Consider the following 72089-nt stretch of genomic DNA (forward strand, 5'->3'; position numbering starts at 1 on the left):
TGTCTGCACTGCTCCATGCACCATTAAGTTTTAATTGTGGCCCCCCAAAGGAAAACGCTCTGGCACCCCTGTTCATTAGGATGAACACGATATAGTTTATTTTGAGTCATTGCTACGTGTGACATCCTGTTGCTCTAAATACTCGGTAGTGCACCAAATGTGTGTTTACCCAGAGCTAAAAATAGCACTATTGAGTATTTTGCAGTATTGAGTACTATTTGCTAAAAGCTAGAGTGTCTAGCTGTTATTTACATCTTTAGAAAGAATAGGCTTTGGTCCATTCTCTACACAGAGAATCTGTGGACTAACACATAGCTGGTTTTAGCATATTTGGTTCCTTTGTTGACATAAGAAATCTCAAAAACATCTCCAGCCTTTTTTTTTTTTTTTTTAATTTGAAAAGAGAAGAGCAACCAGGCTTGTTCACTAGAAGACCTTGACATAAAAACAATGTTCTGTAGTTCTTTTTTTGGCTGCTTGTGTGGACCAGCCAGGCTTTCTGTTATAGCAGACATTTATGCTTAGGACATGTTTCTCAGTAGGCACAACTGCGTAAAGTTGTTTAGAGTAAAGCATGTAACTACAGGATTTCTCCTTAGTGAGGATAAATAAACGATAAACAGCTTCACAGAGAAACGGCTTTATTATTATTAACACATATCTATGAGTTTGTATTTTCATGATGCCACATTTCATACTGCTACTTTCCCCCCCCCCACCAAACACTTAGTTCATGTTCAACCTTGTGGGCCACATGAAAGCAGAGTTTGAAAAAAAAAAAAAATTTCTGGACAAAAAATCTTCAAAAATCCTTTTGAGACTTCTTCAAAAGCAGGAGGTCAGTGTGTTCAGTGCATGGTCATCTGCCCACCCGGCTTCAAAACCGTTTCTTCTTCTACCCTGAAAGAAATCATCATTGCAGATAGGCCTATCTAATCTTTCATAGAGATAACGCCTCTTTGGGCTTTACCTTGAAGATTTGAACATTACAGAGAGTTTCAGTTTAGAGCAACATATGTGCACTTCTGCTCACTGAAACACCCTCAGTTTTGTTTTCACCTTCAGTGTGTGCGGCTCGCTGCTGATCGCCAATGTTTAATGTTTCATCCTCTCTTCAAGGTGTCCCCTAAACATATAGTAGACACACTGTTCAATTTCGCGCCTTTAATGGATGAACTGCTTCGAAATTCTCCTCATTTTTTCCTTATCTTTCTGCAAACATGAAGTGTTTTTTCCTAGCAAACAGTTTTTTAATCATTCTAACAAACTTTTCTCATCCACACTCTGTTCCCATCCTCCTACATAAATGTCAACATCCAAAGCCTGCACTTCTGCTCAGGGAATGTGAATCAGAGCAAAGGGGCAAAACTATAAAAATCTATGTGCTTATTTCTAGGCATATTCTCATTTTGGTTGTTTTTTTTATTTGTTTATTTATTTTTTTGTTCTTGATTTATAGGCTGTATTTTGTTTTCTTGTTGGAAGTTTGCAGAGCAAACCGAAGAGATGACTAAAGATCTCCCCCACATGCTCTGAAGTATTGTATACATTTAGCGGAGAGCAGAAGTCACTCACATGATGCACTGCAGTTTGCTTTCGGATCTGGCAGAAGCAGCAGGGGAATCAGGCAGTTATGAAGGTGGTGAATGATTGTATTATATTGGCTGTGTAGAATCACACCACTATAATATCCCTGATGAGGACAGGCCTCAGCTTCTATAGGAGGAAGGCACATTATATCCGCTGCAGGATCTCCCTGCTTGTGGGGATGGTGGTTAAACTCGGGATGGAGGGAATATGAAGTGCATTAAAGAGATCTAGGACTTTGCTGCCTTTTGAAATTCCTCAGATGTAGAGAATTGACAACTACAGTAAAAAGGAGAACAAGTTATAAATTCAGAAAGACATCCATTAACCCCAGTCCCTCATGTTCCTTCTGGTGACCTTTACTGCACTGTCCCACTTACACCACCATGAAGCAGGGCAACTTCCAGTATTTCTGTAGCACATTTGTACACAGAGTGAGTGAAAATGCTTTACATTGGATTTGAAGACAACAAAAGAAGAAGCCAAGAAAAATAAAATGATATTATCTAAAAATAGACTAAAGTCTTGAAAAAACAATGACTTTTGTATTGTTATAATTATTTTTGGACACCAAAGTGGCAGCATGTCAGCAGAATGGAAACGATGGGAGAGGTACTACATGGAACAGAAACAGGATTTTAAAGTGATAAATATTAAAGTCAATTTGTCCATTAGTCCACACCTGTGCAGCAGAGCTCAAAGCAGCCTACCCCATTTCAGTGTAATACTGTGAGCAATCAGCAGACCGGACTCATGAACTCATGACTGAACTCATGACTCTCGGCTTTGACAGGATCTCACTGCACCAACTGAGATACGATGCAGTAGGCAGGCACTTCCAGCTTTGCTGGACAGTACAGTAAACAGTAGCAAATGGCCACTGACGCATGAAAGGAGGCTGAAACTTTGCACCATAATATCTGACCTTTTTGAAATTGAAGGATGAAGTATCATTAATAATAGTAATATTTCAGGGCATTCGGAAAGGAAACTCTTCATTGTGGAAGCTTTTATCTTGTCTTATATTTTACCTCTTCAAAGTGTGCAAGGACAGAATACTAATGATGAGCTCAAGCAGTGTCTGTCCAAGTGTTTTAAGTATACTTGTTAGTCTCATGCAGGTGTTGCCACTTGAGTAGCCCATCCTCTTATAAAACAGGAGTGTCTGTACAAAGCCAACACCTTTTGTGCAATACTTACGTGTTCTTGTCATCTAATTGCTGCTTTGCCAAAGTGTGCATGTGTTCTGCAAAACAGAGCAGCATTCACCACACATGGTCATTATTGTGTAACTTTTCAGGTGTTAATTGTGTCCTCTTTTCAGGTATGTATTGTTGGTCATCACACTTTCACCGAGTGAAAATGAGGGGACTTTCATTTTGAGGGACTGGAGGTCGTGCAGATTAATGAAAACTTTTATAGTCACTCGTGGCAGTGTCACAGATGTTCCACCTGTTACTGCATATTGAAACAGTTGAAAAGTGTAAAATGAAAAACACGATAATTATTGTCTACAGTTTATCATCTCATTGTTTAGCACATTAGCAATAAAAGCAGCATGTCAGGTTGTTTTAGTTGTACTAACTGTGTGCCCCCTGATGCGTACACTATTCTTTGACAGTCAGCAACTGGTGAAAGATAATTATCTCACCAACAATGCCTACCAAGCCCACAGTTTCTACTGTCTTTTTAAGAAAATGAGGAAAATAGACAAAGCAGTTTAGGAAAAGGTTCAGTGAGCCCCAGCAGATAACCAAACCGTCTGCTTCGTCTCTGTGATGTTAAGAACAGCAACAGCTAACCTTTCCGACCATCAAGGAAATAATATGTGAAGTAAATTCTTCCCATGTGCTTGTAGAAACCTGTTTGTTACCCTTACTGGTTTCTCACTGGCTAAATTTCTCTCTTGTGCACACCCCATAGATGATGAAAATTGGTTTTCACTTTTTTATGTATTTTTTTATGCGTTATTACATGCTAGATGAACTTCTCCTCTGTTCTGCTTCTTGAACCCTTAAAACAAAGGAACAGAAAATATTTGTTTTCAGACAAAAACAAAAATAGAGGAGATCCATGAAGTTTTCCTCAAGGTGATCACACTGAAGCTCAACTCTGCACGGGCACTTGGCAGAAAACAAAACCGCTAAGAAAGAAAGGGAGATGTAATTTGTATGTATACAAATGTCAAAATGTCGAGGCATGTAATCCTTTCAAGAGGTGATGAGGTCTTTGGCAGGAGCTTGGAGCCTCACCAGACTTTAACACAAAAAAAGTGCTTACTCCAAGTTCTGGAGGTGAACGCTGAGTTCTGATCTCATTTTCCTTGTCTCTCACTCTCCTCCTCTCACGCAGGCCTCAAGCAGATTATTTTGGTATCAGTACATATGGATTTACAGTAGTGGTGTCCTGTATATCCTGAGTGGCATGTTACATTTTATTTAATACCAGCACACTTTTCCAAGGATGTATGGGGCATAACAGCATACACTTATTTTACATACATCACCCCCCATAAGAGTATGCTGTTAAAGTCATTTCAAATCCTTAACCCATGTCCCTAACGTCGCATGTTCTCCTTAATAAGAGCAGCGTCACTCACACAGACAGTGTCAAAACATTTGCAAAGCGCGCAGCTGTCAGACAAAGGCACCAGGGTAGATACTCCAGTTAACTGTTGCTGTTTGCAGTGTGTGCGTGGTGCTTATTCTGAAAACATGATTAATTACTAATAATTCTCTGAAGATTGTAAAGGAATTGTTCCACTGAAAAATTCTCTGCAGACTAATGTGGATTTAACATCATTATGCCTGATTTTTGTAGATGTGGATAAGCAGTACAGTGATTTTCAAAATGCACACATTTACAAGTAGAAATAAGAAAATGAATTAGTCAGTGTTTTCATGTGCATGTAATCAGCATCATCTTATCGCCAGAAATGTTAATTTATGGCCAGTGTTGATGTTTCATTGAAAGCCTTTATTGATGACAATGCTGATATTATTGTGCATCCCTACTATTAATTACTTCAGCCATGTGTCTAAGGAAGTACACCGAATTAAATCTCCTTATGCTCGATGTGTTCTGAGTCCCTTTTCAGTGCTCGTGTTGTAGATAGGAGGACAGAATGGTCTGTGGTGTAATTTGTGTGTTTTAATGATATTAGCTGCTGTTGAAAATGTAAATGTAGATCTTTTTCATACACACAAAAATGCTTTGGACTTTTCCTGTTTGTAAAAAGTTTCAATATCTGCTTGAATAATTTCCTTTGGGGATTGCACACCCAGATAAACACTGTACCCTTTATTTGATATTCCATGTATTCCTCAACTACTTTTTAAAAATTCTGTCCAACGTCTGTCCTCCCACCACTCGTCTGTCTTTTTCTACTTACAGCAGCTGTTGCTAAGCAACAGCTCATGGCTGCATTAGAATATTGATTTTTACATAAAAACAATGTTCAATGGTCGCTGAACAGGTTATTAGATGTAAGTTGCATTATGGGGTAATTCAGTTGAATTTTAATGTGTGGTGCAGGCAAGGACATTTCCATCAGTTCAGTAATTGTAATGTGATTACCAGACCCTGAACAGTAATCTGTTACTGTGCTTTTACTGGGACTGTAGTGTGAGATTGGATATACATTTGACAATAATGCATTATTCTGAACACTGATCAAAGAAAACTGAATGCTGTGTTGGATTACAGCCCTAAGTTCTTAAATTCAGCTGTATTGAATATGGCAATAATGTCAACGGACGTGAGAATACTCATAAATCCCAAATTGTCTTCCAATAAAAGACCAAATGTGCGTAAAACAGACCAAACTAAGGCCAGAGCCCGTCAACTTCCTCACATTCACGTTGTTTCTAGATGCTCTAACTTAGAGCTCGTGTTTAAGTATAAGGTCAGTCAGTTAAATTTAAGCTGAATATGTGATGCCAGATCGACCAGATTTAGCCATGATTCTTTAAACAATCAAGGGACACTTCAAATATCATTTTTCTGCTTTATGTTTGATGTCCAATGTGGCTTTACATGTATATCATCTTGTCTTTGCCTCTCTAATCCCCTGTTCTCCGTCCCACCTGCTGTGGCATAGCTGTCGATTGAGCAGCATGCACATTGCAGCACCACATTTCCACCATCCTATGTCCTGAACACGAGCTGCCAGTCAGGTTTTCAACTGATTTGTGGGATTTTACAGATTCCTTTTAGGTCCCAACAAGGCTGGACCATTTCTCTAATGTATTAATTCCCTTTAAGGACAGACTGTGTTTTGAGATCCTCAGGCTGAGCTCTCCTGGACATTTCAAAGTCCATGTACAGTATAGCTGACTGGGCTTCAGCTGTCTGGGCCAAACATCTTCAAATTCAGCCCTGACATTTAAACAGTTTGCACCAGAGAATTTATTTGAATTCATCTCTTTTTGGTTACTTTTTGTGTATGAATTATATTTGTCTTCCAAAATTGTGTGTTATTTCCTAATATTTGCATCATACAGAGTATGAATAATATTAATAATGTCAATATTGAACGCTAACACTGACACTGAAGCTACTGCAGGCTTTGTGGTCTGTGGTCAAGGAGTCCTGTAAAGTGAGAGTGTCTACCACTCTGTTGCTAACCCGCCATATGACCTATTGGTATACAGTTTACTGAACCAGTAGTCTGGCATTTATCAAGTATGTAAGAGCATGAGTGCCGATCGATAATTCATTTTGACTCCGCAGTCTAAACGGCATAAACAATAAGGAGGATCAGGTAGTCACTGCTGGATTAGTGCTCTTACGTTAGAGGTGTCAGAGCAAAGCAGCGGCCTGTCATTTGCATAGTGGAACAGTCAGGCTGCCGGCTGCCAGCCATGAAAGTATTTTCCATGAAAGCAGGGAAAAGGGCAGAGAACTTTGCTGCCACTGCCACCTCTGCCAACGCAGGTGACCACATGTTTAGCATAAGAGACTCGTGGTGCATCTGAGCTCACAGCAGCTGCTGTCGCGCTCCTCTGCTAATTGTGTTAAACCAACACCATGTAGTCCAAATGCATGTCTAAGGCTTAAGTTAATCACTGAAATCTGTCAATAAACTGGTTCATCCTTTAGTTGATAAAATGGTAGGCATGGTCATAAATGCAGAATTCATCAGGACCAAAATGGAAGCCCTCTATTTGCTTGTCTAACCAATAGTCCAAAACTCCAAACTATTATATTTACTCTTAGACAGAGAGAGAGAAAAGCTGCAGACCTTCATTTAAGAAGCTGGAACCAGGGGATATGTTGACATTTTTTTTTTTTGCCTGATATGGTTAACACAATACAGTTAATCAGCACTACACCAACATACACAACTGTTATATGTGCTCATAGTGCTCTCTTCCTTTGCAGCTTTTCCTATATGTCAGCCAAAATGCACTGTGCACTTTTATGACTGTGCCAACGCTGCTTGAAACTGTGCCAGTGCTGCAACTCCTGCACAAAGAGACTTACTTCAGTCTTAAATCTATAGACTACTTGATGTGCTTATGTATAATCTGCTACTTGGCTGTCTGATTTGTCTGCACCACATACTGTATGAGTCCCTGTTAGATTTTGCCATCCACCAACTCTTGTGTAAGTCGCTGCCAATTTGTCAGCACCAGTCAGCCAGGTCACATTACTTTGCATGTGAATTAAAGCTATTCTGATTTGAATGTAACTTTGAACATAATTGAGTTTAATGCCACCTCGAACGTACGCCATTTAACATTATGCACATGTTTGTTTTGTTGATTTGAAACATATAGCTTAGGAATAGCATGATGTCAAAAGTTATATGGAGAAAAAAATAAAATAAAATACTGTAATATGGGATATACTGAGAAAACCAGTAAATTATAGTGCAATCCTTTTCAGTCTTCCTTTGGAATTCACTTTGTGCTTATCACTTGAAAAGTCCTAAATAAATAAAATTATTATTTTTTTATCAGATGATACTCAGCTTGTCAGATTTTCCCTGCAAGTGGTTTTTGTAGTTACAACCACACAGACTATTACAGATTAAGGAAAGCAGATGTCTTCTTCCACCCCAAAGGGCAACATTGGCTGACATCAGCATGTCGCTTTTAATCTCTCTCTCTCTCTCTCTCTCTCTCTCTCTCTCTCTCAAGGAGAGCTTGTTTTTAGAGCTGCAACACATATTTTCGATTTTCAGCCCACACGAGTCTAACAGGCATGTTGAGCGTATACTGGTTTCAGGCAGTAACCACATGCCTCTGCTGCTGCTGCCAGTTTGTTCAAATCTGCTTTTGGATCATTTGCTGCAGCACTGCTTGTCTTGCAGTGGGTGGAACTTAGGACATGGTTCAAGATAGCCTGCTGTCAAGGCAACATGCGGCCATTTCTTTTGCTTCATTGCAATTCTCATATCACATTATCTGCCATTATTGATATTGACATATATGTTATGGTGACATACATGGTTTTTACTTTTTACTCCATCATGCAGCAGCATCTCTGATTACAAAAAAAGAAAAAAAATCTAGCTTCTATGCAGCTGCGAATCTGAACAAAACTATTAAAAGTAGCATAAAACCTGTTCAAATCAAAGATTGCCGTGACATAAGCCTTCAAAGTCGGGGCTGCTGTTACCCTTTAATCTGTTTAGTGCTCACGCAGGTTTTTGTCTGTTTTGTCTGTCAGATATTGTAATAAATTATCCAATAACGAGCGTATTAATCAAACCAAATAAAAAAGCATCTGGTACCTCACACGCACACACACACACACACACACACACACACACACACACTACAAACACAAAGTACACAACACACACACACAGAATGAGCATCGAGGCCACATGAATGTTTTCCTCTTCTCCATAAAATCGTAAGTCACTTGGATCCTTTTCTTACCCAGTCTGTGCAGACAAATGTCTGTAGCTACTCTAAGCATGAAAGCTGTCAGAACTGTGTGAGATGCCAAACTGCACTGAAAGGAAGCTATCAGTGCCTGGAAACACAATTTTAGGCCATGGCCTACATCTGTTTCAAAATGACATTGTTGAACACAAAAAAAGACATTTTGTAAATATCCAGAGAATTTAAGAATTACTGAGTTTCACTCAACAGAGATTCTATTTGGGCAGCCAAGTTGCTCAACTTCTTTCATGTGTTGTTTGTTGTTTTTGTTTTTTTGAAAGGTCAGTGTATTGTTGAATTTTCTCTTCCAAAATGGGACCTATGTTGCTATGCTAAAAGTAAAACAAAACAAACAAAACAAAACAAAACAAAAAAGAAGACCCTCCAAAACATTTTAAAACATACTGGGTACGTGTTTAAGCAATACTTTTTGAAATGTTCTACTTTCTTGGATATTTTATTGTGAAAACAGAGAAGAGATGCAACACAACCCGGATGTTCCCATTACACAGTTTAACCCTAATCAGCTGAGCCTCAGGCACAATCCACAAGTTCTTACTGCCTTGCACCTTCCGGTCTGTGCTTACTACTGGTTGGCTCACCTTCTCTCTCTGTGTGTCGGCCTTTCATATGTGAAACAGGTGTTATTAGATGCTTGATTACGGACAACAGCAGTCAAGAGGGAAACCATCTGTTTCACAGCTTGCCGGTGGTCCGTTTAACCTGGCTGTCTTCTTTTAGAAGGCTCCCTGAACAGACCTTTTCTTGAAGGGGACATTTGCACTTGTTACTAAATAGGCCTGAAAACTGGAGCATCTGGTTTCGGCTATCGTGTCTGTTTTAAATGCAGTCGAATACTGTGACGGCCCCTGCCTATTTCGCTTGCATGCGTGTGGCATCAGTTTTTACCTGTGTAGTCTTTAAGGCGCCAGAGGAGCCTGATTGCAGTGTTCAGCCAGATGTGGAACACCTGGGCCCAGTGCACTGTTGGATATAAATATACCATCATGCAGTGCAGCTCTCTCTCTCTCTCGTTCTCTCTCTCTCTCACTCCCCCCCCCCAGAGCATACAACCCCCTTTGCTTTGCTCAGCTCCTTGTTTCATTTTCACTTCACAACATCTTATACTACACTTTACACACACATTAGCATTTACAGTACTGACATCCAAATTTATTTCTCTGTTTATTTCCGTCACTAAAATAAATACCTGAAATTTTTTTAGCATTTGCTTACCTGGTTCCCATTTTTGTCACGGCCCATGTGCGGGGTTACACGTTGTCAGGTTATTTACACTGCTGTAGAGTGACTGACTGTATAAATATTGGAAGGAGCCTCCATATCTGTAAAGTTAAGCTAATACTGAAGTTCCTTAAACCTGCATTCTTTCTGTTGGCCAGCAGGAGGCAAATCTACTGGCTGCAAGAAGTGTTACTGTATCTAAACTTATGAGGAAATGGCACGACTTTTCACTGGACTCATGATCTCAGTATACAAGTTTATGGTCTCAGTCGGTAGATTCAAGTCTTCTTCAATACAGCATGATGTTGGTTTTTGAAATTATGGTCCCATTTACGGTAAAATAGACAATTAAACAGGATATGCTTTAGTGCGTGACTACCTTGTGATTGACAAGCAGGTACCATGGCGTGTCTTCAGGTTCTCATTCAGATCCAATCAGGATATCCTTTACCGCTCCACTCTATCAATCAAATATAGTCTCTTCTGGCTCAAAAGATGGTGAAGGCTTCATAACTATAGTCCAAACACCAAATGGGTTACAAAGAGTTTACACTTGAGTGCAGCTCTGCAGCTGATTCTCAGTGTTTAGATTACCAGTGCTTCACAGCAACACATAAAAACACCACAAGCTGCTTCACAGCCACAGGGGAACAGCCTGGGTTCTTTATTTTTTACTTCTTGCCTTCTTGGTCAGATTATGCTCACGATTCCTGGTACTTGTCTTCTCTCGATACAGAGATGGATCTGAGCGTGATACACCAACACTGAGGCCAGTAAAGTGTGCTGAAAAATGTTGGAAAGTATAGGAGAAAAATCAATTCAATTCAAATCATCAGAATCACTGCTTGTGAAAATGCTTTCATCTTCCACATACAATACTAGACCTCACTGGAAATGAATGAGATTACTCTTCAGTTTCTGGATGAGATCCGGATCATCTCCTTAATAAATTGAATAGTTGAAATAATGATCCCTTTGTTAGGATAGCTAGCTAGAAAAGCTGTTCTAGCTTTCGAGAGTGATCATGCAGTGTTTGAATGAAGCCTGCACCAACTGTCTGACAACATTAAGATCAACAGCCATCTAGTACTTTGTTAATGAAATGGAACAGTCCCAAAGGCAACTGTAACTTTGAGCCATTTTGTGCTCTTTGATTAGTGAGGGTGTTTTAATAAAAGCAGCCTGAACTTTTGTAATTTTGTTCTCTTTTTTTTTTTTTACCCAAATCATGATTGTTTCCAGCAGAGATTTCATTTAATTGATTTAATATTAAATATAGTGAGGGTAGGCTATGAGACTTGTATTTTTCTGACTGTGACAATGTTCTCCAAGGTTCTGTGAGGTTCTTTGTTCATCATATTGAGTCAGTGCAGAGAGCAGGAAAAGCCTATTGTGCTCTTGGATATGAAATTCTCAAATTTGCCCGCATGAATCAAATGATTCTGTCAGACAGATGGAGTGATTCAAATTGGATAAAAGAATCCAACTTCCCATGTATAATACAGAAAGATCACTTCCTTTTCCTCTTCGAGAGATCCTCTTCCCTCCTCTGACCTCATAAAATAAGCTACAGTGCATTTCTTCACAGTATTTCTTCTCACTTCAGCATTCTGGGAGCTGCTTAGTAATCCTTTTTGTTTGAATATTCCAATACAAGTGTTCATGTGCAAATGGGACAAAGATGGCAAAATGGTGACAACGTGTCTGTGAATAATGCCTTCTATAGAATCTAATGGAAAAAAAGAATTGCAATTTTTATTTGTATTCATGTACAGTATGAACTACAATCTCAGGTATCAATAATTGAACATCATCCTCAGAGAAATTAGTTGGACTCCTTACAAGCACAGTCTCTTGTTTTTTTTCTTGTTTTTGTTTTCTTTTTAGTCTTTTTTTAACAATTGAAGCACATGTAAAATTATGATTTCAGTATTTTTTTTTTGCATTATGTTTTTGAAAATATTTTTTTTTTTTGTAGAAATTTAACCATTTGATGATTATTCTCTCCAAAAATGAGAGAGAATATCCCCACATACAGTAACCCTCCCCGTACATAGACAGTTGGCAGAATAACACACAAGAATTCGATCACCTTGGCTTAAGATTTTGCACAAAAATCAAGCTCACTCTGCTGGTATTTCAAGTCCAACATTCTTCAGCTCAGTCTTAATTTCATTCTGGCATTCAAATATCTCTACAGATGAAGCCACCCTGCTCATGTAAATACCAATACAGAGATACTCCATTCATATCCACTCACAACCCTCATCTCCAAATATATATATAAAAAAAATCGACCTTTTTTTTTCACTGTAGCCAGCATCAACATTGAATCAATAAGCCACCAAAAGCATTGAAAAGGAATTGAGCATTGAAAAAGAAAACAGTGGAGAGGGAAAGAATGGTTCACTCATTGATGCTACCATTGATGGTCCTATTCTTGTCATTCATAACACTCAGAGAAAAGGTTTCTGTTTGTTAATAGTAATAATTCATCTGTCTCAACCTCATCAGATATTAGTCTTTAAATGAATATTTTTCTTCATATCTGTGGAGGTTCTCAGTCATCCAGGTCATATTCACTCAAAGAGTTAAAGCAAGGCGTCTGGACTTGTGAAGATTTGGCTTCACATTTGGCCACCGTCTGTTCATCATTCCACCATTACTGTTGAAAATGAAAGAGTAAATTTGAATGATTCGTACTACTATGTGAGTGACAGTAATTTATTAAGCTAGGTTAGCTCTTTTGAAAATCCATCAGGCAAATAGAAATGCTGGACAGTTCAATTTTTTAATTTTTCACGTAAGGCTGCGTTAGTTCATCTGAAAAAACTGAAGCGGTGTGTTGCTCTGTAAAAGTGACGCTATGCACGTGTCAAATCCCATCAAAACCATTAGTAAATATGCATCGCATTGTGTCAGCTTTGTCTATGATCAGTCACATTTATGAAATCACCAGTTGGAAATTAAAATATGCTTGTTGCTCAGAGACCAAAGCGAAAGGCATATCTACCTCTTCTTACTTTCTGCACAAGGTCACTGTTTCCATGGTGACAGGCTGATGGCTAGTTTTGCCTCCTTATTCCTTATCTTTCTTTCACTCCTCTCCCTTCATATCTGCAATATCTCTGTTTGAAGACCCTTCATGACCGTTGTGGGTCTGCCTCCCCCCCTTCCCGCCCACTGTTCTTCACTTTTCATCCCTAAATCCCCCTTCCTTAAGCCTTCCTCTTTGAAAGACTAAATGAAAAAGCAGAGCGTAAACAGACTACAGGAGAGACAATGTTTTGATGGTCTATAAATGATGCAACATCAAAGTGTGTGTGTGTTTTTCTCTGACAAAATGAGACTGAGTAGGGGTCGCTTCAATATCAAAGGCCTCTATCCCCGGTTAGATGCTGGGCACATGGAGAGTGGAAAAGTCTCATGCTGTTTTGTTATCAGCTTTCCTCTGTTAGTCTGCAAATGAACTGCTGATACAGATTAATGAGCTATAACCCATCTCCCCTTATTTTGTTGCAGGTTCCTAGCTGCTTCACTGACTATGTAAGCCCTGCTTGCATTTGTCTGACAGGGTCACACTACATTACAAAACAGCCTCATTTGCCTCCTTATCTGTATAACAGATGGACTATCAGTGCCCAGGCTTGTGTGACCCTGGGGTGATGGCAAGGTAACGTGACACTGAGTGGACGTAGATCATTACTGGGTTAACAGGGAGGCTACACACGGCAGCCTTATGTTCCCCTTCATTTTCCCAAGCAATATTCTGCTGTCGTGAGGCACATGCCGGCGGATAAAGCGAGACAAATGAGACACGACGAGGGGCGAGGAACGTGCCTCAGCTAAGTGACAGAGAGACAATCAAAGAAGTGAGAGGACACGGAGGAAAGGAGAGTGGGGAGAAAGCAAAGACAGGATGGACTGGGAAGATAGAGAATTTAGAGACATAAGGAGAGAGGGGGAGCAGAATGAAAAAAAGTAGAAAAGGTAGAAGTGGAAAGGAAAGGTATGAGGTTTTGTGGGAGCAAGAATTTACTCTTAATTAAAGTAAAGGATGCATGGCTATTGTCTAGGAGCCACAGGGGAAATGCACATTTACTCATTTGCTTGCTTTGCTCCTCAGGCATGCTGGCTTCACTATGATACCATCCAGAGCTGTGTCATTAAAAGACTCATTTTGTATTGAGTGACAGCTAGAATATGAGGGCAATGAAAATAAACCATTTTATGTTTTGCCTCTCATTAAACCACCACCAAATTGGACATGGTATGCTGAACAACCAGCAAATAAATGCTGATAAAAAGAAAGTACTAAAGCAGTGCCCTTCAACAAAACATGTTCTATCAGGTAAAGTAATAGAATTATTGAATTAATTAAATTAATAGCATTGTACTAATTTTGGCCAGTGTCTGCAGTGGTTTCACATGAGCTCCTTTTGATACATTCTTAAATCACTTTTAGCAAACCATTCTTTCCCTTCTGCATTATTACACAGAGAGATAGAGAAATAAAATGAGCTAAAAAGCTATCACAAATTGTTTTTCTTCATTTAGCCACTAGACATACTTTTAATAAATAATCTTTGATTCTGTAAAGACACTTGTTAAAGTATCATATGTCTTTGCCGAATGCTGATTTTTCTCCATTGTCGACATCAACTCTGTCAAGTCAATGTCATTTTGATTATTTTTGTCTTCATGTTTTGGTCCATTGTACTCCAAGTATGAAACTGCTGATACTGGATATTTAGTCAAATTCAAGATCAGATTTGGGTCTCTTGTACATTGTCTTTTGAGCAGGCTTGAATCAGTAAAGGTTCCTGTGTGGCTGAGCTGTGTATGGTACTGAGCATAGGAGGGTGGTGGTAAGTGCTCTTGTAGGTGTTGTAGTGGTTGTAATGCTCCAGAGGGGGAAGCGAAAGGTGTCTCTCCATGGCAGCGACACCTGCAAGCTCTTCTTCAACAGTGATGACCTCCATGGAGGAAGCTGGGCCATCAGGATCCTGCTGGTTATGCTGCTTCCTCATCTTGTAGAAAATAACCAGCAGAACAGCAGCCATTAGTGTGATGGCCACGAAGCAGCCAATGATGATCTTGGTGGTTTTCATCACCTCATCTAGGCCATTGAGGGCACCCTCTCCGTCCAGATCAAGAACTGGAATGGTGTAAGTCCGCTCTGTGGTCCTTGTTGAAACAGGAGTGCTTTTAGTCGTTGAGGAGGATACCCAGCCGAATGGTGGAAGTGGCGTTTGGCTATCATCGCCTGGGGTTTCAATGGTCTCCACGGTGACAGTGGTAAAATAGGTCACCCCGCTGTTTTCCACAGAAGTGACATTAAGCACAGCAGAGGCAGATATGTTGCCTGCCGTGTTGCTAACCATACACGTGTAAGTCCCAGTGTCCTGCATTGTGACACTAGTAAAGTTCAGTGTCCCATCATTGAGTACAGACAAACGCACCTTATAAGCCCCATGTGTCACCAATGAGCCATTTGGTGTAAGCCAGCTGATGGATGTCAGCGAGCTTGTGCGACATTTAAGCTCAGCACCCATGCCTTCTGTCACATTCAAGTCGCTGGGTGGCTCCACGATGACAGGAACATCACACTGAAAGTAGCTGTGGTCCAATTCCCCAATGTAGCGACCTTTAAAGACTGCAGGAGAATGGCAACGGGCACAGCAGCTGGTATTGGCAGGTACTGCCTCCTTAAGCCACCAGCTGAGCCACAAGATATCACAGTTGCAGTTCCAAGGGTTGTGATGGAGGTGGACCCGTTCCAGATGATGTAATGGTGTGAAGAGGTCATGTGGTAGAAAGGTAAGGTTGTTGTGAGCCAGGTTGAGCTCCACTAATGACTGAAGGTCATCAAAGGAATTCCTCTCAATAGTTTGGATCTGGGCATGCATCATCCACAGCTTCTGGAGATTCACTAATCCGGTAAATGAGCTGGGCTTGATAACAGAGATCTGGTTTCCTGACATTTCTAGCTCTTCAAGCCTGACCAAAGGTAAGATGTTGGGGATCTCCTTGAGATTGCACATTCCCAGGTTCAGGTAGCGCAGGTTGCTCAAGTCCTTGAAGGCTCCATCGGAAATGTAGGAGAGACGTTTGAGCTCACCTAGATCCAACCTTCGAAGCGAAGGGACCCGGTTAAAGGCATAAGATGGTATACTTTCTATGGGGTTGTTCCTTAGCCACAATTCCTTCAGCTTTGACAAGTATTCAAATGCTCCATTGGGGATTGTCGTGAGCCGATTATCAAAGAGCTCCAAGGTGTTGAGACTGGCCAACCCATTGAAGGCGCCAATTTCAATGCTGCGAATGTGGTTCTTGCTCAGCTGCAGGATCTCCAGATGGCGCAGATGTTTGAAACTGTCCACCTTGATGACCTGTATGAGGTTGTCCTGGAGGTTCAGGTAGCGAGTGTTGGTGGAAATGCCATCTGGGACATCCCGTAGACTGCGGCGTGTGCATATGACTTTGCTGAACTGGTTACTGCATGAGCAGACAGAAGGACAGGTCTGAGCACGAACCAGCCCAGCCACCACCAGGATCTGAAGGGCCAAAAGCAGCACAAAGAGGGGGTTGGACAGCGCCCCCTTCAGCCTACGACCTCTCATTGTCTGGCGCTGGAGGGAGGAGATCATTGTGTTCAGCATTCATAGTTCATCTGCTGTTTGTGTTCTCTGCAACAAGAAGAAAGCAGAAAAAAATAATATTTAGTAACCACATAAATCTGTTTTAATGATTGATTTGATTTGCTTGTTTCAGTCTCTCAAATGTTAACAAATGGGGCAGTTCTTAACATTTGAGTTGCTGTCTGTTATATATGACTGTAAATTAAATATCTTTGGGATTTGGATTGCTGATCAGATGAAACAATGAAGCAAAAATCTAACTTGGAGCTCTTGGAAATTATAGTGACCGTTTTTCACCAGTTGTAAATATAAATAATTTTAGATTTTATAGCCCAAACGATTTATGAAACTGAAACACAAACTGATTCATAATGAAAATAATCACCACTCACAGCCGTACTCTGTTTATACAGTACAGTGTGCACAGAATGATGGACGAACAAGAGCAAGGTAAATTAACAGCTACAATTAAATGACAATACCCATCTCTGGATGTTTCAAGATTTCCAGTACTCACAAAAGCAAAAGCTGTTGCATTTACACTGAAGACTGAAAATGAAAAATGAGAAGGGCCATTTGAGCAGGATCTATGAATTTCTTGTAATTTCTTGAATTTCTCTCCTATTTATTGGAATCCAATATTTTATTCACTACATCCTTTCACTAATATCCTTTAAATATCATATAAAATAAAATATTTTTAATATAATATAAAAATCCCCCAAAAAATTAAACATAAAAGCAGTACAAGCTGTATCATGCAACAAAGAAGGCTATAAAATACTTTAAAGTTGATACAATGAAAAATATAATAGAAAAACTAAAATATACAAAGATTTCAGAAGAAGCACAATTTCAGAAAAATAAAAAACTGTACAACCTTTGAAAGTTTTTATCTGTGTTTCAATTCCTGGGGTTTCAAAAACAATATCTTACTTACTGATTTGCAATTAATGCTATTCAAAGCAGTATTGCAGTGCTGTTTTACTTTTCATCAGGATTCAATTTAACTTCACACCAAACTCCTCACAAATAGCTGATTCAAGAGTGTGAAGAGGTCTGCTGCTGTCATTGAATAACTATAGAAAAAATGTATTATTTCTCAAATCAGGTGGGTAACGAGAAACTTTTCCACCAATTAAATTAGATTAGATTATTTCATTCAGCCAAATTGTTGAGGAATATTCCTGATTGTGCACATGAAAAAAGACATTCATGCACATACAGTAGAGCCTGTACCTCCCACTTCCACGCAGCAGTGTTAATGTGTTGCTTTCACCCCTTATTATCTTCTGCTCACTAAGACGGTAACCTACAAATAAATCAATACCTACTGTATACCAAATGTATCATATATGCTGTGAAATTATAAAGCATGACGGCTTTGGGTCAAGCTTTGCTATTAAGTGATGCAGACGCCATTCTTCAGTGCAGTTAGTGCCTTTGCCAAGAGCAAAGCACTCTTGCCTAGTGCAAAAAACATTAGTCTTGTCTGCTGGGTCCTTAGATTTAAGTATTCTCCTTGTCTCTTTCCAACTCAAGTTATCTGTTAATCGTCTCTTTCCGTTAACCCGAGAGCAAGAGGAAACAAGTATATTATGACAGGTGTTTTCTAAACTGTAAAAATTGTTAATTGAAGTGGAAATGTTCTCTGGTGAGGATGAGTGGCTGACTTAATCAGTGGAAATGAGTCTACATGTGGCTTGATTTTGCACCAGCCAGTCTGCCATGCCAGCCGTGGTGGAGAGCGGCTGTGGAGGGATGAGCCTCTGCTGGGGAATCAGATCGAATGAGGGATCCCACTGGCAGGAGCTCATTTTGTCTGGGTGGAATTACAACAACCCTGCGCTGCCACCTAAGAGAAGAAAATGTCAGACATGACAAACACACTAATAGAGATTATCAGCTGTTTGAAAAGCATCACTGTTTGCGTTTCTGGTAGAATGCTAAATGACAAATGTATTACGCAGCAATAAGCATGTTGATGTATCACTAGTAGAGCAAATACAGCTCTGGCTACATGCATTCTTCATAAAACATTTTATAAAAATACATTTTATTTGCACAATGCTTCATTGCATAAAGGGATGGTCCACGTTGCAGCAGAAAAAAAAATCCTTGCTCACTTTGTTGGTGCAACACTGTGTGGATTAATTCCATCCAGGCATGCACAACATGTATTCATAGCCACTGAAAGCAGTAGCTGCTTACATCTAAAATCCTGCCAGCAACATAAAAACACACCCACCCTCACTTTTCTCTGCACCAGTAGCCACTGGCATTATGTTTGACACCACTGTGATTTGCCAAATTCATTTGTTATAATGAGTTTCCTGGAAGAGTTCTAAGGTAACATACAGTGTGTCTCAAATCAGGGTGGGCATAGAAAGGACGCTGTTACATAAAGCAGAGTGTTTCAGAGCACTTAAATTATAATGTCAGATGAGTAGAGTCTTGTCAGTGTTGTGCACCGTAAGCAAGGACATTCTACGCCTGGGTAGCCTGGGTATTCCCACACAACAGGGAAGCAAGCCTGGCAGTCCACTGTGCTAAGACCTAAATAACTTGGTGTCTATCAATCAAGAAATTAACACTTCCAAAAAAAGAATCCTGTGGTATGAATATGAGAAAAAAAATATGTAAACACTGCTACACTCAGAGGTAATACATCAGTAAGGATGAAATCCTACATTGCTGAACAACTTGCTTTGCAGTCACATTTTGATTTTGATTTTATTGCTCACATATTCAGCTTTTCCCTCAGGAGTTTTATGTGCAATAGGATTATTCCAACCAAGTGATCAAATAAGTAAATAAATGAATGAACATCTCAATTTAAACACTCAAAGAGGTCATATGTTCGGCAGTAAGTGCACTAATTTCATATGTAAATATGTGATTTAAAATACTGATAATATCATAGTTCCTGATGTCGCTAAGACTGCTTAATATGACCAATACACAGAAGTTACACCCTACAATAAATATAATAATATTTTACAGTGACTAGAAATAAACTAAAACAATACTTATTCATCTCATAATTATTGAAATATTTGGAGGAAGAAAAAGCATCTAAACAAAAGTCATATGTTTATTAGACAACCACTGATCACAGCCATGTGCAGTTGATCAAATGAGGGTGAAGTTGATAGACTGGGCAAAATATGAAGTAATAGGAAATCTAGCAAGTCTCCTTTCATAATGGAGAAAGAAGCCCCTGGCCCCTAAGAGTGCTGTCTGATCAACTGAACATCATCTTGCTAATTCATTCAACACATTACTGATTCATACATTTGCATACGTTTGTTGCATGTCTTGTTGTTTTAACCTCATTTGTCCTGAATCTGAAACCTCACAAGCCATCTGGGTCTCACAAGACCTGCGTCCAGACACTGCGCCTATACAGATGGATAACAAGTACATTGTGTCCATGTTTGAAAATGAGACACAAATCTTCAGTTCTTATGACTCAGTTATAGCTTATACAGTATACAATCAATAATTATCTAAGCTACCTAACATCAAGACCCTAGCCTAAGGCTGGTGATATTCTACATTTTTCTTCTTGTGAACAAATCACATTACTGAGTTAGTCCATCTCTATGTACTTTGTGACCTTCTTAATGTGTGGCACTCAGCCTAAAGTCCATTTGCTATGATTGTTTTCTGGTTCCAGCTCCTCAAAAAACATTTGCTGTTCTTCTTTGACACGTGTGATAGTAAACTGCGAGAGGTGATTTGAATGCATCACCCTCCTTTTTTCAGGACATGTGATGCCCTGATTCATTTAAAAAACAATTAGCAGATTAATTGTGAATGAAAATAAACGTTAATAATAGTCATAAAAAAAACATGAAATGTTTTGCAGATCGGACGCATGTTACTAACATGTCACTGTGTTTCATTCTTCATTTAAGGCAACAGTTGTCTTACATTTAAAAAAACAAACAAACTGGCCCCCCCAGCAATGCATGGACTTTCATGCTTTTCACACCATGACTGGTTTATTATTAAAATATTAATAATCAGGTCAGTAAAACATAGTAGCAGCATTGCTGTAAGCTGACAATACAGTGTGGTTCCAAATCTGCGTGCAGCCTTATATCACATGTGTAGACATATGTACATATATTTGTTTACTGCTATTGCACATATGTAAACATCTGGACAATAATTACATGATTTATTGAATGGGTAATTTGATTTTAGGACTGGGATGACCAACTGTATGCGTTACTCCAAAAGTGAAGAGTAAATCCAACACTTTCAAAAAAAGAAACCTCTTTGTTGCAACGTGCGTACAGGTTTCGTGTTTGTTTGCGTAAGTCTCTGGTGATATGATGACGTGGAGTGGGTGGTGGTGGTGGTTTTAAAATCTTGCACTGGGGGCATGATAAGTAGAGGTCACCACTGCTGCTGTCTCATTCTGACATGCAGACAGAGTGCTTCACTCTTCGCCTCTGCTCCACCTGGGAAAAAAAAAAGAAGAAGAAGCAATTCCCCTCCCCCATCTCGGCCTCAGTACGCAGAGTGCTGGTGTTAGGGAAATAAATCTAGGAGGCTGTTGGGTGCTGCTGACTTATCAGCCAAAGTCTATTCTTTCACCAGCAACAGAAATGATGGGCCTTTCGTTGACTGGACGGGTCTCAGAACAGCAAAAATAAAGTAATTTTTCTCAAACATTTTTCATCCTCTTGGGACAGCGTTATCCAACAATTTTTTTTTTTTATATTGTCACTGGCTTGCTTCCTGCAGCCAATTTTAAACTGTGCCTGTGCCTGTATCTAGAGTAGGTTCAGGCTGTGTAGACAACAGGCTTTCCTGCAGCTGGCATATGCATTAAAATGCCTCTATATGTATTTTTTATTTGCCTTCTTTTGTGAGCATTTAAAGATATAATATGCAACATTTACTCATTATATACCTAGACAGGACTAGACATTTCTTATATAATATGTTGTGTTCTTACATTATCCAACAACAAAAAACCCAGAGAAATCAGTCATTTTATTCAAGGTAACTGTGTGTTTTATTTTGTATGCCTACTCCTGTAGCTTCCTAAAGGTAACGTGAATAAGACTTATAAGCATTTCCTTGTCCATGAATGCTTCTCCCTGCGTCAGATCAGATAGATTTTCTTTGCCAATGGTGGTTGTCAACAATGAAGGCAAAATCTCCCACACTACTTCATGTCATCAAACTATGTCTTTGTTTTCATTGTTTTGATTGAGAGACCCACAAAAGGCAGAAATTAATCAAGGTATGTTGACAGTGCAGCCTCTCTTCGCTCTGGTTTCCTGTGAGGGAAGAGTTACAGGCCACTGCCACAATGCACTGTAGTTCAGGTCTCAAAAACGGAAGATTGCGAACCAAATTTTGGTGGTTATTTCTTTAGCTACCCCCTTTGTGGAATGATACTTTATTAGGAGGGATGCCCAAAGAGGAATGAGAAATCATTAAATCAGCTTTGTTCGAAAGAAATTTTTTGCCTTCAGTGGGATAATTTAAAATACCACTGATGTAAAGTACAACATTTATTGATTTTGAGTGGAATGAAAGTAAATCCTCCTGAATTGCTGAAATGCAACTGTCTGGAGCCACAGTATTTCATTTTCAGTAGATTCAAGGTAACCTCATTCTGACTGGATGGGAGGTTCAATCTGTGAAAAATGCTATAATGTCTCACTGAAAGATTGCTATAGCCATGGGAAGTGAAAACAAACTTATATGCAAGGCCCTACTAAGCAGCTACACTAAAGTGTTTTCTCTCGCCCCTATGGCCATGAAGTGCTTTCTGAATGGCTTTCTGCCAAAGGCGTTAGTGAAAAGGTGGAATGGGTCTCAGCTATAGGGCTTGAATTAACAAAGATGACCAGAAGTGTTTTCCCGGTTGCCCAAACTTCAACACAAGAGCCAGAATGTGTTTAAATTTCATACATGATATATATTTAAAACAATTTGTTACTGTAGACAGTTCAATAGAATATTGTATTAGAAAAATTGTGGGATATTCTGAATGCTTTTACATAAAAGTTCCATAGGCTTAATTTTAAAGCTGCATTAATTGATTATTTTTGGACACTAGGGGGCACGAGAACAAGAAAAATGCTAATATATTGATTCAACCATACACCAAATATTGTAAGCTTTAAGGAACTGCAGAATTGGTTGGCATTACCAATGATTTTTGGTGCCCCTCACACACAGAATTAGCATTAGGGTGACATTATGGTTTATACTGAAAAAATCAAAGGCAAATGAAGATATGGATCAGAAATAAGGTAGAAAACCTATCCATTTACCCAGATTCCATATCTATGTATCCCAAACAGTTTCCCGGGGTGATAGCATCTATGCAGTTCACATTACAGGCTGCAGAAAAGATTTCTGCTAATTCATTTCCAGTTGTTTCCATTGTTCTGATGAATGTGGAGTAAAAATGGTGTACAACTGGTCAAACATGCTTTGTTTCCTCTGACCAACCGAATGAGAACAGACAGTAATCTAGGTCTGTTCATCACTGGCTATGAGAAAAGAGGTGGTACAGTTGACTCTCTGGCCCGAGCTTAACCTCCACCATTCCCTCAGGGCAGCAGCGCTCCCAGATGGCACGACCATATTATTGAAAATCATCACAATTTTAGATGACCAGGCTCATTTTCTCCGGTCTGTGATGGAATGAGATTAAATTAAAAGAACAGCAAAATTGAGAGCAATCAAACTGCCATCTGGTATTACGGTCAGACAGACAATCACTGTTAGGACAAAAACCTTTTACACGTTTTAATTTGGTATCAGGTTAATATGCCATGGTATTATGTCTGAGACAGCACAAAAGGCATTACTTTTCATCAAAATCATTTCTAATGAGAAATGTAATATTATTATCAGCCATGCAGACATTTTGGTTTATAGACTGATGAATGAAGTCTAAACTATTGAATTGTGACGTCCCTGTTTTGTTTTCTTTTATTTATTAATTGGCTATGAAATTGGCATTTTGGTTTGACTTGAGAATGGATTAAAAAGTATCAACTAGTCTATAAAAAGTTCTGTACAGATTTTAATAGAAGAGATGAGTAACTTAAAAACAATACAGGCCATTAACTTTAAATCGTGACATTTTGAAGACATTGTGCATTTGCAAATTCTGGAAACGGAGTCGTTTTAATCCATGTTGAGTAGGTACAGTTAGTATCAAACCAGTACACCTAGGTGTAAGTGCTTTTTAAGGAATTTATCTCCTCTGTTATTGTGTTAAACAGCATCGCAATGGGAATGTAGAGTCCCTGTATGTTATTTCATGCGCCTTAATTTCAAGGTAGGTAGAGGAAGGTTGCTATCCTGTGCCAATACTGGAAAGAGAGAGAGCGAGAGGGTGAAGAGACACCTTTCAAGTGATAATTCAATTCCTATTCACGTATTACCTTATGCTGCCTCCATTATGATAATTGCACAGGCTAAATAATCTGCAGGGACCTCCATGTTCAAATGCACTCTGCTAAGGCTCTGTCTGGTCTCTGCAAAGGGATTAAGACAGGATGCCCTGGGCGGCAGACTGACTGAGCGCGAGGGCGCTCTTAGTATTCGTGTCACTTGTCTAGCCCACCAATCTGCTCCCATGACTGCTTTCCTAAGCAGAGATGTGCAAGATCGGCCAATTGTAGGTTGAAGGGCATTGTGGCAGAGTGGAGGCTGATTGGACTCAAAGAAAACACGGCTCAGTGAAGTACATGACTCAGGCAGTCAGGACAAACTTGGTAATTGGCTACACAGGCCTAACACCCTCACTGCAAAACATTGTGGTTTTGGTTGTCAGAAAACTGTGGGGATACATTCCCTCCCCATGCAGAGCAAAAAAAAAAAAAAAAAAAAAAAAATCAGGTGGCACCCTGGGTTTAGGCAGGTGAGTACACACAGCCAGCAGTGGTGGCAGAATAATGAGCTGCACAGACCCCATAAGCTGCCATCTTACAGTAGTTAAACAGATCACTGCTTTAGCAGAGGATTTGTGTGACTGGTGAAGTAGGTGAACATGCAGCTGTGGACCATCGTTGGACTGCCAGCAAAATAATCTGGAATAAACTCTAGACACTCATTTTGTTTGAAAAATGAATGATTCAGTATTTAATTGGAAAGGTTCCACATCACGGTGATGCCCTTGCTATGCTCCATCAGAGTAACTTGCCTCTTTCCAAATGTGTTAATAACGTATTGAATTTCTTTCAGGTCCACAAGGAACCTGCTTGCAATTTTTAGGAGCCATTTAGAGATTTGACTTCCTGTGGCCTATCACTGGTGTTAGTGGTGATACTTCCAAAAAGACCAAAGTACTCTCATTCATTGTTGGTGTTGCCAAAGACAACAGCGTTGCACACAATGACACAACAGCAATATAGCTTCAATGGCCAGTCTTGGCAGGATGCCACTCCCTGCAAAATGCAGAGTGCTCGAAGGGATTAGTTCGCTGGAGTGTCCCCTGTTCAGTCATAGCTTTTTGCCAATGAATTCTGGTCATTCTAGTTTGCAAATTGACTGAATAGGAGAAGTTGGAGGCAGTTCTCTCTGGAGCTTTTGTGTTCACATTGGGGTGACAAGATACTGACAACAGATGGCAATGAGGTGCCGTCTTTTGTTCTTTTGTTGAAGATTGCTTCCTGCCAGTGTGCCACGGTCTCTCATTGTAAAATTCTTTTTTCCATCAGTATGTGAGAAGTCATTAACACATTGCTAATAAGTGCAATGCTGACACTCTGTATGTAGTCACAGAAAAATTCACACAGATTACATGTGTGAACCTAAGTCGTATTAAGGTTACATTTATGTTATAATAATTATAATGACTTAAATAGTTTTTTCTCTTTCAAACAGGTAGTTGATGGTTTATTTTTGCATAGTAAATCTCTGTTGTGGCATAAAGATATGTATAATATCAGTAAAATAAAATATTAATAATAAAAACAGATGTATACACTTACACATCCAGAGACATATGAGATTACTACATCAAAACAGTTACAGCAAGATTGAAAAGATATGGGGAGAAGTAATTGAACATTATGCCAACCACAGACTATTTTAACCTGATAAAAATGCTCATTTTAAGCCATGTTTGCCATGACTCTTTTGAAACCATACTGCAGCTGTTGTGCAGACCCAATTCCAAAACAGTTTGCACCCTGTTAATCATTTAAACACTGTTTTACGAAGGGTTCCTGAGCCCATGCAATAACATCCTTTATACAATCAAGTGTCTCACAAAGTGGTGAACTTCATCCAAAGCCTGTGAATGACTGCCCTTTTCACACACAACAATAATGCACAACTTCCCCAGTCTTTTGCTGCCCCTGTCCCAACTGTTTTCAGTTGAGAATGCGTCAAAAACAAGTAGCACTGTCACCAGTTTTTTGGATTTGGGGTCGTACAACTAAGCATCTTGCTCTGACGAGAGTGTTAGAGTGACTGGATTTTGACTTGAGTTGCCCAGATGTTACAGCCAGGTGGAATGAAAGACATAAAAGATGATATAAACAAACAGAAGCAAGATGCTCTTTCTGACTTGCCTGAGCTGACACAGTACCCCTGCCTCTAAGCATTAATATGTAATACTGAGCAGAACTTCTTTCAAAATTTAAAAGTGGATGTTACTCTTCTGATGCAACAGTGATGGATTACAAGGGCTGAGATGTCTAGCTGGGTTCAGATTGATATCCACTCTGAGGCCAGGCTCCAGAACTCATTATCATGTTAGAAGTCTTAAAAAGTGGCCATGATGAAAGCTGTGAGGAAACATCAATTGCAGAGAGGTTTCTGTAATGTGCTTCACCATATGAATTGGGATCTATAGTCTAAAACGCACACAGCATCCCATCATGTGAGTTATGCTTCCATAAAGAGCATACAGTGTGCACCATGTGTGGGCTGCTTGCACACAATTACCCTAAAAAAAAGAAAACATTAAATATTGCACTGAAAATGCAGTAAGAAAAAATTAGATGCAATTATGCTTTGTCACAGAGCATAAGGAGGATACTCTGCAACTCCAAAAACACAAATATATATATTGTTCCTTGCTGTGCAGCGAGATCAGGGAGATAATTAGCAATGATTGCTGTCAAATAAACACACACACATTCGTCTTAGGCAAAATGTAATAGACACACACACAGCTTAAGAATTAAACATACATACAGCAGAAGCCTGCATATCTTGGTCAAGGATTAAAAGCAAGCTAAACCCTTCTTTCACAAACCGCTTAACTGACATTAATAAAGTGATAACAATGTGATACTCCTATTGATCCCCGCGGTGAAATTCTTTTCACTTTGCTCCCCCCAGGGAGGTCAGGGTGTAGGGTCATCTTCACATAGAGGAGCCCCTGGAGCTGTGCAGAGTCAATGGGGATTCACTGATTTGCTCAAGGGCAGGACAAGCACAGCGTGTACATTACAAACTCTTTTCTGTCAGGTTACAATGGGGGGATCTTAAATCTCTCCTGCTTAGAATATCTTCAAAAGACATTCCCAACATAAGACACAAAGCTTCAGGAAGTAGAGGGTAGATTTTTATTTGAAGTGAATAGCAGGAGAGCACTATTAGGTTGTCCTACTTCGAAGGCAATCTATTCACCTCACCCTCTATATAGAACAAAAAGAACAATGGGTACCTCTCATCTGTTCTTATTAAAGTATATCCCTGCCATGTGCCATGTATTATATGACTATCCAGTGCCACTGGAGCTAATTAATAGCTCAAAATTGCAAAAGTGGATCCAAAGCAGTGTTCCATGTTGCATATGTGTTACCATCTGTCAGAATTGCAGGACAGTATAAATTCGTTTCATAAAGCAACTAGTCCATCCCACTGCAACGTTTCAGAGCTAGAAAATTAAATTCCCTTCGACCAGATTACTATAATTATCTACCTCACGATGGAGGGTGAACAAGGATTAAGGTCTGTTTAAAAATAACCACCATCAAATATATTTGGACTCGATAAATGAAAGCTGGAGAGCAGACATTTTCTCAGTGGTGTGATTTAGATTTTTTCCCTCCTCCTCTTTTCTTTTCTCTCTGTTAATCTGTTTTGATACTTGAGCTGCCAATGCATGACGCTCGGTGGGAGACCGTCTTAAAGTCAGTCAGAAATCAAAGCAGGGAAAATGCAATTATTCAAGTGGCAGTTAACAATTTTGTAAGAGATGGATGTACACTGTACACACAGTCTCTCATAAAGGCTCAGATCCACCAGGAGGATCACAAATCATCAACATGAACCATGTTACGTTCTACTTGTGCAAGGTCATTTGGCAGGCCCGGGATTTGTTTTACCATTGCAACACAAAAATTATGCGCCTTTAGAACTTCGTATTGCTCACTGATGATGATAACAATGGTTAGCTCTTATTTTGGTGGTGATGAAGGAAGTCTATCAAGCTAGCTGCTGAACAGACTCGCTCTGGCTGTGCTAAGTGAGGGGACCTTGTTAAGTTTCTTGCTGCTGATGGCTGATTGATTGTGTGTAGCCACTGTTGACAGCATACAGTAGGTAGTCCATCTTGTTTTTCTTTCATTGTTTGTTCCTGCTGGCTGCTCCCAGCTGGCATGCTAATATGCTGTTTAGGGCCGGTGTTGTGCCAGAATCTGAATCGCCCCCCCTGTAAAAAAAAAAATGGATTTCTACGTTGGGTTGTCCTTGTTTGTCCTTGGTGTTTGCTGTTTCTGTCTTGTGTGTTGTTTTAATTTTTTGACATTTTATAAGCAAAATAATCATAAATGACAACAAAAGTCTACAGTATGACATTCACTAGGCGGCTTCCATGCTTTGAAATTCCAATTGCATTAGTGACCATTTCAAAAGATGGCAGTAATGTTAATGCACAAAGACACAAATGTGTTTTTTTGTCTGATGTACTTTGTTAGTGTGATGCATTCATGCTGCTAAGTTAACATGCATAATTCTGGGTGAAGAAGATGATGATGTGTGAATTTCACCATATATGAAATGAAGACACAGATTGTATCTTTGACATTCAGTTTGCGAATAGCGCTGCAGTAGTAAATCAGCGTAAATCCCAGGCAGCATGTGTGAACCTTGGGCTTTAATCCGGAGTTTTGTTTTGTTTTGTTTTGTTTTGTTTGACACTGTTTATATTTAGTCCTGGTTAGCCTGAGGCGGAGCTGTCCAGCTGCTGTGGTGCTGATGATTGTTCATCTGAGGCAGCTTGTTTCTCTCCCCTTTCACACATGTTTGTTTGAGTTAAGCATGCAGCTTGCTTGACATCCAGCCATGTGCTTGTATGGTTAATGCTAAACATATTTCAAATCAGGGCAATTATTATTATTAAAGGGTAGCTTCCGTGATGGTTTAAACAATAAAAATTCAAATTACATTTTCATGCTTTTTATGATTTAATTTTCGTAATTTTTGATGCTTGTTAGAACCTTAGTGATCGTTTAGAGTCGTGTTTCTGGACACCTGATGAGTATACTCATCCTGTATCTTTGGTTTTATTTGGCTGTTTAGCTGTTAAATGCTCTGTGCTGTGGTTGTGTATGCGGGTTTTTGGAGCAATTTTGCCTGAAAAACAGCTGTTGGCAGCACTGAAGAGAGTGGTTAGAAATAATAATAAAGATGTGAAAACCAAAGCAATGAGCTGAATGATGCTAAAACCTTCTGCGTTGCAGCTTTTATTTAAAATACTCGACATGTACCAATCACAGTGTTACGATCAGCAAATCAATATTTTATTTCACAGTCCTATCATGCCCTGCAGGAGGACCACACTTTCAGACAGACACAGGTGTTCACACCTGCAGGTCTTTGGCCTGTGGGAGGCAAGTGGAGAACATGGAAGAAACTTATGAAGACACTGGGATAAATAATGTAAAAAATCCACACTGAACCAATGTGTCTGTGTGTTTACATGACCATCTGCTTGAATAATTCAGTATTACATATATTTTCCTATATATTTAGTCTGGTATATTTGTATGTCTAATTGTAGTTTTTTTATACCCAACTCCATGGAAACGGAAGTCTGCTCACAGAGTGCATTGTCTCTCTCTCTCTCTCTCTGCATGTCTGCAGCTCCACCGCACCTTAATCCTCCAGCTTTTTCACTCTCTTTCCTGGAAGCACCTTTCTGCATCTCCTTCACCCCCCTGAGAACCACTGTCTGTCTCCCTCTGTCCTGAAGCCTTTCTCTGTCTCAGTCTCATTCTCTACACTCGTCACTAAATAATTCCATACAGAAGAAAATCTAATCAAATCTCAGCGAGAGTGAGGAAAGCAGAGGTGGGGAAAAATTGTGTGTGGATCGGAGTTAGAGAGGAGGCTAAAAAAAGACAGAATCAGAAAGCGACACTGGCAGTGTGTGAGGGGCTTCTAGAGTGAGAGAACTGCAAGTGCATTAGCAGTCAGAGCACTTAGTGTGAGGAATCCATTCATTATTCATTAGCTAATTCACCATGTATAGTAATTAAAATCAGGGCCTGCTCCAAAATGGAAAGCGCAGTGATAGACTGACTGGTTTTCTATGTACAATATTTAAGAGGGCTGTTTTTCAGTACTTATGCTCCAGGGTTTTATAAATCATGTTTACGTGTTTAAAGTGTGCAACTTGCTGTCAGGACTCTTCTAGTACAGAGAGTACATGCAGCGAGATCTTTCTGACACGAGAATGAATCCAAAATAGAAATATGCAAATGTGCAACATGACCTATAAATAACAAACAAACCATTGCCTATTTATTATACAGCATGTCTGAGGAAATCGCTAATTTAAAAACAAAAATCAGCACTGTCACTGTCAAAGTGTACATTTGATAATCAAAGCACATCAAATTCAGACTGCATATTTATGTATTTTTGAGAAAGAGACACAATTGTTTTATGTTATTTGACAGGGTGTGCACAAATATATGTCACGCCCGAGTTCAAGAGAAAAACAAACACAGGCATGTTTATTTGAACCTGAAAACACTACAAGACCAAAACAATGTCATGTCAATTAAGAGCAAACTAAAATATGGAGTACCAATCATCCCCCTGATCGGCCTGAGGGGGGAAAAGCAGAGCTTGTTTCAGTTATATTTGAACAACAAAGTTGCTTGCTTTGGCCTTGTTCTGACAGCGGTGGTAAAGGTTGAAGTCAAAATAATCCTACATTAAGCACGTGTCTGTGATGTGCCTGTTTATTCCAATCAACAGACTATTTTTTCTCTGGCAACCAGTCCATAACCACTGCTGATTAAAGTGCTGAGCATTATATATGGCTCACTATTGAGATTCAACATAAATCCAGGTCATGAAAACTTTTACATTTGCTGCTCTAAGCACTCATTGCCTCTTCGGTTTTGTGAAAATTAAAACTTTGGTTCTGCACAGAAAAAAATAAAATTCTTGCAACAGCATCTTGTTTGAATAAACCGATGAAGGCCTGTACATTTAGCAGCTGCGCAAAAAATAAAAAATACAGGATAAACTGCATAAATAACTGTCTGGTAGGGTGAAGATTGGTATTGCGCTTTAAGGATGAAAAACACTTAAGGGATGAAGGGGGACAAAGAGGAACAAAACACTCTGGGCCCTTTTTGGACAAAGCAATGATCATTTTTCATCAAGGCTGCCACCAAAATAAAACTATTAAAAAAAACCAATCCCATCACCTTTGGATGTACAAAGTGTCTCCTAAACAGCTGTGACTGACTGCTGTGTCAAAAGTAGACTCTATTTCCAAGCAATGCATCTTCAGCTGCCCATTTAGCATTGTTAACAGACATACTGTGCCAGCTTTCCTTTTTATATGAACAAGTAACAACAATTTGTGCTTGGCAACATCACGGACAGCTGCATAACAGACCATTTACTATTACAGTGAAGACAGGTGTAACACCTTTCCTGAACAGTTTTCAACCTTCACCTGTTATTAATGTCATCGCCGCCATCACTCGACCTGAAGAGCAGCAGAGAAGCAGTAAGTTTTATTGGCTCGTTGTGGAGGCCTGGGTGTGTGTGAGCACATGCACTTTTCCAAAATGGGCAGTTACATTCTTCACAATGTGTCCTGGTGCGATGATCACATTGTCAGACAGAGCAACTTCATCTTGTCTCTGAATATGTGATACAAAGCAAAATCAACCATGAAGGTGGCAAACGTGTTACAAATCTAACACGTGGGTCACGAGCCTTTTAGTCACGTGACCCAGCATATCCAACAAGCAAAATCAACAATATAATTGGTGTACATTGCACTTCTGATACATGTTATACTTGATTCTAGCTTAATGTTCACCCAAAAAGCAAGTCAACCTTATGCTAGTTTTGAAGTTAGCATCTAGATGCCATTGGCCATTCTGCATTTTAAGCAACCCAAATATGTTTTCAGTAAAATATAGCTGCAAAAATTCATAACTTAATACAAAATGTTAAGCACAAGAGCTGCAACTAACAGTCGTTTTAAGTATCATTTAATGCGCAGATTTTTTGGTCTCCAAAATGTCTGTTCAAAAAATTGAAAAATAGCCCTCAAAATAGTTCTTGTCTTGTCAGATCAAGTCTTCAAAAATTACAGGTTACAAGATAAAAAGGTTTGAGAAGATGAAATGAGCAAATGTTTGGCTTTTCTCTTGTATGTACACTTACAGACTTTGTATACAGGGCTCACTGCACAAATAAGGAAGAATGAATTACTAAGCATTTTATATGAACAGCCAGTCACTGTTCCGTTTTGTCGCAGTTTATGTTCCATGTTTACAAATGCTTTTATCCTTCATATTCATTCTGAGGAGTGAGCTGTTTCTTCAATTAACATATCCGGTCTTGTGTCACAATTTTAAGTGGATGAAAGCGACTAGCGGATGAGTGAATGGAAGATAGAGGGAAAGCGACAGATGTTGGCTCAAGTCACTGTTGCTCCTCTCTCTCTGCCCTGGTGTAAAAGTGGGTGTTCATCCCCTGAATACAGATGGCATTACACAAGCAATCCTCTAAACGGCTGAGACACGCTAACATGCTGGTGTCTGGAATGGCCTGCGTCTATCTCCAGCGCCTTCGCAATGCCAAAACACCTTTGTTAATCTCACAGCCAAGAGTCTTAGTTTAGGATGTGGTTCAGAGGACATTTTATATAACCTTTTACTCACACTTTGTTCCCCAGTAAATGCGTTGCACTGGTATTTCTGTGATGGCAGTGAGAGGACGGGATCAGCAGTAACTTATGTAGAAAACTGGAGCAACTCTTCGAAGCTGTCTTACGGTAGTTTCCACTTCTGAATTAAAGTGTAATGGAAAATGTTGCTTGAATGCACAATCATCTTAATAAAATTGAATTCTGGTGTGGAGCCTCTCCTCTGGTCCCCTCCCTTGTGCCTTGGTGGTAGATTGGCCTGAACTTATGACAATTAACCTTGAGCACCGTGGGGGAAAGCAGAAGAAGGAGCCCACAGGATTTTCAATAATTAAATTATTCTTCCTGTTGCACATCTTGAAGTCTACTGCCACATTCTCTGCCCCAGCAGTTACTGATAGATAACGTCTTTGTTGTGCAAATTCCTATTCACTGCACCTTGCATAACGGACAGTGTCCCTGCAAAAGAATATGCAACTTTGTAATTCAGTTTGGCTCTTCCTGTTCTGTTCCTGTCTGCTTTTCTCTGTCAGTGGCTTGCATAGGCGTAGTGCTGCTGCAACACACCATAAAGACGCTCCCTCACCATTTTTTATCCAAGCAAATAAATAGAATAATCGCAGGTTCAGTAACTTGGGTGCAATCAATATACGCTAAGCAATTTTTAAGCAACTGAAGATCCGATCATTGTTAAAGCGTATGTCATGCAAGGCAGCCAACAGAAAGAAATGGGATGGTCAAAGTTGTCCTATGGACATTTAAGGTGTTGACTGATTCACAACATCAAGTCATGAAGATGCTGAGTAACATTCTCTCATTCATCATTCTTTGTACTGATGGTTTCTTAATTTGTCATGGGTATGCAAAGAAACATTAGAAAGTCATCCTGTTAAGCTGGGCTTGCTTGCTTGTGTTACACCATCCCTACAGGAAATGAAAGCTTAGTAAGTTACATTTTCATAGCCCTACGATATTAGACGAGCTTGACCTCTGCCCACAAAATCATGTCCCTTGACAAAAGATTCAACATTCATATGCAGATATCTGTTTACAGAAATTAGTGGACAACAAGAACAATAGAGAGGTGACTCCTCTTGAGGGAAATGAACTGCTGCTCGCATCATGTCGATCCTTTAGAGACTCAGACTAGAGATAATTTAAATGTTGTAAATATGATATAAGATTTTTTGATCAACTTTTAATCACGAATTAATAAGATAATAAGGGGAAAGTAAATAATTAAGTAGGCAGTACTTGTCATATCAACATGTCAAATACATATTTAATCAACATTTATCTGATGCTGCTCATCTAATTTTATTCTGTAGCTAAAAATTGTGGGATCAGATCCAAGGAAACTAAACAGATCCAAACCTCCCTATGAAAATCCCAAACTTTTACTGTATGTCTTACAGATAATATAAGAATATTTTGTATTAATAATGTGAATCTGCAAAATAACTAGTAAATAAAGTTATCAAATAAATGTGAGTAAAAAGTACTATGATGCAGAAAATGGAAATTCTCATGCAGAGTACCTGAAAATTATACAAACTTTTTTTTTTTTTTTAAACAGAGCAAGTGGTCTCTTCATTCATTCTGTCTGAAAAGTGTGTTTGCTCAGTCAGGTGTAGGAAGAGTTCATGTTGCCGTCTGAGTGAGGCAGAAAGCTGCCAGTCATTCACTGAAGAACCTGCTCGACAAAACACTTGTCTCAAGTTAATGCCTATTGATCACCATGAGCGAGGCAAAATTGTTGGCCATGCTGGCATGGATCCACTCTGAGCAAAACAAACCATTACGGCACAATGACACAACGAACTGTTGCGGCGTCTGAGTCAAAGTCTGCACCATCCATCCATCCATCCATCCATTTTCTATACTGCTTATCCATCAGGGTCGCGGGGGAGCTGCAGCCTATCCCAGCTGACTACGGGCGAGAGGCGGGGTTCACCCTGGACTGGTCGCCAGTCAATCGCAGGGCCAACACACAAAGACAAACAACCACACACTCTCACACTCACACCTCGGGACAATGTAGAGTAGCCAATTAACCTGATGTGCATGTTTTTGGTATTGTGGGAGGAAGCCGGAGAAAACCCACGCAGGCACAGGGAGAACATGCAAACTCCACATAGAAGGGCCCAGACCGGGATTCGAACCTGGGACCCTCTTGCTATGAGGCGACAGTGCTAACCACTGCAGCACCGTGCCGCCCCTGTGCCAGCATTTCAAAACTTTTTAGTAGATTATAGACTATACTAAAATTAGTATAGTCATCATCAATACCATTTCTTGCAGGCCATTAACAAAAATGAAGTTATGATACTCACCAGGAATTTCGTATTTCGTTATCTCACTGTTTTTAATTGGCAGTCAAACCTAAACAAGGGGTCTGTTCAAATACATTTTAGGAAAAAAAACTCACTGAATTGTGACTGTGACCTCCAGTTTAGGGATCAACTCTGGAACAGATAAGACCCACCGCAGTGCAATACACTCAGATCACCTAATGGGCAAAATGTGCTATAAATCCACACCATTACAGTAATTGACCAACCACACTGTAATCACAAAAATTGCTGTAGGTTCCCATTTGGTTAATGTAAATGAGGTGCTTTTTAATTTGACAGTGAACTGAAGTCAAATGTAATTTCTAACAACACCGAGCAGACTGTACTTTTTATGCCCACAGTGAATGTACTGTATATGGGATGTAAAGTTTTCTTTTTCTACTCGTAGAATATCTGCTGTTCAGAGATGAGCCAATATACTATATAAACACTGCACCTTCTGTTTTCCGTACATCTGATATGATTTCATTTTTGGTGTTATGTCTCCACTCATGTCTACACTGAAAAAAACAAAAAACATAACGGCAGGTTTGCAGGTTAACAAGGTTTTCTTTCATCCTACTCAGTGTTTACACACATACACACTCTCTCTCTCTCACACACACACACACACACGTGCACAGTCAGCTACACTACATGTACAGGTGTCTCATGGGGCCTCCTTGCAGCACTGTACTTTCCTCTGGATATGCTCGAACAGAACACACGAGCTTGAGGGCTTGGAAGATGGCCAGGATTGTCGCCTCGATTTTGGGTCATAAACGCGGCCTCTGCCCAAGGACTGCAGGGCCTTTTAAAACAGGACTCAGCTTGATTGGACACACTTCTGTTGCTCTGTCCCGACTGCTAGCAAGCCAGCTGATCAGAGAGGCAGAACAAAGCCGGTCTCTTACAAGCCGGTCGGCTCTCAACCTCTTGTACAGTAAACAGGATTTTTTTTTTTTTTTTTTTTTTAAAAGACTGCATTCGCTTCACCACAGCTCGTAGATGGTGAAAACCACTGCAAGGACAGCAGCCCAGAATGATGTATCCAAAAAAAATGTGTGGGATATATTCAGCTTCAGCAGCTCATTTCAAGAGGAGATACGGCATCAGGACCAGTGGTGGAAAGAAACAAAATTTGTGCACTGGCCAGGAAAAGGTGGAATTTCAACTGAGTTTCAGCTGAAAGTTAAGCTTTCGAGTCCCTGTGCATTCTGCATACGGACTCACTCACACTGGTGTTTTGAACGTCTAATTTGTTCATGAATAATACAACATGAACCATTTGGCTCATGAATATGAAATAGATGGAACCACAGGCTCTCCCCATAATCAACAGTCGACACACACAGCCCGTCATCAGCTCTCTAGCTCTGCAGCAGCACTTCCTCTTGTGCATTTAACCAATCACAGCTGATCATAGCCTTAGCGGAATGTTAGTGTTGGTACAAACTGTCCGTGAATAATGTGTGAGCACCACGTCTTTCAATGCCAAGGATATTTTAGTGGATTACAAGCGCTCTCTCTGTCCTTCTGTCTCTCTCATCTTCATGCACAGAGAAACGGTATTTACAATGTGACAGCCCTAATTCCCTCGATCACCAACTTTCTCGAACATGGAGCAAAAAAAAAAAAAAAAATATGATTGTACTGTTTTATTTACTGCTATTGGATAAACAGTGTGCACACTGTAGAAACAACAGTGAAACATGATGCAGAGGCGAACAGCTAATGCACCAACAATCTCTTGCCCATCCGTTTACCCCGCCTCAAGCTGCATGGCTCTGCTCCAGCATGGCCATATGCCCTTTAGTCAAGCAGGCTTTACGCTATAATAAATGACTCATGATACATAGTCTACATAACATCACTGCCCAAGAAAGAGAACACATGACTGGAGGATACTGGTGGATAGTCAACAGAGATACTGATGCTTGCCTGGCTCTAGTTTCAGTGAAATAAAATGTCACTTGCACATCAATAATTTTTAGGGCTTATTATCTCATTATCTGTTAATCTGTTGACTATTGACTACAGAGACAATGCCCATCACAATATTAAAATTGCTTATTTTGTTAACCCTAAGCCAAAAATCCCATTTAAATTGTAAATGGCCTGTTCTTGTGTAGCTCTTTTCTAATATGACTGACTACTCAACGTGCTTTACAACACAAACCAGCATTCATACACTGGTGACACAGGATACCATGCAAGCTGCCTCGATAACCATTCACATGAACACTCACACACCAATGGAAAAGCCATCAAGAGCAATTTGGGCTTCAATGTCTTGCTCAAGGACACTTTGACATGTAGATTGCAGAGGCATATTGACCCACCAGCCCTCTGATTGGTGGATAATCCACTCTACATCCTGAGCCAAAGCCAACCAGTTTCTGATTAAATATGACGAAGAACAGCATAAAATCCTCACATTTAGGAAGTTGAAACCAGAAAATTGTTTTTGCTTGAAACGTGACAATGACAAACGTGAAATGACTAATTAATTGATTGATTATCTGTTGGTTCATAATTTTGTGTTTTCCATTCTGTGGTCTGTGGAAGATTTACGTGCACAAATATGGCAGGAGGTTCGGGGTCCACCAACAGCAGGACAGTTTACATGTTTATATAGGGAATATACAATTTCACACCATTTTGCATCAACATTATTATCATATCTGTGATAAAAGTAAAAAATTGCTAAAGAAGTCAGAAGTGAGACCCGAAGACTAACTACAACCATTAGCTCTGGGAATAGTCATTTAGTTCGATTTGAGGCTCTCCACATTGATTTTACACTAATTTTGTTCAGGTCGTGCCAGAAATGACTTGTGTGCTGTGCATGAACCTTGAAATGGAAGGGAAAAGCCTGTAACTGAATCATCACCTCAGCACTAATCCTTTGTTTTAAGGAGAAATGATGTTTGTTAAATTTTAATTACAGTTGAAACAAATAATCAGGTGACAGGAAAAGGATTGACGTCCCTTTGATGATCAGTTTCTTCTAAAGTAACTTTTAAGAAAAATGCCAAATCTTTTTATGGTCTCATCTCCTTAAATGTGAGCATCTGATGGTTTTCTTTGTCAGATAATAAACTAATTAACTTTGGGTTTTGGACTGTTAGTTGGACAAAACAACCAATATGAAGAGGTAACCTTGGAAGAGAACTAAGCAATCTATGATTATCTATGATCTATGAACAATCAATGATTTGACTTATCAAGAAAATAATCAACAAACCATGCCACTCCCAGTAAATGAGGATAATTTCCATGTTTTAATTCATTTGAGAGGCACGCGCTGCTCTTTCAGTTGGGCTGAAATGTCTTCTTTTCAAAAGCATTTTCAGAGCCTTCAGACTGACACAAAATATGTGGCGGTCAAGCTAAAAATGAGGATCTTTTCTTTTCAGTGCCTGAAAGTCGACATTCAGGAGATGTAGTGGATTCACGGCACTGGACTGAGTCTTCTATCCAGAACAGGACATGCATCCTTATCCAATCAGATGGAAGGACTCATTAATTAAACCACTGCACCACCAGTGGTAGGTAAGTTGTGTTGCTGTTTCTAACATTATTAACCGGCCCTTATTGTTATTTATTTTCATTACCAAGGTGTGAATGAAATAAAGACTCGGCACTCCCACTCAGCTTGTATCTGTATTCCCTGCCTGGATAATTAAGTCCGAGCAGCAGGTGCTAGTTAGACAGTCTTGCAAAATTTAGCTTCAGCTGTGTATTCTCAAAGACATTACAAGGAAAAGCATAAAATTCACTAAGCCAAAGCTTTCTTGAGAAGCTTTTGCAACCATTGATGACTGAAGCACTTTAAAATTGGGATTGTTACTTATGATCTCTTTTTATTGATTATTCTGCTTATTGCTTTCTTAATTAATAATTAGTTGTTCTGTCAATTTTTGATTGTTTTGATCTAAAAAAAAGACTTAAATCATTTAATCAATTGTTAAAATTATCTTTAATCATTGATTAAGCACTCAATTGACATAATATACTTTTTTGCCCACCCCAATTTTTGCCCACCCCAAGCATTACTGAGCCATGCACATTTTGGATATGCAGTATCTGTTGAGGTTTGGAGAAATTAAATTTCTGCTGCCTAGTCTGGATAATCTACAGATGCATCATATTACTATCTTGTTACTAATATTGTAAAGTTTTGGGCAACTGTTGTATAATTATACAATTTATGGCCATTTCCAGCCTGTAATTTGCATGAGGGCTTAGTCAGTACTGAGACAGCATTTGTTTTACATTGTGTCTGATTAAGTCTGTTCTGATCCTGATCCTACAGCTGATCCAGGCATTTTTTAAAGGGATGGTCATTGGGAGCACTCTGATTGAAATTTAGCTCAAAACACAAGAAATAAAAAAAAAAAGACTGAGACATCCCACACTCCACTGATGTCAAATCGGATGCAGAAAATTGGTAAAAGATCAACTGTCCTTTACGGACTCCATCTGCTTTGGATACTTAGATTAATACATTTCACTGCAAATGAAAGGGACTTTGTGTTATTACTGAGGATGTGAGACTCAGTAAGAATAGCATTATTCTTCCAGGACAAAATGCTCCTGTGGCAATCAGTGATGTTCACCAATAATGTATTAGTGCTTTGTAACAAAAGAACAAGATGTTCTAACAACCCTATTGAAGCCCAGAAAACACTGTGGTTGATGAAAAGTTGTTGTCATAAATGGGGAAAAATGTAGCAGGGGAGCCTCTGAGCCACACACTAAAGAGACAATCTTGTCAGCCTTAAAAGATTCCCTTCTTGGTTTAGTAGTGTTTGACTTGGCGCCAGTTACTGGGGTTTCATCTTGGCCAATTAAGCCAATTTAGTGTATTCCAGCCACTACAATCTGCACTGTTTGCCAAAGCATTAATGAACTAGATATCAATTTCATTCTTACATTGATGTGGTCGCTCCCTTCAATGTATAATGCATCTCTGTCTGTTCCTGGTGAGTTGCAACATGAAAGCCCATGCATGCATGGCTCTTAGTAATGTTAAGATTTTCTCATCAAAGACATCTGAGCTAAATGAACTGGCAGGAGATAAAATGTATATTAATATGTGGGGACTTGGATAAATAGGGGAAAGTCAGAGAGAGGGAGATGACTGGGAGAGGAGGGGGCATTGAACATGAGAGAGATAGAGACTCATCATGACAGTCATCACTTTAGCTATTATCCCTAACTCTCTAAGGGAATATCTCAGTAAGGCGGAGTAAATTTGAGGCTGATAAGCAGACAATGAGATTTGCCCGGGCTTTGAGGCAAAGCCCTTCCAGAGGTTTACTTTCACCTACTCTGAGTTTGAACTTGGTGCATCAAATGGCAGAGGCTCTCTTTGGTGTAGGTTGGATTCTGCAGTGCAGTTGTGTTTTGAAGCGGCGTGTGCAGGTACTGTACAAACTTGCAGGTGGGTGGCTTACAATATAGTTTCAGCGTGTTGCACAGATAAGCTGCCTGTGGTCTTTGCAGGGTAAAGATTTGATTCTCTTTTCTTTGCCGTCTGTGAGTCTCTAATTAGCACTACGAGTCAAACTACAGAAAGATGAAGGGAAAAGTGTCGCATCTTACAACATGGAGAACCTGTGGAAAACTCCTTATGATGTAAGGCTGTGGGCTGTGAGTGCCCACAGAGCACTGAAGAGTTTTGTTTCACAGAGAAACATGCAAAACAAGTCAATGCCAGAGTTTCGAGCCAGTACGAGCTGCACGGCTCTAAGGATGTCTGTTGGTCAGTCAGTCTGCCCAGACTGAAACAGATGGAATTATCTCAGTCATTGGATGGATGAAATTTTTCACTGACATTCATGGTACCTGGAGGAGGAATCTTACTTACTTTGGTGATCCCCTGACTTTCCTTCTTTTTTTCTTATTTATTTTACCTTAGGGAAAATGACTACATTGCCATTAAAATTGAAGATGAATCTTAACACTGGTGATTCCCTGACGATTCCTGTTAAGAAGTCATTGCTATTAGTCCAAAGTTTTCACTTACCCAGTGAAGTATTTCTGTGTCTACTCGACACACTGGCACAAACTTTTACATAGACAGTCATGGTTCCCAGATGATGAATCCTAAACAGATTATCTGACTTTTCCTCTTGTGCCACCACGATGTTGTCATTTTAAGCAAAATTTCTTTACAAAATTAAATGAATTGCCATGAAATATGGGAATTCACGTTCCACCCGGCATGTATTATAACAACTGTGTGAATTCTTTAAGTTCTAACACCAGCATTTAAATTTGTCCAGCACTGTAGATTATTACCAAAAACCTGCCAAGACATTTCCAACAGCATCACTTTAATGCATACTAACATTCAAAATTAAGATGTTGAAGACAGCGAGGATTGTACATGATAAACATTAGCTACAGTATTTCCATTGTCATTGCAAGTATTTTGGCACACTGGCTTTAACACAAAGCACCATTATACAGGACAATGACTTTGATTTGTGGCAACCTGGATGCCACAACAAAGTAGCAAACTGTAGCAAAGTAGCAAACTGTATATAAAAAAATAACTTTCTCTCTGTAGTCTCTCCTGTAACACAGTCGTCTTCTCTATTGTCCACCTCGGTACGTTTCAAACTTTTGCTAGCTTAATTTTCTGACAAAAAACAGTTACTTTCTGGAACATTCTCATGGTACAAACGAACAGAAGAGAAAAGGATGATGCTGCAGGACTTCTGAAGTTTCTAAAGATGTTTTGACACCTTTTCCCCCTCTGACTGTGTTTGTTTTGAATTCATTGTAACATCCAGGGGTAAAACTGGGACGGGTTGTTGCCCCGAGCAAGATGCCTTGTCGGCCAACTTTGATTATGCACCAGCTGCCTCCAAAATTAAACAGTAAATCTCAGAAGGTTGACCGCCACGCTGGTGAGTACATGTTTACCCGAAACAAAAAAAAAAAAACTATTCTGAGAGCCTCTACTGTGTTTTGATGTCATTTGTGGGCACGTCTCTGCTCTGTGATATGCCGTATCAGCTGTTCTGGTAATGTTTTGATTTAATTTATATTCTTACACTGTGAAGAAAGCTTCAGAAATGGTACAGTGAAGTAAGTGAAACTGGTGTATAAAAGCCATAATTGCCTTTAGGACATTGTTTACTGTGATTATGCATTCTTCAGAGCAGTGGGCGGTACTCAGCTGTGCCTCACATCACAGCACCACCACACCTATAATCACAGAAAATATTGTTGACTTTAGCATTATTGCTAAACTGTATATGTGCAGATTGTTGTGTAGCTGTACAGAAATCTATAAGAGGCATTATGGCATTTGCAGAAAGAGGCTGATTGCTGAAGAGGGAGAAGCATGGTACGTAAACATGGCATGAACATACTCTTGCTCTCAGACTCTCGCTGGTGTTGATGGCTGGTTCCTGCTGCAGGCTACTACAGACACATAGTACACAGCACAGATGGTGAAATAAGGCACCAACGGCTGCAGTCAAAACAGTGAATGTGTCATAATGACATTTGTGCCGTAAGTTATGATTTTTTGCTGGCCCCACCCTGTCACTCTACATAAGACACACTTAGTGGTAATGAACAGCAGTGGCTCTACAGGCACACGTGCATAGAAACAGCCTCTTCATACATCACCACATTAATATTTGTTGATTTAGAAATGCAGACTTGTGAATGACACAGAGCAGGATTCGCTGAATAATCCCCTTTCTGGTGCACAAAGGCATAACTTAAGCTCCTACAGTGAATACTAAGTCTCTCCAGCCTGGCATGCATTGGACTCTTTCACACCCGAGCAGCTCAGCTCGTTCAGATTGGCCTGTCTCTTGACTCGACACAAACACATGTTCTGTGGAGGTACTACTGGAACGATACAGAGCGCTATCTATCAAAATGGAGCCATCCAGAAGTCAGTCTAATCTCCAGGTGCATCCCACTTGCTTATTTATGTCACACACACACACACACTGTACATAAGGAAATGTACACAATCCTTCTGTATTAGTTAAGATAAAAAGCGCAGGCCTGGAGGGACTGTTTTTCACTTGATCCGGACAGAACCTCAGCCATAATTTATCGTCACTCCAACACCAATCCTCATATCACAGAGAGAAGTATGCAGAAGGCCAAGACAACAATATAAATTGATGAAACAACAAAACAGTGTCCCTGTATAGTAAAGCATATCCCTCCAAATCACTGAATGCCCCCATCAATCCCCAAAAGCATAAGTGCAATGGAAAAGATAGTAATTTGGAAATGAATCAGCATTTTCGCTCACGACAGGTTGAAATCCAAGGCTTTTAAAAATGGGCATCAATCTACCCCAGTACATCATTTTAGCAAAGAAAAATCTGTTGTAGTTTAACAAACACGATTGTGATACAAAGCGGAGTTTAGGATTGTCAGAAGGTTACTCAGTCATTTGCTACATTAAAGAGGAAGGCGTTAGACCCACTGTGCAAAGCATTTTGACTCTCACATCTGTGATTCTGGAACTTTAAGTCCGTTAATCTTTCATCGACTTTAGCTAATTCTGTCCCATCATCTTGAGCAACCAAAGACCAAATTTTCTTCTCTTCAAAGTGTCACACTGAAATCAGATTGGCTGCAGCACCACTGAACTGTGTTTTTGTGGTTGACCCATAACCCAGAGTTTAGAAAATTAATTATGAGTCTCAGTTTGACCGAGAAGGTCATTTGACATCTGAAAAAAGGGAAAAGACATGCAGTTAATTCTACAAAGGTGTGTGTTTGGTCCTTAAAATTACTCTGTGATTAACATCCCACCATGCTTAGTGTTGCGTGTAAAAACCCTAGCAGTTGCTCATTATTTTGGCTCCTGTGGCTCGAAAAAGAAATCTGTTATTTTTAAGGGCTGATAGTATATTTAAGTATATTTTGCTGGAGCTTCTGTCAGGTACATTGTTTGACTTAATGACGTTTGATGATAGGAAAATGCAGATACAGTGATGATGGCATGAAAATGTGTTGAAAAGACATAACCACAGTCGTCGAATGTGATGTTTTTCCAAATGCAACCAAAAACAGACCATGCACTGTAAATAAACTCATGCAGCTTGCCATGAGAAATTAAAATATATATATATATTACGATGTAATTGCAATATGAAGCCTGATTAAATGTAAATTAGCCCCTTTTGTGCAGCAGGTAGTGCAAGAACAAAAGCAGTGGTTTACTGAGGGGGAAAACCTGGATGGTTGGATGAGTCATCGTTCACCCTCTTCTGAACCAGTGGTTGACTACATGCATGTCACACATGAAAAGAAATCTATTCGCCCGAGCGTGTATTTCCCACAGTGAAGGTCCCTGTCCGAGCTGTGAGCGGTGAGTGGTCCTGGCATAGCTTATATCCTTTTGGTCCCTTAGCAAGCAGGTAAATGCCAAAACCTATGACGGCCGGCGGGGTGATCACATTACTTAAGCTTTGGTGTTTCTTTCCTGATGACTAAGGAATATGTGACAGATCCACAGGGGCATAACAGGTCCCTGAGTTGTTTGATAAGCATGGAAATCGTGTTTACCCCCCTGGCAGGACTGGCCAGTTGGGCTTCCAAGTACGCAAAGCACCACACTTATTCTAGAAACGATATTTCAGGCCACCTTAAAAGATCACATGGTGGAACTTCTTGTGGAAAATAGTCACATTTCTCCGGTTGTGCTTCAGGTTCTGTTTTTCAGAATCCCAAAGCGTAGCAGCTCAGGTGGCTCATGGTGACCCAATGCCCTATTGAGACACTTATTGCTGTGTGGCCTTAATTTTAGCAGTTGGAATATCTCAGTGCACTGTAATATTCCAACTGAATGCAATGACAATTTGAAATTTAACTGTAAATCTGACTGCAAAAGGATATATGAGATGCAGCATTGTGCTACAAACTGCTGTGCATCACATGTTTATGAGAACATAACTTGATTTAAGACATTTTTAAACCTCGAACCACCTACTATAACCAGAACCCTTTGCTGAAATGCAGTTTTCACAGATTTTCTTTGTTATTTAATAATCTAAATCTAAACCGATCAGACAGGGCAAGTATTATCGGTAGGCTGCACTTATATGCGTGCAAATATTGTGGTAACCAACCCAGTCCGACTATGTCCTTCATTTTACGGGCAGGTTGTAAATTCGCCAGATGTGAATATGAAAGCGCACTCTTGAGGACGAAGCGGTTCAGGTTTAAACGGAAAGCTTTTGGCTGCAGCAGCACCAGCAATTTCAGATGTGAGGTGTGCTCCAAATGCAGTTCCCTCTACCAATTTTAGCCAACATTCGAGTATTTTCAGCATTAGGGCATGTTCAGCACCTCTCACTGATGGACAGCTCCTGTTTTCAAAAGAAAGCTGTAGTTTATTGCCAAAGCAACAATTGCTGGGACTTGACAATTTAACATTTAAAATGCATTCTGTATTTCTGGTCAACCTGCTCAGGATGTAGTTGGGAGAAGTGGCAACCTCATTTCTGTTTATAACCCATGGGTGGCTTTTCTGGGTTTTTTTTCTTCCTCTTTTGCAGACACACTGGGTCAACACGCAGAAGCACTGGTGAGAGAGAGACAAAGTGGAAACGTGTGCAAGGTGTGTGTGCACGAGTGAAAGCTGCAAAATAAAGCTTGACCCCAGGCTTTTGTTTTGCCACATTGCAACTCAAAGCGCCCTTCCTGTGGGCCAGCCTGCCCACCTGGCCAATCCGGCGCTCTTTTTGCTGCAAACGTCTATGCTGAGAATACCTGAACTGAATTTGAATGACCATATGACGTAGGCCTTTTTCCAAGCAGTAATGTCCTGCTGGCAACAGGGACTACCATAGACCATACAGTCTCTATCGAGCGCTCAAACACACAATTTGTTGCACCAGCTACCCCCACCCCTCCAACCCCCCTCCAACCCCAACACCTCCTCAACCCCCTTTCTGTTCCCATCTGTCTTTATCTCTATCTATATCTCTCTGTAGATACAGCTCACACACACACGTTCAGAAGCACACACAATAGCTCACACACGAGGATGCGACAGTTCTCATAACCTGGAAGATGGAATAAAGGACATGTGGAAAAAATAGAAAAGTATCAGTCTTTACATTAAGTCTGCGATCCAACCACAAATCGCGGGTTAAACGGCGATGAATAATCAGTCTACACGGGAATATACAACCGCGTATCACGGCGAATAGGCTCAATTGGGCTGAAATCAATCAAATACTTACGCATTTTCTCGAATAAATGAATTCGGGGTTGAGAGCAGCGAAGGGAAAATCAGCAGGGCCCCGGTCCCCGTTTTCAAGATTTGCAGTGCGACCGAATCACAAATCTCCATGTGAAAGGGATTGGAGGCTGCTGCAGTCCGCGTCTCTCTCGATCACAAGTCAAGATGCTCGCCTGCGAAAAATGCCAAACATTGAGAAAGAGTTGCGTGGATCTGCGCTGCGGCCACCATTCCCTCGGATGTAATGAGCGCCGATGAAAGCCCCTCAGAGGAGCAGCAGTAACCCCCTGGACCTGAAGATATTCCTCTGGACTGGGGAGGAGGAAATCCTGCAGAGTTTTTGACGGGGGGATCAAGTCTGTATAGGCCCTTCTTTTCCCCAAAGCAGTCACTGTCCAGATTGGCGAACACCGGTGCTTTCCTTATTGAAAAAATCGCTGAACAAAATTTTACAAAAAGATAGAAAGAAAGAAAGGAGAGAAAGGGGGAGAAACAAAACCAAAGTGGACTAATTTGGATTCAGCAGTCAGACGGTTTTTCTCGCGCGGATCATTTTCTCCAAACAAATTAACGAGCTCAGTGGACAGACATGACAATTAAAAACTGCCTATTTAAAGCATTGTTGATAAGGTCAGTGCAGAGAGGGGAGCACAAGCGTCCTACAAAAAACCCTGAGAACGCCTATTGGATAAAATTAAGGATATCCGTCCCACTGCAACCATCACACGCGTCGCATCAGGACAAATGGGTTGCCATAGGCTGCTCTAAAATCGCAGAGCATATGGCATACAGTATTTTCTATCAAGCAGAACGGCGAGAATCCACGGGAAGCTATTTTCTTCCCCAAAAGCAATCCGTTGTATTGATTCTATAAGCGCAGCTATTAGTAATAATTCCGCCTGTCAGGGAGAGTGTGTGTCCGATCCGGGTGGTGTGGCAGCAGCAGCAGCAGCAGCATCACCCGTGTGTTGCAAATAAAGCAAGTTTTTTTTCGCCACCGGTTCCTAATGGTTCCCCCGCTCGCTGCAGTCCATGACTTGAATAGCGAGCACGTTGAAATCACGGTCTCCAGGCACAGACCTGCCGTGCGCGCGCATGAGTGTGTGTATGTGTGTGTGTGTGTGTGTGTGTGTGTAGCCAAGAGTAGGTAGGTGCGCGCGTGTGTAGGCGGGAGCGTGTTCCCTGTATTGCCCAGGGACCACTTTAACTTTGACCACTCAGCCTGCGCGTCCATCTGGCCATTTAAATCACCCAGCGGTCGTTAATTATCAGGGATCAATAGCATTAACGCATAAAGCCCGAGTCTGATGTCTCTGAGCGTGTGTTTGTGCGTGCGTGCGTGCGTGCGTGCTCGTGAGTGTATGATTCAATTGTTGATGAGGTATGGTTGCCACCTACAGGCGTTAGTCTCTATCCAGTCATCCAAAACGGACCATTTCCACAGTCTGTATCCACAAATAAATTCACATTCAACACGTTCCACACGCGGAGGTCTCATCACTTCTCCACATTCAAAGCACAGATTCAGTGTGTGCACGTGTCCAGCATGTTAAAGTCAGCCGTAAATGAAATGATGATTAAGGCTTTGCACTCATGGAAGGTTGCATTATTTCACGACCTGCTGTTTTCGATGAGCATGTCCAATTTTGTCCTTTTACAAATGCCGTCAGAGGCAGCCAAAAGTCGGCACCGTGAGCCGTGGCTGAAACCTGCTCACTGATTGCCTTTTGTGGTGACGTTCATATAAAGGGATAACTTAATCCACTGCAAAGTCCATTGTAGCAGAGACGGTGCTACTGTAGATAAGGGGGGTTGGTGACTGGAAGACCTGCAGATAGACAGGTGAGTGTGCATTAATGTGATCTGAGATGAACAGGGTTTCTCATTAGATGCCATAATGGACTGCAAGTCGGCTACGTGACAGATTGGCTCCTGGTCACTGAGGCCACGCTGCTTTATGAGACTGACACAGACAGAGAGAGGGAGAGAGAACAAAGATGAATATAAATCAGTCATAATGGGATTGCATTACATGTTGTTTTGGGCATACACACACACACACACACACACACACAAAATCAAATGAGAGTTGAGTGACAGCATGTGAATGAAGCGATTACAGCTTATCTACAGACAAGTAATAGGAAAATGAATATGAACCTGAATAAATCATTGGACAAACACAAGCTGATGCTCAGAAGGGCTCACTGGATGCTTTGGTGAGTCTGAAAATGATCTAAACTGTTACTAGAGTTTTTAAAAATATCAGATACTGTGGGATTTTGGAGTGATACGTGAGACAGTGCTTCCCACCACCATCAACAGCAAATAAAGAAACAAAGGCTATGACTGTTGTTCTCACTGATTTCTCAACATGCAGTATATCATTTTGACTTGAAATGTCAGAAATAGAAAAAAAATCTGGCCAACAGTTCAAAACCCCAAAAAATATATAATTAGATTCTAAATGGTGACTTTTTCTGCGAATGCCAAAAGTGGACGCATGCCAAAATGCCAAAAGTGGCGTTAAATTAACATCCGATATCAAAAACAACTGCTGAGATGTTTTACTTTGGATCAAATCCAAAGACCAAAGTAGTGGAACCACTGACCTACAGACCATCGCTGCCATCCCAGGAGCTTCACGGCTAGCATGGAAAATGCTAAAATATTTTGTTTTCGGCTGCAGATGCAACCAGCTCATCAATTAATTAAGTGACCGTTTCTCTCTAGTGGACAGATCTTTTTCAATGGTGCTCCACCACTCCAGTATAGTGCATTTTCTTTAATCTGTCACCCATATCAACCTATCTGTCTATTTATCTATGGAAGCAATCGTTTATTGTATTACCCACCTGAGAATTTAAATCTCAGCTCTGCTTTCATTTATCATTGTTAAAACACTGCCCTAAATATGCTTTTACTCATTACAGACACCGGATTTGCCATGACGTGACAATGAAATAAATAATGTGAACTTGTGAAGCAGTGACAGATTTTGTATTGTCCACCAAATTAAGTTTCCCTCATTCTTCAGTTAACGTTCATCTAAATTAATCATTTTAGTTCTTTTCCCACATCTGTGAAAGTCATAACTTTCCTCCTCATGTATAACCAAAAGGGTGGCTTGTCAAAACACAATCCAATTTCACAAAGATTAAATATAATCCTGGTCTAAGGAGCTAAATCAGTGGAAACCTTTTTCACATTAGCTACATCGAAGCATAACTGGACTTTACTTCAATGTCATTTTTTTCCACACACTGCACTGATATTAATGTGGTAACAGTTATATAACTGTGAGGGACTTTCACAGTAAAACACTGGATATGCATTTGATATCTGTCTGTTATCAGCATTTTATTCATACTTTGGTGAAATATGACTTTTAATTCTCGGAGATTTTCCTTGCAGAAAAAATGGAAAATGAAAAATAAAAAGCACCGGGAGCAAGGGGAGGGCTGCACAGGCTGTACTGCTGTGAACAAAAGCCTCGGCAGATCTGCACAATCAAATCAATGTCAACCACATGCTGCTTCAACAATATACTCCCTCATTACAGTGTTTTTCATACAAGGACAATAAATATGCTGTATGTCTCATTTAGCCCCGTTTTAATTCCGGCGCAGCAATATTCAGTGTCAATGCCAAAGATTTCCAGCCCACAAACGACTCCTAGGCAATAAATCAACACAAGCATCAGGCATATTTGGCAGTTTGACAGCTTCTATTACTTCTGTTTTTGACAGAAAAAAGCAAAGTTGGGAATGGTTTGGACCAGACTTCTATTCCCATGCATTTTTAAAGGATTCTATTAACTCTGCTTGCCTGCAAGTTGTGTGATTAACTCAATTTTGATGCACATTAATAGTATTTTTGACAAGATTAGTTTCAGTTTTTGAATGAGGACAGACAGACATTTACATTCAATCTTTATCCAGATAGATGAATGAGCCAAGAACAGCTTAACTACTCGATCATAATAACTCAAATGAAACGTGTCAAGCTGCGTCCACCTTCCCCTTGGTCTTCTATGTGCCAGATGGATCTGAACTTACAATCATTCTTAACAAAGAGCTCTAACATGATTTTTAAAAAGCACAATTGCTTGTTATCATTGTCATCAAACTTGAAATGGTTTTCAAAGAACTGCGCGAGATGTGATAAAAATGAGAAAGAATACTGAAAATTTAAAACTGCTTCATGCTTCATTCAGCCTTTTGGGGAGAAGAAGGTTCTCCACACTGACTTATTTAGACACCCTGGCTTTAAAGTCTGTCAAACAAATTGAGGGATACATATGGGAAAAACTATGTAAAAGTGTTTAACAAATTATAGGCAGAGATGGCTTTATTTGATTCTTTTTATCCCTCATTTTGGTCCGTAGCCAGTTTTCTGTCAAAATAGATTTGGCCTCTATATTTCTTTCTCTCTGCAAGACATCCCGTTTTCTTCTTCCTTCTTTTCTATCTTCTTCCATCAGTCTACTGGGACTGTTGGATTGGCTGCTGTGGTAGCGCATGTCCCAGACTGCTTTCTGGGACAAACTTCAAGAAGCTGGGCTGGAAAAAAAGATGGAAGGGAAAATATGGTGGAAAGAGAGAGAAGGAGAGAGAGGATCCTCTAGCACTACGAAGCTCTTCAATTATTCAAATGGCCGCTGTCCCTCTGCACTTGTTCTCTCCGCTTGGTTTGAATATTAAAATGGCCGCCCCCAAAGAGACAGATATCCAGAAGATGAAGCCCACGCAGAGAGCAAAGGCTGAGTGCACTTGACTCCTTGCATCCCCACCACAGCGGATGATGAACGGGAGACAGTGCAACTGACTGCATGACTTTGAAGAGGAAAGTATTCCTGTCACGTTTGGCCTGAATTCCATGAAAGACAGGCTGAGGGACTGCATTATTAGCATCAAGTGAGCACGATACCTGTATCCCAACAGACGGCAAATGCCCACTCCTCTGAGTGGTGAGACCCTGGCCCTTTCTCTGAGAGCTCAGCCTGGTCACCAGTCTGATGAGACTTAATAACATGATCTGTAACTCTGAAGATTATGGGAGATTGTGATCCTCCTCGAGCACAGCATGGATTAGTCATCACTGACTTTCAATAAGTTACTTCGATTTCATTGCTCCTGTTAGAAACTGATAGAAAGCAAAAATTGCACAACATTTCCTTATATTGTTTCTAAAATTTTATTCACATATGGGTAGTCATCTAGCATTGATTACTGATGTTTGCACTTTTTGTTGCCTTATTCTGCAGCCACTGCATAAAAATTTCCCTCAGAATGAATTAAGTTCTATCTGTCATATTTTAGAAAAGCATAAGGCTTTGAATCTAAAACATGAATCTGAAATGTAATTTTAACTGTTTAGTAAATGTAGTGAACCAAAAACCAAGCTTTCTCTCTAAACTGTGGGGAAGTTGAATAATAAATTAAAGTAAAACTGAAATTTTCAATTAAGCACAAGTACCTCAAAATGCTACTTACTGTGAGTACAGTACTTGGGTAAATGTACTTACATTTCACCATGTGAGTGGGTTGATCCTTCTCCTCCTGCCAGTGTGATGGAGTTACTATGAGCTGTCACTACAAACATAAAGCATCCCAGATTTAGAGGGTTCATAGTAACTGAATAACTACACGCAATTATACAACTGAGATACAGAAGGGTGACCACTGAGAGGAAATAAAGTTTCTTAGTAAGGTGAAAAAGCGAGAACAGTTTCAGTGCACACTCTCCAAGTGTGGGTAACTCTGCTGGAGGGATGAACACCATTCATCAATATTTCATTCAGATATTTCTTCATTAGGTGTTTTGATGGTGGTGGTGGTGGAGACTGCTGGTTCAGCCTACATGATATCAGCCTGATGACAGACTGACTCGACAGACGGAGGGTGTTGGGTACAAAAACTGGCATTACAACAATTGATCATTTTATCCCATGTAGTGTATCATACTGGACGATAATCGATGCAACATCTGGTAAACCCCCCATGTTGTACCAGCAGAAATATGTGCATGTCAAACCCTGTCTCCTAGAAATTGCATTTATATGGAACTAATTTGCAACAGCAAGTACGTTTTTAAGGAAAAGGTAAGCCTGATTTATTTTCTGAGATAAAATTTATTGTACTGAATCAAACATTAGAGTTATATGCTGCACAGGATTTGCAAGGAGGAGGTTGGCGTGAGTGGCGGGCATACAAATCAAAGAACTCTGACACCAGAAACCACAGTTCGAGACTCTGGTTAAGTTTAGGCACAAAAAGAACTCTGGCTAAGGTTTGGAAAACATGTTTTGGTTACTTTTAGGCAAGAAAAGGACTTTGGTTAAGGTTAGGGAACCGTTTTCTTTTTTGGTTAAATGTTCCTGAAAACACAAAAAATGTCACCAATGAATATTTCACTGATACGCGCTGTATTAACATATCTGCGATTTTAATAACATTTTGTCATTGTGTTATGAGAGAACAAAGTTGGTGGCCATTATGTTTCCTTTATAAACGCATTTGCTGTTGCAATTTAGTTCTACAAAAGCATAATTTCTAAGAGACGGGGGCGGCAAGTGGAATTTTTTCGCCATTACCTTTTGTCACCAAGTAGCACAAAATCCACGGCGTGTTCTCTGACATTTACCAGTGGGAGCACATACCCATCTTCCATGACTGTAAACGTGGGGAAATGAAAGGGAAATGATATTATTGGTGCTGCCAGGAATTTTGAAACAGAAGAAAGATCACAGTCGTTTTTTTTCCCCTGTCTTCTCAGGTGGGCTTCTTCAAACAGAAGACAGCCAATATCATGCACAGTGAAAGTGAGGGTGAGAGTGAGAGTGCCCTGATATAACTTTACTACAGACATCATATTGTTTGCGTCTTCCAGCCATCTGCAACTCTGTGTTTTCATATTTTTTCTTCTTACTGTCCGTTTAAAGTAGAATTGCACAGTGAAGCCATCTGTCTATTCTTTTGTCAAGATCGTAAAAGATGTGGCGAAAAAACTTTATTGATTTTGTCAACTGACACAACCGGCTGGGGATTCCATGCTTATTGTCATGCACCTTGTTGTCGCTAGTGAATTGATCCATACGGAGGCTGATTAAATTGTCTAGTGTGAGTTAACACCACAAACAAGATAAGAAAAACACATAGTGCCTGCACTACACTTGCAAATTTCCCATTGGTGTTCAACTGATCTGAGATAATTTTCATACTAATTAGATCATTCAGTGAACTCTCATTCCCTGCATTGAAGCATTTGCATTTTTTATGTTTCTCCACTCATTTATCCACATTCCCTGTCTATATATTAATGGTGAGACTAAGGTAGAGACGGGAAATACACAACTTACCACTTTTAATTTGTTAGTGTGTATGTATGGCTCGATAGAAACCTCCCTAAGAGAAACCTAAAGGCACTACTTTTTTTTTTTTTTTTACTTTTTATTCCATTTTATTTTGTTAGTATTCAGTGATCACAGTGAGCAGCGTAGGAGGATGAACCTTAATGGACCGTGTTTCCTCTCATTACAGCAGTTCCAGATAATTGAAGTGGCATTTCTGTGTATGCATATTACACTAAAGCCCCTTTGTGGATTAAAGAAAAAAAATAGTACTGCTGGCGAAATGGCTGTGAAGGCAGTAAATGTTTCCACTTTAAGGTGAATGGAAAGGTGCCAGTTCATGAAGCTCGTGGGGGAGGCAAGACCACTTCCTGTTTTAAAGTGAAGCCAAACAATCCTGAGAAAGGTTCAAAAAATATTAGCGACAAAAAAAAAAAAACTTTTTCTTTTGTGCTGCACTAGTATCAAATCAGACTATCTGGAGTTAATATGCAGTCTACAAGTGCATTATAACTGTAGCTGGTGTGCCACTGCAGTACTCTTAGTTTTATCTTTACGGCTTATAAAGGCTCCAAATTATCTGTATGTGGGTCATACAGAAACATCTATTCACAGTCTTTAGGGGGGGCACATATTGACTTTCTGACCTTCGTATGCTTCGACACAAAAGCCTCATTTCATAAAGGCTTTTGTGACCGAGGTGGAAGAAAATTGCTGATAATTTCTTTTATGCACTGAATTCATTTAATGTAAAAATAAGCGAAAACCAGTGTGAATATAGATCTGTAAGACTTAAATTTATATTTGTAGCTTTTCTACTTTCTACTTTAATGCACAACATTAAAGTTAATAAAATAAAATTCTACATTAAATAATTAAAATTACACGATCAATTATTTAATCAGCACTTGTTAAGAAAGCATGAAAAAGCAAAGAAATAAAATGTAAAAATAATATTTTAGCCTTTCTGATCTATGCCAGATTATTCTGGGTGCAGAGAGACAATGAAGATTTATCCTAAGCTGCTTCCGCCTCTGTGCCATGCCAGTATGGATGTGTTGGCACATGGTCAAATACGCTCATGTCCCCATCGTTGTTTAACACTGCTGTCCAACAGGCCTTGTTTCCCCAGAATACATTATTTTGATTAATTACACCGGGTCCCCACTGAATTTGAATGACCTCCAAGGGAGTGTACCAAGTCCTAGTCATGTGATTTCCTGTGCGGGCTCAGATTTCTATAAAGCATCATAATGAGCCCTATTAGCATAAACATGAAGACAGAGAGAGGCTTCTAAACTGGGTGTTAAATCTCTAATCTGGTAACTTTTTGACAGTTATACCGCATCACATGAACCTATTGCACAGCTCGGAAAGACTAAATGCTTCAAGATGGAGATAAATGCAAATGCTTTAGGCACTGAGGAGTGCATAGGGACAGCAGTTAGGGGAAATTTAGTATGTCCTGTTATTTTACCATAAACGCAGCAAAGTGTCACAATAAAACAAACTAGAACCCAACGAGTTATGATGCTTCTCTGTGTGTTCAGTCCAAATGTCAAAATCAGCTCATTGCATGCATGCTGTCATAGCTGTTATGGCATATGGATGCACATATGTAGAGCGCTGAGAGTGATACATAAAACAACTTTACACTGACAAGTTAAAATGATTAGTGATATAATGAATGATTTGATATCCTTTAGATTTAAGATTCAGTTTTAGTTCATATTTTTTTCAATTCAGGATTTAGAAATTCTAATGTCCCATATCACTCAAGTTTAAGGAGGAAATTGTCCCTTTACAAATTCATTAATTGCTGACGGACAGGTACACCAATCAGCGACAACATTGAAACCACTGACAGGTGAAGTGAACAAAATTAATCATATTTTACTTTTCAATGTAATCCACCCTCTCTCCAGGTGGGGCCTCCATCCTGGAGTCAACCTGGAGGCCCCACCCTCAATGCACAGGACCCAAACAATTCATTTCGATGCCAGTGACCACAAAATATCCCCAGAGGTCCTGGGAGGGTGGATTTGGCTGGTCCATCCCACAGGTTCTTGATCAGGTTGGAATCTGGGGAGTCTGCAAGCCGTTGTTGAGGTTCTTGAGACATTCCTGAGCTGTTTTCGAAATGTGACAGGGTACACTGTCCAGCTGGGGGAAGCTGCTGCTGACGAGAAAAGCTGTTGCCATGGAGGGGTGTGTACTTGGACTGTAATGTTTAGGTGGGTGGTGTGTGTCAATGAACACCTGCAGGACTGCCAGAACCCAAGGTTTCCCCGTAGAACATTGCATTGTAAAGATATAGATAGATAGATAGATAGATAGATAGATAGATACTTTATCTATCTATCTATATCATATATACCTATGTGATTCATTTATTCACTTCACCTGTCAGTGATTTTAATGTTGTGGCTGATTGGAGTATATCTATCACAGTGGAGATGACAGAGTGCAGGTACTAGAAGTGCTGCTGTAGTTGCAGTTCAGTGTCTTTGGTAATCAGAATGGACGGTGGTGTCATAAAGGACCAAAGCAGTGACCTTCCATTTGCAGATTGCTTCTTACAACCTGAGCCAGTCTTCTGCAACACTGATCTCTAAGTACTCATGGACTGAAATTTTAATCTTTCAACAAAAACCCCTCTGAATGTCACTGTCAAAATCAATGTTTAGATAAAAAATAAATAAATAAATCTGGAACCACCTCTTTAGTTGTCTTGGCCATAAAATTGTCACCTTAACACGACCATTTTCTCTCTTCTGAAATCCAATAAAATGGCTGATGGACGACAGATATGATCAGGTGGTTGTATTAATCAATACAGAGGATCTGATGTTCGAGTCTTTTGTGCTATAATCCAGGCTGAGCAGCCATACAGGAGCCTAATTCAGATGTCAGAAGAAGGATATACTCACCTGCAAATGGTGACTGGAGCATAAATCTGTGTGACAATCAGACTGGCAGCACAATTAATTATGTTACCAACTAATCTAAATGCTTCATTCACCAGCCAACTAATTTGATTAATAGAGGTTACGGCTCTTGGGTTACTCGATTCCTTCAAATCAGTATTTTTCTCTGTCGGCGAGTAGGTGAGGTTTGTGGAATGACTAAAGACCACCTGGAGGCCTCTTCACAAATCAATACCAACCTCATGGTCGACGTTATCTCCTAAGGAGGGGAGTTAAGATTGATTGTCGTTAAGCACTTTACAGGATGGAAAGAGGATGAGGACGGATCATAAAACGCCCACACACCACCTACCCATCCCTCTCAGCTGCAACAGAGCGCAGTCAATCGATAAGAGCAGGATCAGCAAGAAAGAAAAACAGTCAGGAAATAAATATCTAAATAAAATAGGAAAGTAATAGTAAATTGCTCAAAAAAATTGTTTCAAAATCTCTCAAAAATTTGGTTTTAAATGACAGAAATCTTAATAAAATGCCATGTTGTTTTCAAGTGATCCATGTAGGATTTATTTGGCTTTTTTTTTAGTGTTATTATTATTATTTTTAGTTTATGTAACTGGGGGAGTCTGGAACCCAGATTTTCCTCTGTGTGTTCTGGAAATGAAAAGAAAATGGCAGATCTTCAAATTAAGTAACCGTGGCCCTCTAGCTCCAAATTAATAAAGGCACAAAAAAATGAACTCACTCTGGATGCAACAAAACACACAGAAGAAATTATTAGAAAGCATGGTATGGATTAAGATATCATATTAAAGAGGGAACAGGAGGTTCAGTGTACACACATGAACCTTAAGGACCTAAGCAGACAGGTTATTAGTGTGTACTGAGAGATGTGTGACTGTGAATTTTTATTCATTATGTTATCACACCATCTATTCCCCAGTTGCTATTATGTGGTTGAAATTACTGACATTGGTAAATAAAGGTTTTTTACACAGGCGTATACAGCACAGCTCACTTGGCTAAAACACCTGAAAAGTCAACGTTATGTAACTGTGCTGCCTGACCATCCTTTTTCACGTCACGGTACATTAATTCAATTCAGTTTCAGTTTATTTATATAGCGGCAATTCACAACAAAAGTTATCTCATGACACTTTTCAATTAGAGCAGGTCCAGACCAAACTCTTTAATTAAATTGTAATACAGAGAGCCCAACTTTCCCCCTTGAGCAAGCACTTGGCAACAGTGGTGAGGAAAAACTGCCTTTTAGAAGGCAGAAACCTCGGAGCAGACCCCGGCTCAAGGTGGGCGGCCATCTGCCTTGACCGGTTGGGTTGATAGAGAGAGAGAGAGAGAGAGAGAGAGAGACAGACAAGGAGAGAGGGAGAGGGGGGTGGGTGAGAGAATGAGCACACAAGCAGAGATGCATAGCAACAGTAATAATACTAGAAATACTGGAACTGTAATGATAATGAAGTATACAGGAGGTACTATGGTGATTATGATAGCAGTATTAGTAACAGTAATAATGGTAGTAGCCGTACAGAGTAGTAACAGAATTTAAATAGATGACTAAACAGTAGTAATCGCAGTAGGTTTCACGCAGGACCGCAGCAGGAGGTCCAACCACGATCCAATCTGCGAGACGAGAAAACACGAGGACTCCAGGGTTGTGTTAGTAATATGCATTAATGGGACATAAATGTGTGCAGAAGGAGAGGGAGAGGAAGAAAGAGCTCAGTGCGTCATGGGAGGGCCCCCGGCAGTCTAAGCCTATAGCAGCATAACTAGGGGCCGGCCCTAAATATAAGCTTTATCAAACAGGAAAGTTTTTAGTCTACTCTTAAATGTAGTTGTTGCAGCCGTGGCCTAGAGGTTGGAGAAGCGGCTTGTGATCGGAGGGTCACCGGTTCGATTCCCCCACCGGATGGGCTGGAAAAATTTGGGTATGGTGGAGTGATTAATGTGATAAAATGCCCCCCCCCTTCATTAGCCGGCTGATGTGCCCTTGAGCAAGGCACTTAACCCCCCAATATGCTCCCTGGGCGCTTGATGCTGCCCACTGCTCCTGTGTGTGTTTCACTGCATGTAATTTGCCGGGTGTTGCATGTGTGTGTTCAACTAAGGATGGGATAAATGCAGTAGTAAAATTCAGTATGTGTGTATGTAAAAATATATATATACTGCCATTAAAAGTTGATTCTTCTTCTTCTTCTTAAATGTAGTTGTTGTAAATGTTGTTGCTCCCATCCCCGGTAAACACTGCATGTCTGTATGAGTACTTCTCTCAGTCATAATCTCTATCTAATACTCAAATGTTGCCTTGCAAGTGAGCCAGCTGAGGTTTGAGTCAGCCTCAGTTGTGGCTGCCTGTCAGTAATTTATTAACATACCAATTCTAATTCCACAACATTGCTATATTCATTCAGCAATAGCAATGTTGTAATTACACTTTGTGTTCTCATATCTGTCGTATCAAATCAGAAGTTCCCAACCTTTTTGGACTCAAGAGCTCTTGAAAAATTAAGTGATACTGATTCACAGCCATGTCACAGAGAGCAGAAAAACGTCTCCCTTTGGGTTCCCTATTTAGTGTTTCACAACTCAAAGAAACACATCATTTAAAGTGAAAATAAAATAAATTGCACCAATTAAAACCTGTGGTGATGAAAATGACTCGACTTGGACTTAACTTGGACACAGACAGACTAATGTGGTGTGTGCAAAGATTTGATTTCTTGTTGTTGGGTTATTTTTTTCCTCAGTGGTGCCTGCTGTTGAAGACATACAATCTTATGGATGAATAAGCCAACAAATTTTTGACAGCATTTTCATCATCTTAGAACATGACAAGATGCCTCTAATGTAACGTATGGATCATTTCTGTCTTGTTTTCCTCATAATTATCAAGTAACCATTCCAGGTATGTGGACAAACAACGAAGTCTGTGGTCAGTAGATGCACTACTGTTCAGAGACCGTCCTGACTAGTAAAATGACAGCGTTGGTTGTTTTTCTTCAAACTCCATTGCCTACAGCTCCCCATTTCCAAAAAGCTTCCTCTTACAGTTGTGAAAGTAATGACTCTCCTAAGTAGCTTGTGTGGAAGTAGCGTGTATTGTCGCAAATAAACATTGACTTCTTTTAACCACCACAGTCGTTCCCCAACCTTAAATAAGACATTTTCGTTGTCTTAATTTCATTCTGCACTTCATTCGTAGCATTTCAAGATCTGATGACTCTCACATGAGTCATGCTTGTAGGGGGGCAACTTATTTTGTAATTTAAGTATAAGGACTTGTTTAATATTTGAATTCACAAAAGCTGCCTCATTAGAGGTGGTATGTGAAAAATGTCAAAACATTTGAGTGACTCCAGGTATAATGAGGGCTTCCTGTACATAATATGATTTTCTGTTCCAATAATTTAACTTTGCTACAGTGTTGCCAAATTGCCCTCCAGGGTGTGCCAGTACACTGTGACATCACTGTCGAGTGTGGTTACAGGTGCACACTTCTGTCCAATCATAGCCATTACTGGTGTGCATGGACTGAGGTCAGATGATAGACAGTATAATAAGTGGGTGGACCTTCCTGGTCTGACGTGAAGCCAGAGCAGAAGTGTCTTAAACCTGCATTTGTTGTAATGGCCAGCAGGGGAAGACTCGCCCACAGACAAGTCTGACCTTACTTCTAACTTCATTTACTACTTCTGATTGAGTTTATAGTCTTAGTTGCTACTTTCAAATCTTTTAATGAAGCTAATTTAGAGTGCAATAATAATTAAGCAGGGAATGCTTTAGGGACGTAACTATGATGTGTCCAAGGTTCTCAGTCAGATTCAATAGCAAAATGTATCCTACCCACCTCCAACATATCATCACTTGTGGCTCCAAAAAATCCAAATGGCAACGGCCAAACCAAACTCAAGGCTTTCCACAAACCAATGGGTGACATCATGGCGACTCCATTCATTGCAGTCTATGGGTGAAACAGACTTGAGAGTTTCCATCACAAAGGACAGTGAAGCACTTTGTTTCAGCTGAGTGTTTGGTTACTTTTTAAGGTAAACACGTTTATCTTTTTATATCTAATTTTATGGTGTTAAATCCCTCAAACCGCATGTACATAAGCATGTTTTACCATCAAAACTATTACATAAAATTGGTGGTTGGTTGGTGACTGGTTTCTCTTAGAATTTCATCCTTTCTAAACCACAAAAAATTAGCTGAAAAACATCAATGTTTAGGAATAGCCACAGTAGTGTGACACATTTGCCTATAAAGGAGTCTTGACCTACACAGCTTTACATAAAACGTAAAACTAAAACTTGATTAGTTTTAATTAAAATGGGTTAAACAGTGTCAATATTTAAAGTTCTATCTATCAAATCTTTTATGTGAATTAGTTCAAAATTCTGAAGAAATGACTCATCCATATGCAAACAGAGTACATGTCACTCTACACCTTGCTAGAGGTACTTGCAATCACATTATCACTTTATCATTTACATAAAAAAAGTTCCTGTGAGATCAGCTACTTTCAGAAAGTTGAGGAATAAAGCAAACACATTAAATATGAATCAGGCTTTGACAGGTGTCCTATCTGAGAAACAGTAAAAGAAGCTTGTAAAGCACATTTTCCTGAAAGCCAAATTCAAGCAACGTAACTTGCTGTAAAAAGTGAAAACACTGTGTACAGCTTCTTAAAAGAGCGAAATCAGACCAGTTATCAGGAGCACAAAAAATAATTAAAGTTAGTTAAAAAGTTGAGAATGACATTCTTTTTAATAAAATTATATCTGAGTTTGACAGTTCTGAGGAAATTAAAGTACAGCAGCTTTAAATACTATAAAGTACCAAAATACAGGCTGTTATCACTTTTCCTATTCAAAGTAAAAAGATCCTAAATATTTTTGACAGTTATTGGCCTAAACTCAACTGAATTAAATAGCAGTGTGCTGCAGACTGGGCTACGCACTGCCGAAGATGATTTTCATGACAGATTACAGTCAAAAAACTGTGATGCAGATTTCACTGTGACTCACTATTTTTAACTTTTTTGTTCTCATGCCGGAAGGAACATTTTAATATGGTAATACAGGCTTTTTCTTCTTAATAGCATCCGCTGTTTGAAACGGCTGCATCTACTTTAACGCAAGCTTTGAGATTACGGTAGAGTCCCAGAACAAGAGTGAAAATGGAGCAGAGTGCGCCCTACATCTGTCTGCATTTGTTCATAAAACTGGTCAGGATAAGGACAACACTGTGGTCGGCCAGCCAGACGGTGCTCACTGGTAATGCTGTAGGTGTAAATGGAGTCATGCTCTGTTGAAAGAGTAAGGCTTGTGTGCACGCCCTCCTCATCCATCATATTTGAGGGTGTACGTGTCTGTCTATGAGTGCAAAAAGAGACGGAGGATGCTCTCCAGCCGGGCCCAGGAGATGGGCTGAAGGGAGGATGACAGATGACGGATGAGGTGCCGTCACGGTTTCCTAAGAGCTCGGTAAGACCTGGCACATCTAAATTATTACCTCAGCTTTGCAGGCGCTTGTAGCGCTCAGGCTGGTCTTGTATTATTCCGGCAAGGCTGCAGACCTTTAGGTTTAGGATTTGTTTTTAGCATTTCCCTTTCTGTGGAAAATAAGATACTCATCTGCATCCTAATAACAAGTGTCTGCTCATTGCCGTGATGATAGTAATACATTTGGAAATTCAACATGAGGTCTAACATGTTCGTTCAAAACACTAAAGTCAAAGCAGAGTGGGTAAGTCTCCAGCTTAACCAGTAACCAGCTTCCTTTATTATAGAAAGGTGCAATAAAATCTCTAATGTAAAAGTCATCTATTTATTATTCTCATTGTGACTGCTGTAGAATATTTAAGTGCATGTGAAATCACTATAGCGAAATGGCAATATGGACTTGAATTAATGACATGAATTAATATGCAAAACATATTTCCTTTCTAGTGTGTTTGAATGTTCCTGAAACAGCAGGTCTCAAGCGATCACTGCTATTATGAAATAGTTGACTCAAACAAGCCCTAATGATGAATCCTGCTGCATACTCATTAATTCAGGAATTTAAAAAACAGGCATGGAGTGTGATCTGCTCCCTGCAGACAGAGAGCAGATCACACTCCAGATCGTGCTGTGAGCTTGGATGGCGAGGGCCCCGTCCCTCTGTGTTTGACGGTGGACCTAGAAAGCATAACTGGCGGGGATGCTCACAGAAATGTGAACGAGACACATGTCTCTGCCAGACTCTGTGGCTGCTCGAGCATGCCAAGTTGGTGTGGAGGAAAGTAGGGCAAACAATGCAATCCAAAATACAATAAAGTGGACATTTTCTTTGAACAGAAATTACACAAATATAATGGGTCTACAAGATTTGCATATATTTGCAAACAAAAATAGCAAGAACAGCAAGTGCAGCTTCCCTACAGTCCCATGGCACATTTGTGGTTTTGCAAGCTACAAACAATCTCAAAACATGTGCAAACCTGCAAATATCAGCCAAAACCTGTGGGTGATGGTGTTTTGATTAAAATTGTGGACACCTGAATATGTAAGAAATAGAGCCTTCACTTCCTTTTATTGAAGGTGTAATAGAGAATGTCCCTCACCCCCACACTGCTTTGTTCTGGATCTGTGCTCTGCCTGGCTGTCTTAGTCATCTCTATTGTGAAAATGCTGCTTTTGTATTTTCATTAATAACCCACTCAGAGGTCCAAACAAGCTAATGAAGATACGGCACTGAAACATCTCTGTTGTCTCACTGCACACGATTTTGTTCGAGAAATTTTTGCACTGCCTTTTATCAGCAAGTATGATTTTTGACTCTATTCATTATGAAAGGAACACTGGTTCATTTATGTCTGGAATTCCAGTTTGTGATTGAAATCAATCTGTCGTTTTGGTTTGGTAGTCTGACAGCGTACATTGCCTCTTCCATCCCTGTTCATCTTGTCCATTTCAAACTCTGAGATAACACAAAAATGAACTAGAAGACCCTTTACCACACCAGTCGATCTCTATTGAGCCCTCATTATAATTGTTTGTTACACATGTGGAAGATCCATAATAGGGCCGAATTCAGGGACTGCTTTCATTTGTATGACGTGAGAAATACACCCAATGTAACATCATTAACAGTCCAAAGCCCAAATGTATTCGGTTTACAATAGTAAAATAAAAAAAAAAAAAAAAAGAGAAAAATTCTAACATTTAAGAAAGCAGCATTAACATAACTGTAGACACAACAGAGGCAAACTGTATGATCAACTTATACATTTTCGTGAAGGTGTTTGCAGTTGCCTAGTTACATAACCAGCAGACACTTTATCTGTCATAGTTATCTGTGATAATTCTCATGGGTTCATTATTGCAACTTTAAACAACTCACTGAAGAGGAAATTTGTTCAGTCAGTTTAGAATGTGTTGTCTGGGTGACTGACTTAGCTTTTCAGCACTGGTCCATATTAGGGCAGGGGGGATGAATGACAAGGTTGTCTGTGGGACGTGCTGGGCAATGTCCACCATAAACAGAAAACATCCATCACCATGGACACTGTATGCTTGTCCAGCTGTTGTGTTACATTTCGTACTGTTTGCCTGCAAATGCATAACATAAACAAAACAATGGAGATGTAACATCCTAATCCAGTCCTCACTCACTGCTCCCTGTGGCAAAACAAATGCTGAACAGATACGGTGCTGTAGCTGAACTGAGACTAACCTGATGTCACCAGGGGCCACTTCAGGTGTTATCAGAGCCAAGAAACACACAATCTTCAGGATAAATACTTAAATCTCAATACGGACATCAAAATACAAACACTGTGATTCTAAATTTTGAATTCACTGGTCTCAGATAAATCCAGAAAACATGCAGTTATGTTATCAATTCATGTAAAATAAGTATTAAATGAGTGATAATTATACATGTTTAAAGACTACCTGCCTCATGATGCCACTCCACTGAGGCAGCAGCTCTATGACAATGGCACCACATACTTTAATTCCAACTTAGTTTTGAGAGCTGAATAAAATAAACAAACAAAAGATTACAAATCAATCACTCAAAAGATCTGCTTATTGACAGCTTGGCGCAAGATACTACAGCATAGCTTCAGAGGTCTAGTGCACTCAACACCTCGATGGGTCAGGGCAATTTAGAGGCAAAATTGGGACCTACTAAATATTAGGTGGAAGGCCCTATGTATGTGTTTATGAGTTTAGTCATAAAGCACGGTGAATGCATTATAATACTACAATGTAGTCTTTAGAAAAGTCTGTTCTGTTCATGACTTCAAATGACTTTCTGATAAAACACAATCAAAAGGCTTTCTTCTTAGGCCACCCTGCTGCTAGGCCATTTATCCATAATTATGTTTTGCATTTTCCAGTGTATTTTTGTGAAAACTAATTTTGTTAAATATATTCATTATGACTTAAAGATGAGGACATCTGTGATTTAAAGACCTCCACTTGTGTTCTCAATTGATTTTTAAATTCACTTCAATCGCTTAACTGAGTTAAAATAATCTCAGCATAAATCAGAACATTATTAATAGTACTCCACAAGCATCAATTAGCAACAACGAGACACCAGCAGAGGGCATCAAAAAACTCATCATGGGCCCAGACAGCTATCTGGAGAGCACCTGGCTGTCTTAAAAGATATGACTTCACAAGCAATCACAGTCCGTTTTCCCTACACTGTTTGAGATGAGTAGCTGTTAAATGACTCGCACTGCAGCGCTGTGATTGCATTTTGGATAAACTGTTTTGCCTTTGAGGTATAAAATAAGGACTAATGTTATAATGTCATCTATTCATTACACCAGAAAAAAACTACTGCCAGGTCTTCAGATTGCAAATAAACACGGTCCTACATCTACTTGGCACGGCGTTCATTTAATCCAGATGTGGAGGTAATTAGATTATAGGTAAGTGTGCCAGATCTCCACTGGATGTATCCAATTGTGTTATGTATGAAATGCATTGCAGGAATATGTAATATTTAAGCTGTGATAGCAGTGATGTGCGGCTGTAGCCGTATAGGCACTGTCTTGAGGATGCTTCTTGAAGAACAGATGCCAAGAAGGAACTAATTCCCTTGCAAATCCATTCACTGGGAATGGTTGTCATCCCTCCAATCCATTCAAATTTGATTTGGCAAAAAGTAGTTTGCATGACAGAACCTTGTGCTCCAATTGGGTGGAGGTGATGAGGGGGAGGTGAGTGAGGCACATGACTGGGAAGCTAAATAAGTCAGGAGGAGGAATCCCAGGACCTATACAATACACTTTGTTAATAAATTTAAAACCTCATTTCGAAATGGCAGTTTGTGCAGCTAGGATGTATCCAAACAGATTTTCTCTACAGCATGCAGGAGGCTAGAAGGAAGGCTCTGCCGTTCCTTCAGTTGTCTGATGCATTTCTGGCTGCAGCTTGTAAATTTTTGGCAAAGTCTAATTGTTATTGCTTTTCTTATTCACATGACAATAAAAACATTTCATTCACAATGAATTCTCTCCTGATTGAAATATGTTTTAGTGCTTGGTGGACCACAGCCTTCTACTTCACTTGCCTTTTCCTGGATTTGTGTACTTTTCCATACCCATAGATAGCGCAGTTGAATCTCCAGTCAACAACTGTAAATAGGGAAGAATTAATGGGATTTAGATTCTAACAAGGACAACAGAGAGTACACTGTGGTTGTGTTAGTTGAAGCCTGAAGTCCCCAAGTACCCAGTGTCTGCCATCCACATTATTTAATTATATGCACACACAAACCATAACACACACACATACAGAACCACTAACCATGCAAACATATACCCAAAGACCCTCCTGGATGTACTGAAGCTCTGTCACACAGTATTACAGTCTGAGGACTCTTAACGTACTTTCTTTCACAAATCAATATTAATCAATATTAATCAACTCCAAACACAGCATTTTCTTCAGCGTTTTCTAACAGGGTATAAAAGCTCCAGAAAAATAAAATTATCTGGTTCCTTGTTTTACTTGGGAAAAAAGAAAAGAGTGGACAAGAAGTATCTGAATAATGCAGAACTGTTTTTAACAGTGCAATGCATATTTACTGAGCATGGTGATGAGTGCATCAGGAGTAAGACAGACTATCACAGTCAAATTCAAGCTGGTTTCAAATGTGAATGCAGCCAAGAATACAAATTCGTGTTTTAATTTAAAGTTTAGTGTAGACTACCCAGTAGAAGTTTGATCAAAGACATTTCATCTCTTTTTTATGTATCTTTACGAAACTATGGTGATATTATGAAATAAAGTGATTCAATGATCTGATCAAATGATGCACCAGCATCTACACTAAATAGTTTTTGAAGATTAAGTCTAACTATATTTATCACATAACTTCTCTTCTCTCTAAAAAGCCCTTACTTTACATTTTACAGTTTTGTTTAAAGTTGATTTGCAGTAAGATTAGCTACTTAAAATTGACTTGAATCAGGACTAAGAAAACACTTGAGATTTGCATGTATTTGCAAACTAATACCATATAAAATGTAAGCAGGGCTCCTTATAGCCGTATTAGCACATCTATGACTGCAGTCCTCACTGTATTTGCATGGAATATAAAATATGTGAAAGGATGCATTGCATGAATTTTTGATAGCAATCCATTTAGTCTTTGTCAGGTTAAGCATATTTTTCACACGCTCTTAAGGACAATTCAGCATTATAACTTTGCTTTTATGGATTCTCATGAAAGTGACCAAAATAATGTAAACCTAACACAGTAGATTAGCCTGCCAGATTTCTATTTAACATCAGTTAATTTCATCCAAGCTTTTACATAACATCAGTCATCGATGTGCCTCTACAGAACAGTCCCTGGCTTCTATCATTACTTAGTGGCAGTTCTTTTTTTGTGTATAAATGAGTATTGCAGACTTGTTATTCAGTCTGGAGATTCAGAAAGAAATTCATTTCCTGTTCTGAAGTCTGTGGGATCAGCATAATTTATGACTTTGGGTTGTCTAGGACCTGGTTGTCACTTGGAAATTTGGATTTAGAGGAATTCTTATCAATGAATGATAAGTCTGCCTCAAAATCTGCATCACATATCCTCTCTCAAATCACCCTCATCTGATTTGATCTTAAACAAAGAGAGATATCTTATATGTAATTAAAATAAAAGGCACATATGGCTAAGCATTTGCACATAAAAAGTAATATAAAACATGAATACTGATTGATGATCTTTCTCGTCCATCCGTTTGAGGATCTGCTCAGAGCCCTGGGGAAAAAGGCCTCTGCTGAGAAGAAAACCCAAAGCTGGAGTCAAAGCTGTGTTCTCAAAGCCAAAGTTCTAATGAACTCCATGTTAGAAGTCAGACACGTACACATCAGAGGCTACGGAAATCAAACAGAAAATGCTAATTAAAGAATTCATGAACAGGTAGTTGTTGTTTATTGATCATAAATTTAGAGGAGCTTTGTTTTTGAGCTTCTCTCCAAATACCCGTTATCAACATTTAATGGCTGTCCATCGATGCTAGAATCCTGACTAAACTTTAAACTCGGACTGGGAATGTTGGGCTCTCTCTATTTACAATTTAATTAAAGAGTTTGGTCTAGACCTGCTCAAATTGGAAAGTGTCATGAGATAACTTTTGTTGTGAATTGGCGCTATATAAATAAACTGAATTGAATTGAATTGAATTGATTACATGATAATTTGTAGAATTCCCACTGGATTAGTGGGCACGTGGTAAGATAAAATAATACAGTATGTCTTTTTCTGTAGAACACACATATTTAGGCAGAACTTTCAGCACATTAAAATACTACAGTTGACTAATATGAATAACGAAATATCCCTAAAACAACAGAATTTCAGTTAACTTGTGTATAATAATAGTACCCTGAGGAAGAATCTGCACATTTTAGTACCCCGTGATGCATTTTTCTTGCAAACAAAATAACTGTGCATGCAAGCTTTCACATAATTGTAGATTTCATGGAAGATTGCTATGAAATTTCTTGAAAACATTTATGACCCCCAAGAGGATAAACTCTTTTGATTTTATTGATAAAAGGTCTTTCCTCTGTGTTTTTCCTATTTTATAACTTTCACTTTCTTTCTTGGTCAGGAAAACTACAAGTGCAATGTCTGTACAATAATGAATTTCCCCTCGGGGACAAAAAAAAGAAATTCTGATTCTGAATAATTACTTGTGTGTTTCTTGTTCTTTTCTATAAGGAAGGGAACTTTAATTCATCTATATAACATAAAACTGACTCATCTTAACAGAAATAAAGGACTGAACAGGCTTTACATCATTATATTCTGTATAACAAGCAAGAATGGGAAAGAATTTCAAAATTTCACCAATTAGTGTCCTCAGTTCCTAAATGCTCACTGATTGTTGAAGACAAGGTGATATTCAGAATGTGTTGCAGGCATCACACGTAGATAAGAGCGTAAACTGAAGCATTTATCAGGTTCAGGTATCGGGTTTATCAGGTAGAAAGTAGACTCAGCAGAAATATGCACTGTAATTTATTTCATGAGATAATCCTTTATTAGTCTCCTTAATTACTGGTAATTGTGCTGCCATATTTATTAACTGATTCACTTTTTAGCACTACTTGTGGCATAGCTCTAGCGATGGTACTGTCTGCTGGTCAGTCAGTCCAACACTTTATTCTGGAGTAAAATATCTTGTTAAACCTACTGTCCAATCCACCTTATAAAGCATCCCCAGGCAGGAAAACAGGCAATTTTAAGTTTGTTGTTCTGTACAGTTGTACAATAAAAAGCTTGGACTCGCGAACACATGACTTCAAGAGTAAGATTAAAGTGTTCTTTAGGAAGCTACATGTGATATTCATGCAGTTTAAAAATTAACCACGAGACACTCTGACACAGCTGACTTGAAACTGCATAAATCTACAGTTCAAACAGACAAAAAAAAAAAAAAACTTATTTGGCCTTGCAGACAGAGGTTTTCTTGGAAAGTGAATTGAGGTCTTTTACATCTCTATCAGCAAAGTCAGAGCAGGCAAGAAAACAAAGTGAGGCCTGGGTGAAAGGATTAAGAGAAGAAGGAGGCCCTGAGCTAAGTGCTGCTGCTGGTCTGATAAGTTTGCTGAGGAGGCTGATTTACATTGGAATTTGGCAGACATCAAACTATTATTGCCCGAAGAGGACATTAGCAAAAGTAAGCAGATGATTCATTTGTCTTAAAAGAACACCCAAAAATATAAAAAAAAACTGATATTTTTCCTCTTACCTGTAGTGCTGTTTATCCATACAGGCTGGTGTGAGGTGCAGTTTTGAAGGTATCAGCCATAAAGGTGTCTGGAAACTGATTTTAAATGGAGGGTTAGATTGGTTTTGATGGTAAAGCCGTGGGTAATATTTCCTGTACAACTACTGTGTTTAAAGCCATGGTCTTAAAAATGTGAAAGTATAACCACAGTGTGGAAGCTAAAACTTTTAATATGTTGGTACTGTTTTTCAACTGACTTTGTGGTTCCTGCAGCAAGTCCATGGTGGCATGAAGAGAACTGATCGTCACAGAGAAGTCACACAATAAAAATTACACATTTCTGTCTTGAAATACAAACACAATAAGGTTTTTCCAAAAGAAGTATGGTCTTGGGCAACATGTCCTCAACAAGCGAATGTCATCAGTGACACAGGCAGTGCGAGTTCGACATCACATGGTTGTGAGACTGTTGCAGCTTGATTACGTTCAGGAAAAGATTAGTTTTTGGGTACAAGTCGTGAGCAAAGTACTTGACCTAAGTTAAAATAACTCACTATTGACTTTTGCTTTCATACTGGACACAATGGACTCAGGTCAAAGTCCTGTTTGTTTGACCCAGACATCCACCCTCTCCTCCTCCCTGTATGGACTGTGTCACTCTTTACACTGACTCATCATACTTCCTCCTTTGTTTAAACATAAATATGGGTCATACTGAGCTGCTTGCACAGATGACGTATGCTGATGATTTTCTGGTGAGGACAGGCTGGTCTCAGCTGTTCATTCTTCTTTATTTCATACGCATTTTATGTTAAGTTTGACTGAAAAGACGTTAAAATATAAAAGTGAGTAGGCTCGACTGACATAAGTGTTGGTAGGACACACACAGGGGAATGCTGCTCACTCACCTCCCCCAACAAAAGAAAATGCATATCACTTTGTGGTCAAAAGGCTGGCTGATAATCACCAGAAAAAGGTCACCAGGTTCAAATATTTCCATAGTGTGGTTTTTTTTATCTTGTGGGAATTATTGTGTAAAAACTGTTTTCTTTGTACAGACCAAAAGTGACAATATATACAGTTTCTTTCAGGGGTTAAAGTAGACCATCCTGAACCCACTCATTAAAGTGTTGACATACAATATTAAATCTGGTGACTCGGTGGGTTGAGGAACATACAGATCACAGTACTGTGTAACTGCTATGTTCTGGTTTTCACTCTACCACTTTTATCTCGCCAGCTCCTCTCTTTCCATATTTTCTGTTCTCTCTCGTCAGAGCTGTCTTATGTGGGCAAAAAAAAAAAAAAAATGCAATGTGGTCTTTTAAATGTCGACCCTGAGATACATCAGTGAGTTCCCAGTATTCTATGTGTTGATGTGACAGTGTGTCGAGCAGCTCACACACATAACCTTAGAGTATTCGCATCTAAATGTCAATAATATTAATATATATCACCATTTGGTCTGTCACAAGGCTTTTACTGAAGCTAAAAATCATAAACACATTTACACTTTAATCAATATCGTAAAAAATATGGTGCGGCAATGACTGTTCCGGTTCTCCTGAGACATGGGTGCCAAACACATTAATACAACTTGAACATAATTTATGGGTTGAGGGGCGCCACTACGGCATTTGAACAGTTATACATCCGTCAGTTGATTGAAAAGGCTGAGGAAAATAACATTTGCTGCAATGCTTTTAATGAGATGCCCTGCACTGCAACTGATAATGTGCTCCAAAAAAGACTGCTAATGGCTGTAGTGATGGAGAAGAGGATCAAAAACAGTGATGTGATTTCTTGTCTACCCAGGCAACATGCTGTGTATACTATTTAAAGTTTTATAACAAACAAAAAATAAGCTTTCTGAGGGGGAAAAAAGCAAAAAAATATGAGGGAATGTAACTGAGAGTTTCTGTTATGGAGGGATTACAGGGAGCAAGAGTTTGCTCCAATGGGAGATTATAACAAGGTGAGATGTGTGTGGATTCTACAATTACTATAAATTGATGCTCATCGGGCAAATGAGTGCTACATTTTTGGGACAAGAGATTGATGTTGTTTTGGAGAAAAAGAGTTTTCTGACTGACAAACAAACCTTAAATTCACATTCAGTTATTCACCAAAATACACTGTTGGTACTCTTTAGGTCTCAAAAGGACTGTGCGTCCCATCACACTCACGTCTTCATATTCTCTTTTTATTGCACCTGTGGCTGAACCTTGTTAAATGTTAATATAAACGCATAAAGGCTTTAATACTGGAATATATAATTCACATAATATTTGATTTCAGCATCTTAGACAATTCTCAAGTAACAATTCTTTCTATCATTCATTTTCCTTTCAGCTTTTTACCCGTCATTGCTCCCAAAAAAAACACTGAACAAAAGCAAATATTCAAAAACAGCTAGAATAAGAACTGAAAATTTCAAATTTCTGTCTGGATGATGACACTTGGTTGGACAT

General features: G+C 39.6%; 1 protein-coding gene across 1 annotated transcript; it reads right to left on the bottom strand.

Moving 5' to 3' along the window:
* Positions 1–13279: 13279 nt before the first annotated feature.
* On the bottom strand, positions 13280–46620 carry lrrc4cb (leucine rich repeat containing 4C, genome duplicate b). Its single transcript, XM_046394777.1, has 2 exons — positions 46078–46620; positions 13280–16414 (listed from the first exon to the last, which is right to left on the bottom strand). Exon 2 carries the CDS (start codon positions 16385–16387, stop codon positions 14492–14494), a length of 1896 nt encoding a protein of 631 aa, XP_046250733.1. The 5' UTR covers positions 16388–16414; positions 46078–46620; the 3' UTR covers positions 13280–14491.
* Positions 46621–72089: the final 25469 nt, after the last annotated feature.

The sequence above is a fragment of the Scatophagus argus genome, chromosome 1 (genome assembly GCF_020382885.2).
Source record: "Scatophagus argus isolate fScaArg1 chromosome 1, fScaArg1.pri, whole genome shotgun sequence".
Lineage (NCBI taxonomy): Eukaryota > Metazoa > Chordata > Actinopteri > Scatophagidae > Scatophagus > Scatophagus argus.

Excerpts from the sequence above, each read along its gene's own strand:
- lrrc4cb (XM_046394777.1), bottom strand. The coding sequence starts at position 16,387 with ATGCTGAACACAATGATCTCCTCCCTCCAGCGCCAGACAATGAGAGGT.